Genomic DNA, 72,089 nt, shown 5'->3' with positions numbered 1-72,089 from the left:
AACTGTGGCACAAAAAACTTCATATGCCCATGCAGGTTAGTGTATGTGAGCAAGACAGAACAAAAGAGCAAAACCAGAGTTAATGAGCACAAGAGCAGTATCCGTACCAAAAACCTGAAGTCTGTAGTAGCTTGTCACTTTTTGAAGAACGGTCACAATGTCAGCTAATTGAAATTTTTGGTCCAAGAAATCATTGAAAAGAAGGAAGGCAAGGACAAGGACAACAACAACATCCTGCTCCAAAGGAAAAACTTTTGGAACAAGCGCCTGGACGCTTTGAAACCCAATGGGCTCAATGACAGGATGGAATTTTCATGATATCTAGAATGTTGTTTGCAGTTCACATTGATAGACCTCTACACACATTAGTTCTTTTTGTTTACATTTTATGTTTGTTTTTTCACATCGCATTGTGTTTTATTTTCTTGCTTGAAGCTTTACATTGTTCATGATCTTGAGAATCTTGGAAAAGTCTTTAGATGGAATACTTGGATTTATAATCTTGACGCATCAGAACCACTGACACACGTGTGACATATTGTTGATGTACCATAATGTTATCTGTTGTTTATTAGGATTAAATTTTTGTCCTCTGTTAATGTCGGCTTTACGGTCCTTCTGACATATCACAAAAAAAGTGACTATTCACATGTATGCCACTTTTAAATTAGCACAGGGCATTAATATCCTGCCACATTAACGTTGTCTAAGATGGCCCCCGCATTGAGCGGTGTAAGTCCAGTATCAATATGGCTGCGGATTTGAGCGCAGAAGTCCTTCTTCGCTGCCGTGGGTCTAATTAACTTATGGGAGGCCGACCTGGTTGAGTGGGCACTGCCGGATTGTCAGAAGCGCAGTTACTACTGAAGTATACTAGTAAGTTGAGAAACCAGGAGGAGGTTTGCAAGGTTTACGTTACACTTTGAGAGGCACCCAGCTAACAGCATTGTACGTTTATATTTATGATGAAAAGTCAGAACGCATGACCACCACAACGTAGAAACCGCTTCATGACCACATGTTTTACTTTGAAAGGCACCCAGCTCACAGCATTGTATGCTCATATTATTGATGAAAAGTTGGAATGCATTCCTCCCAGAGGATCCACGCCTGACCCTACTCCACAGTACTGACGATATAGGAGGGAACATCTACAAGAGACACCTTCTTTTCCTAGGGCTCACACTAGCTAAGCGCAACATAGCCCAGCTCTGGAAGTCTTCGTCATCCCCCTGGGGTGACGGCCTGGAAATCCGCATTAGACAAATGCATGTCTGCCGAGGTGGCGGTGTTTCAGGCCAGGGGTTGCCCTCGGAAGCATGGGAAAATTTGGGCAGCATGGGCCACGTATCTGGGTATTGATCTTGCTATTTTTCCCACGTCCAAGAATCAACATCTCATAGACAGACTCACCATCACATGACTCTCCACTCCTACTTGTGGATTAGTCGGCGCGGAGATGTGATCATATGTATTTATGCCTGTTTAGTCTTTCAAGCGGGTTGGGCGGTGCGGGGATGGGGGGAGGTGGGTGGACGGGGCTGTTAGGTTGGGTGTTTTATAGTTTCTCGAAGGATATCCAGGGCAGCAACCAGTATACTTATGTTCATTGCTATGTATAAATATGGCTTGTCGGGAACTCAACCCTTTGGATTGAAAAATTCAATAACATTTGTTGTAAAAAAAAAAAAAGTTGGAATGCATGACTGCCACAATGTATAAGCCGCTTCATGACCGCATGTTTTACATTGCATTTTGAGAGGTACTCACGATATAGCGTTGGACGCTAATTATAACGAGCACGGTCGGGCAAGAATGAGAATTTCAATACGGTCATACTTTCACGACGTACGAATCGTTTCTTGGCTGTATGTAATTTGGCTTATAATGCCTGTTAATTCATGACCACTAGTTCACCCATTGTTGTTTTGATCAGCATGTAACAGGACGTACTTTTGACGGTTTGTCACAATTCACGTGGTTAAGACTAGCATTTTATTGATAATAACTGTCATTCTCACGGTATGAACAGTGAGTTTTCATTTAGGCATCACAACTATTCATTATTTCGTGTAAAAGCATGTCATCACAGCACAACGATTAGTACTGAGGATCAACTGGCAAGTCTATGGCATGAACTATGTATTTAAGTTTTCTATACGCACCATAATTATATATAATTTTCAGTCACAGTATATTATCACTATATATCGAACGAACAGTCCCTACACCTGGTGGTGGTGGGTGATTATTGAGTTTTGATGGGATGGTTTTCTCATGTTTCGTTGTACATACATTTTCGTAGAACTGAGATCCCCTGACGAAGGGCTCTTTGCCCAAAATGCATCGGGATGGAGGAGGGATTGTTACCAACAGTTTGGTCAGATATACACATCACTGTTGAAGTAATGTGATCTTGAGGAATTTGAGCAGATAATGGCAGATAACAAATAAATATCGCCTAACAACATGAAAGACTCATTGTCTGAATTTATGTTAAGAATTTCATTATTGAACAACCCAAGGATGACGGGGCAAGGCAAGTGCTAGAGGGGATGGACCCTAACAGGGAGGCTACATTTTGATTCTATAACACACTATTTGATCAGAGAGTGAGACCCTTTTTAGCATGCTACAAACTGAATATGGAAGCAACACGTGGAGAATTTTGTGCATGCTCTTTCACCCATTTATTTCATTATGGCTATTGCCACACCTGATAACTTGCTGTATTTTCACAGAAGAGATAGTTTTCCGTTCCGCTGAACTTCATGGTACCAGGACACTTGAGACGTGCACGCATGAGGCGGAGGAAACTACATGTCTCATGATCCTCGCATGTACGTTACACCTAGTGACGACGTCACTACTGGTGTTCCCGTCTTTAGTGGATAGAGACGGCATCCCGCTGCCTCTCGCCAGGACCCTGGTAAATTGAAGCCTGGACCGCTGTTCGGGTAAATTGCTCACAATATTTTGATGAATGCTTTCTATTCTTGGAGACTTTCAGGGTTCCACGAAGTCGGGCACACAGCAAAATAGATTTTAGAGTCATGGAGTTTGCCGGAATAATTGAGCACAACTCTCTTTTGGCCATTTTTACGAGACACCATAGGGTCTTCCCGTGACCTTTAGACTATGGATGCATGGCTAATTTTAATTTCTTAACCTGTGGCTGGGTACAATTGACTGGTCCATGGGTGCAACGCTATGGTCTAGAGACGAGACAGTCGTATTCAATGTTTTAGCCTTGAGTACAGTCAGCATTCACATGAGCGATCCAGCGTAGGGCTTAACATCCAGGGCAATGGTACACGATGTTATGAAGGTGTCCAGGTTATTACTCTGACTGTTGTCAATGAGCTAACAACATAGGGTGACACACTGAATTGTGATACACAGGATGTTTTATTTAAATCATATTGCCACTGCCATGTCTCTTTGAATTTTCTCCTTCAGCCGGGCACTAGTAGGGTACTCTGTGGCTGAAAAGAGGTAATCAAATGCATTTGACCAGGTAACCTTAATTTATTTCGGACACCTGAGATTATTGTTGGTTGGGTATCTTTCTCCTTCTTTTTCTTCGTAGTTTTAAGATTATTTGTGCACATGAAAGCCAGAAGAATTCTGGTTATGTTTTGTTTTTTATTTTTTTTACAGATGAGACTACGTATTCTGCAAATTCTGTAGATACAGCTACCAATATTTGGGAGCCAGTATAAACCTCTCTTTCCTGCATATTATCTTTATGTTTTATATGCAGAGTGACTAGGCGTATTGCTGGTCCTGATGAATGCCCTTGAACCCCGTTGGGGCAGAAACATGTTGTCCCAAAAGAGGGGTATATTTGTTGTTAACCCCTAGTCCTTTTAGCTTTTAATCCTGCCCTAGGACACCGCACAGTAAAGTTATTTGGTAGCTATCACACAGTTACTTTTTCATTTTTGCACTCTGCCCTCACTCACCGTGTTTCTTGGTCCCCTCTAAATACAAAACACTTCAGCTCCTCTTCCATTCATTTTGGAGCGTTAAAGCCCAAACTGGGGACCTTGCGGCCCCAGTTTGAGGAGGGAACCCTATGATGAAGCATGTCACCTTTGGGTCCCCACCCCCTATTTTCCATAACACTCATAATCTTTTTCTTGACATTAGTTAATGCAATTTTGTCTGTTGTAGTTTTTATTGAGACCGTGCCTAGTGTGAGTAATTATTTATACAAGGAGTGGTACGCTCTTTTGTGCTTCTTATTGAGGGGTTTTCTCCTTTATGATCTTTAGTGTGGATAAAAAAATATATATATTTTGATAGGCATACACTTTTTAGAAAAAAAACAGACAGATATGTGTACACATTGGTGACAGAGTAACACAAACCCACAAACATTTGTAAAATAGCCTTTGTTATGTCCAGATGATAAATCATTGATGAAGGAAATGGGATACCTAATGGGGCTTTTGCAGATGGAATGTTATATCACATATATGTTGGAGTATCCCATCTGGATAACTCACAATCTGCCACAACTCATGGCTCATTAGGGAAATGTGGAAATACATCAAGGTCTAATCTGTTGCATATTGTGCTTTGCAGTTTTATTTTTGAAGTAAACATTATGTATTAAATATTTATTGTGATGTTGTACCAATTTTGGCCTAAAGTGAAAGCCAGCATATTTTTTAAAAACATTCCACAATGGTAAAACAAACTGGAAATAACTTGAGATATTTTCGAGTCAGATTTACAAATGTTTTTTCTCTGTACTAAAGTGGATTAGAAATGTATCAAGCCCTTCGTATGTACTTATGCTGTAGAAGTTATTTTTCAACCCCCTTAAAAAGTAATGTCTTTATGTCTTCTACAGCATAGACGTGTACATAGTGTGTGATATATTGGTAAGCAACTTCACTACTGAATCCATATAATATTTTGAGCATTTGAAATATACCAAGGTTACCTGAAATAAGTGTTACCATTGTGAAATGCCCAAACAAAGGAAATAGGCTTTCAGTTTATACAAATATTGGTACAACATTGCAGTATTTGTTGACAGACATTAATTCATAGTTAAATATGTATGTATGTATATATTTGAGCTCTTTTCTGCCTTGTAAACACACTGTACAAGGGTATTTTTGCTTTGTATCATTTTTTGAAGACATAAGTTCACTATTCTAAACAGCACATCAGAAACATTCAGAGATGGTAAACAGTTTCTGAAGAGAATTGACAATGGTGAAGCGAAAAGATCATAAACGATATAAGAGCAATAATGGTAAATTACAAAACTGGGACCAAACATTTTCTGAAGAAGTTCCCTACATACTTGAGATATGATAAAAATGAAGCAGAGTTTGAAAGCCTTGAAGTAGGTAAAATGTGAAAAATTGGAAAAGTTTTAGAGAAATAACTTCATGATCACTTTTATTTCCACAGATACAATTAAACTAACGTACAAGTCTTTACAGCATCTTCAGAAGCAGGTAAAGGGGACATTGGCCACGTAGGCAGGGAAGTAAGTGGCCACTGTGGGTCGGGTGCTGAGACCACAGAAACCGAGGGACCCAGTGGCACAGAGGGTGAGTGGGCTCCAACGGAGGCCACCATCTCATCAACATCATCTTCGGAGACTTCCACAAGTGAGCAGTCCCTAGTGGTGGCATACCCTACAGGAACTGTACCAGCTGCATCCTTGTTCACCACCCAGAGAAGCATCTCCACCCTACCTCTGGCTTTTTCCCAGTTGGCCGAACCTGACCCCCTAAAAGGACTCGGTTCTTCTTCACCACAGCCACCTCGCCCTATCCCCATTTGCCCCGGGCTGTGCTGAGTGAGAAGGCTATTGGCCTCTTACGCAGCATCTTTGTAGGCCAGACTGCACTCCTGAATGCCATCCAGGGCCTTAGTTGCCAAATGCAACAAACTGTAGCATACCCAGAAGGCATTCATAGTTCTATATCTTAAAAAACAAATCTTGCCTGCGGGGATCCTTTACAGGACTAACCTCCTCACTGACCGCAGACTTCAAACCAGCCCAGCAGTATGCCCCAGCTCAGGTCCCTTCCTCATCCCACCTCTATCCCAAACACACTCACTTCTTTACAGGCACCCACTCGTACACACAGAAACAGCACACACATAAACATAAACACGCCAAGAAACACAAGCAAACACCCAGACAGCATACAGACACTTTTGACACTAGACCCACACCCACCACAACCACCAGCACAACCACAGGCACCACACCCACAAACACCACGACAACCACCAGCACACACACAAGCACCACATCCATAGGCACCAGAGCACACGCACAAGCGCCACAACCACACCAGCAACCACCAGCACATGCACAAGCACCATAGCACCACGACACCTACAAGCACCACCACACCCACAAGATCCACAACCACACCAACCACCTCAACAGCTCACTCATCTAAACACAACCCTACACGGTCAACAACACCAATGAAACACATTCACCTGAATACAAAATACCTGAGAAACCACACACAACAAGTCACCAGAACCACATAAAACTGAAAAACATACACCCACACGCACCACGACCACACCAACCACCTCAACAGCACAGTCATCCAAACCAACACCCTCACACAAAAGCACACCTACATGCAAAACATCCATCAAACACTAATGCACACACTCACCAACACCATAAACACACACCCAAACGTACACTAACCAGTGAGAAGTGTGGCTCACTGGTTAGAGGAGGCAGACCTGGAAGCAGAGGTCGGCCCGGGACCAGGGTTCAATTCCCGGCTCGGCGGGGTCTTGAGTCCTAAAATGTCCATGGACTTGACAATTCTCGCTCCGGTGCCTACTCGATTCACGGGTTCACACTCTGCGACTCTGGGCAATAGCTTGCTTAATCTCCACAATGGCCCCTCGCGGCGGGATGCCTGGCTTTCACCTTGCGGATACCCTGCCGGGGTTATCTCACAGGGGAATACCAGGACGGGTTCCCTAAGCAAGCGCTTAGAAACCGCTTGGTGATTTGCGCTATATAAATTCCTGTACATTTACATTTACATTCACATGCAACTGCAAAAACAACGGAAACACGCACATCACCCACTGCAGCCCCCTCTACCTTCCAAACCCAATCCTCCCCCACCCATCCTGCCTTTTCTCTTTGTTCAGTTTTTTAACAGGTCCGTCCTTGACCCCATCTAAACCCAAAGCCACTCCTCCAAAACCCAAACCCGCTTCTCCAACCGCTCCCAAAACAACCTCTCCCAAGAAAAATCATTAAGGTGCCCGCTCTGTGCTCACTAGATGCCCCTTACTGAGGATGTTCCCCATGGCAGTTTCATAGGAGGCACGTTTGCAGGAACAGCACACAAGTGCAGCTATGGACATATGCTTGTTGTTCTATTTATTATTTTTTTCTAATAAATGTAATTTATGAGAGCATTATCTCATTTTGTACTAAAACAACTATTTTCATTCCACCAAGTTTGTCCTGACGTTATTTTTCATTTGCAATTATTTGATTCCTATGAATGTTACAGATTAAAATGTGAAGTACATATGTTTAATTACCATTAGGACAGAAAATACAACTACTTTGTAAAGTCCATACACTAGTTTAAATAGTATGTGATGGACATTTAAATTTTGTTGCAAGCATTCATCATTATAATGGACACTTACACCAACACACATATGTTTCAATTCATTTTGTTTATGTGTTAATTCAGGTGTGTGTATTTGAACTTGTTAGGTGATAGTAATGAACATATATGTATTACACCTTAAAATATAATGTGAGCATTGAAATATAAAATACAGGAAATGCACTAGAGAAGGGGACATGTTAAATTATTAAATATATTAAATGATTTAAGTTTAGAACTGACAATGATTTAACATTTTGTTCAAAATAAACATTACACCTTGTCTAATGCAACTTCTACATTTTGTTACAGTTCACTTGTCCTAATAATGTGGAATGCATATGTTTTTAATTTGAAAAAGAAAATTAATTATCACAAACCTATAGGTTTCCTTTTTAATTGTTGTCCATTTTTGTGCATTTTCAAGAACGCAGCTGGCACCAAAGATGATAATACATTCAAATTTTACGAGTGTGTTTCAGTAAATTTCTTAAACAACAACATTACACACATATGCATTACACATTGATATGTTATTGCTTGTACGAAAGATTTAAAAACGAACGAGTCATGAGCAAATGTTACCTTTTGACTTGTTTTTTTACAAGTTAAAAGTAGCAGCTTACCTTCAATTCCTGCCTCAACGGAGTTGATTTGATTCATGGTCAAGTGTCAGCAGCAGCGGCAGGACTTGTACAGTCGGGCCCATGATGGTACAGGAAGTGTGAAACAGAGAGAAGGTAAGTTTCTGTCTTTTATCCGTTCCAATCCGCCAACACAAGTGTAGAGTTTTTCCTACCACAGTTGTGTTGACAGGAATGCACATCATGATTGGCCCTGCGGACAAACTGGCTATACTCCCTGACAGCTGCTTTTGCCTATGGTGCTGTCGATGTAGGTAGAAACGTTTGACAGAGACGGTGGCATTCCAAAGGTCCTTCGTCCATGGACCCGCCACTATCTAAATACAGCAAGCGGACCGCCTAGTTGGTGGTAGAAAATCCGACGGTAAATCGACGGTGAGGCCAGATCCACCAAGATCTAAATCAGGCCCTTAGTATCTGAAATGGAGGTCCAAATTCCTCCAGTGGGGCAAACCTGAATTACAGGAGAAGTGGTGGAAGGAGAGAGTGTATTTAATGGGTACTGTAGTGAGGTTTCAATTGTACCTCAATTGAAAAGGGAAAGTTATGTTTAATGGAAGATGAACAAATCTCTCTACATCTATGGAGAAGAGAACGTGGTTATGAGAGGCTTGCAGAGTCAGAATGTGGACAGACTTGGGAAGGTCAACACTCTTCCAAGATAGTGGCATCTCTACAATTTTCTGCTCAACATGGTCGCCACTTGGGTCTGACTGTTTCAAAGCAGACTGTAGTCTCTTTGTGCTCCTCTCTTGAGCCCCCAACCGTCAGGTTGTTTAATTCACTTCCGAAGAATAAGAACTTGAAACTCAAATGTACTTCTTGCAGTAACAGGACCTTCAGTGCTACTAATTATTAGACCAGTGGCCAGTGGCTGTTGCAGTAATACACATATCATCCCATATGGGTCTGTTAACATCTAGATATAATTATTGGTAGTAACTTGAGACTGATCTTTCTGAATACCATCATGGCGAAAAGCATTTTCTTTTCATTCATCATCGAAGGACAGCCTAAGATTAATTTTTGTTTATTTAATTTCCGGTCTACTCCAAAGAAGTCTCCATTCATTTTTAAGAAGCTAGATCATTCAAAAGAGTCAAGAGGCCTTTTTGGTGCTGAGACTGAGATATGCTTTGAACGAGTGACTGATTGAAGTACTAAGGCGTAATACATTAGTACCTCTAGGCACACTCCACGTCACCTCTTACAGCCAGAATTGTAATAGTGAAGCAAACTCCAAATGTGACATAATTCTTCAGAGGCGCAGATGTGGAGTCAAAAATCTATAAATGACAACAGGAATCATAGGTTCTTGAAGATCATGTTTATTTCTTACGACATCACCAACAGACAGCCCTAACAGACAAACTTTTTGTGAGTACCATAAATAGTCTAAGGATAGAACCAGGGCCCAAGGGAGGAAGGGAGATATCAAAAAGAGACAACATTGAGGGAAGATTAATTAAGGAACAACAAATGTGATTTCTGAAACAACAAAACATTATTGGGGTTTATTACGATGTCTCCGACTGACACCGTCTCGGACTCGGGACTGACCGACCTCAGGTCAGCGGTTCTGACCGCCTGATTACGATGCAACCGAACACTGGTCGCATACTCACTTTTCTCTATGGGGGCTTGTGTTGTGGCCATAATACAAACTCCTATATAGAAATGGGGGGTCCGTGTAAAACCCTGCATCATGTGGTGCCTGCCACACAGTGCAGGGATTTACAGGGGGGTACTCTAGGTACCCCCTCGGCCACCAATCGTAGGCCGCTGAGGCAGGTCCCCCCGTGTCGAAAAGGCCGGCACGGAAAGGTTGTGGGAAACTGACATCATAATACCGATGGCAGAAACACCGTCCATAAGGGATTATGTGCAGTTCCGGCAGGCTGGAAGACTCAGAGAGCTGGTCGGAACCGCGTCGGAATGAGCGACCGTTTTACGTTCCGACCGCCGACCTCGTAATTGGGCAGTCGGACCACAAATCGGCTGTGTTAGTCGGATAGCCTCTGACAGCGGTCAGAAAGCTTCCGACTAGTGGTCGGAGGCTTTACGACTGACATCGTAAACAGTCCCCAAGTCTCAAGATTACAACTCAACTTTTCTTTTAGGGAAGAAGTACCTCATTATGTAATCTGTGTGCCAAAATGTTTTTTGCGTCCTCCTCACATCTGAAAGTGGTCCTTAAACCATCAGAACACAGGTTCTGCCTTGAAAAGGAATTGTTTGTGACTATACTGCTGGCAGATATATATTAAGGCACAGAGCTATACTTGCCAATTTATTTATTTATTTATTTATTTATTTACTGGCATTTTTAGAGCGCAACCAAATACCCGTGGGCGTCTCGGCGCTAGACTGCAGTAATGTCTATCCTAAGAAGTAGGTACGGTGGGCTGAGGATGTGAATTACTGGTCAAACAACCAGGTTTTTAGTTGTTTCCTGAACTGTAGGAGTGATGAGCTGGCTTTGACGTAGTAAGGTAGGGAATTCCAGATCTTAGAAGCTGCAGCAGGAAAGCGACGGTCGCCCCAAGTAGCTGTTCTGCTGCGTGGAGTGATTAGTTGATTGAGTGTGGAGGAGCGGAGTGTTCTGACTGGATTGTAGGGTTTTAGTTGATCTTTAAGGAAGCGAGGCCCCTGGTCCTGCATTACCTTATACACTATACACATGGCTTTAAACTTTATCCTGTTTTGGATAGACAGCCAGTGATAGGTTCTCAGAGTATCTGAGATGGGGGTGAATTTGGGTTTTTTGGATAACAGGCGTGCAGCCGCGTTTTGTACAATCTGTAATTTTTTGGTGACTCTTTTTTGTGCATTTAAAAGGAGGCCGTTGCAATAGTCAAGGGAGGTAAGTACCAGTGATGTGACCAGGGTCTTGGCGGCCGTGTCAGGTAGAAAAGGCAAGATTTTTCTTATCATCCTGAGTTTATAATGTGCCGTGGAGGCTACCTTGTTGGCATGGGCCATAAAGTTGAGTTGGTCATCAAACAAGACTCCCAGATTTCTGATCTTGGAGGCGGGACAAGGTGGAGTGCCAAAAGTTGATGGCCACCAAGCTGTGGGCCAAGATGGTAAGAGCTTGCCAAAGATGACCACCTCCGTTTTGTCGGAGTTTAGCTTTAGGCAGTTACCTGCCATCCATTCACCTATCGCCGTCATACCAGCTTGGAACCGTTCGGCCACCTCCTGACCATCACCCTTGATGGCCAGAACCAGCTGCGTGTCGTCGGCGTATGAGGTTAGGCTCATCCCATGTGCTTTGATGACACTAGCAAGGTCCGACACGTAGATATTAAAAAGTGTCGGACTTAGGGATGAGCCTTGAGGAACCCCACACGGCAACGACTGACTGGCAGATTGGAATGGGCCGAGAGTGACCGCCTGGGTTCTATTAGCCAGGAAGGAAGTCAGTAGATCTTTCGCGGTGGACTGGATGCCCATTCTTTCGACACGGTTGACCAAGATCTTGTGGTCAACCGTGTCGAATGCTGCAGAAAGATCCAGGAGCACCAGCAAGGCTGTCCCTCCCTGGTCCCGGATGGTTCTAATATCATCTGCTGCCTTAATGAGAGCGGTTTCCGTCCCATGGTATTTGCGGAACCCAAACTGGGTGTCATCAAGCAGGTTATTTCTCTCTATGTGGTCCGATAGCTGTTGGTTCATAGCTTTCTCCGTGATTTTGGCTAAAAAAGGGAGACTGGCTATAGGCCGATAATTTTTCAGCTCTTGTTTGTCCAGATTAACCTTTTTTAGTAGAGGCTTAATTAATGTGTTTTTCAGGGCAACCGGGTAGAACCCGGAGCTCAGTATTGAGTTGCAGACATGAGTGATGACAGGAATAATGGTGTCTGCAACCAAGGTTAACACAGAGGTGGGGCAAGGGTCCAAGGCTGATCCTGATTTAACTGAGTTCAGTATGATCCTAGTTTGGTCGGTGGTTAGGGGAGTAAAGCTCGTCAGAGGATTGCTCAGAGTGATCAAAGGAGGGGGGGTACTAGTGGTGCTTGATTCTGAAGTGAAAGTTTGGTAGATGTTATTTACCTTCTCAAAGAAAAACTCAGATAGAGCATCGCATAGTGATTGCGAGGGTGGTGGTGTTAGGTCTGGTGTGTTACCTGATAATGTTTTAGCTATATTGTATAGCTGTTTACTGGAGTTTTTGGCTAGTTCTATATGTTTAGAGAAAAAGAGCTTTTTTGCTGCTGTTATCATGGATTTATAGGTGGCTAGGGCCTGTTTGTATACATCCTTACTTTCGCTATCATAATCTCGTCGCCAGTGTCTTTCCTTGTTCCTTGTTAGTTGTTTTTGTGTTTTTAAATCTTTAGTGTACCATTGGGCAGTTGGAGTATTCCTATTTTTAGAATGGGATTTAGTTGGTACTAATTCTGAGGTGGCAACCCTCAGCCATTCATGGAATTGATGTGTGGCAACACTGGGATCGTTGGATAGATCTGGTTTAAGTTTAGTTAGTAGTATGTTTAAGTTATCGTAATTTAAATCCTTCCAAGCTTTGAAAGGACCAGGCTTGAGGTGAGGGGTCTTTTTGCTCAGCGAGTCTTTGATGGTCATGCTAAAGAATATGGCCGCGTGGTCTGTCCATGCCATTGGGAGAATGTCGGTCACATGTAGATTTTCGATATTAGTGAAGATGCCATCTAACGTGTGTCCTGCTTGATGGGTCGGGGCGTTGACCAATTGCCTAAGACCTATTAATTCTAGGTCTGACGTGAGGGAGATAGTATCATTGTCATAGTGTTTCTCGAGATAGAAATTAAAATCGCCCATAACCGTGGTGGACTCATCTGTGGCTATAGATTCAGTTATCGTCCCCAGGTTGGTCAGGAACGCAGCTCTGGACCCCGGAGGACGGTATAAGAGTATTCCCTTGAAACTGAAGGACGGAGAGAATTTTATTATAAAATGTAGGGCTTCACATGACAAGGCCAGGATGGGGGAGGTACGAATTTCAAAATGATCTTTGATTATGATGGCCAGACCTCCACCTCTGTTTTTCACCCTGTCCTGCCTATGGACAGTGTAACCAGGTGGAACTGCCATAGCCAGGTCTGGGGCCGATGCTTCGTCAGTCCATGTTTCGGTTACGTACAATGCATCGAGATTGTTATCGGTGATAAGGTCGGCGATCTCTTGGCAATGTTTAGGCAAGGATCGCGCATTGATAAGGGCCATGGTAATATGGTTTTCCTTAATGCTCTTAGTGGCAGGAGTAGTGATGGTACTATTAATAAAGTGAATAAGGGTATTGCAGTGAGGACAAGTAAGGTTAATACCTGTGGGCGTGAGTGCCGGGTCAATGATGATGCAGCAGGAGGCGGGCGAGGGGCGAAGTTGCAGCAAGGTGCTCCGCTGATAAGGTAAGGGATGAGCAGGGGTTATGGCCCTGGGCCCGGTCCCGGCGCGGACGGGCGCAGACGGGCTTGCCTCCGGCGCGCCTCCGGCGCGCCGTCGGCGCGCCCGCTGCGCTCGTCCGCTGCGCGGACGGGAAGCCTTCATTTTATATCCGACATGAGGAGGGTGGGAAGCGTCCTGCATCTCGAGCGCCACCCCTCCCTCACCCAAGATGGCCGAACCCTTCTCTCCAGGCGCCCCGGATACCAATGCGCTCTGGGAGTCGGTTCGAGTGGCCAGGGATCCGAGAAGTTTTTAAATCAACTACAAATATAAATCCCTATATTACTGGAGGTATTAGAGCATGTGCAGCAAGTTTTAAAATCAACTTTAAACACAGTAAAATACAATCGTGAAAAGTGCAGAGTGCAGAGTTAAAATATTAGCACAGCGCCCCCGGCTTCCGCCTCAGGGGAAAGACATCGGTAGAGTCAGCGAGGCAGCGCTGCTCACCAGTTTAAGTAGTAGGGAGGGCGGGAAGCGTCCTGCATCTCGAGCGCCACCCCTCCCTCACCCAAGATGGCCGAACCCTTCTCTCCAGGCGCCCCGGATACCAATGCGCTCTGGGAGTCGGTTCGAGTGGCCAGGGATCCGAGAAGTTTTTAAATCAACTACAAATATAAATCCCTATATTACTGGAGGTATTAGAGCATGTGCAGCAAGTTTTAAAATCAACTTTAAACACAGTAAAATACAATCGTGAAAAGTGCAGAGTGCAGAGTTAAAATATTAGCACAGCGCCCCCGGCTTCCGCCTCAGGGGAAAGACATCGGTAGAGTCAGCGAGGCAGCGCTGCTCACCAGTTTAAGTAGTAGGGAGGGCGGGAAGCGTCCTGCATCTCGAGCGCCACCCCTCCCTCACCCAAGATGGCCGAACCCTTCTCTCCAGGCGCCCCGGATACCAATGCGCTCTGGGAGTCGGTTCGAGTGGCCAGGGATCCGAGAAGTTTTTAAATCAACTACAAATATAAATCCCTATATTACTGGAGGTATTAGAGCATGTGCAGCAAGTTTTAAAATCAACTTTAAACACAGTAAAATACAATCGTGAAAAGTGCAGAGTGCAGAGTTAAAATATTAGCACAGCGCCCCCGGCTTCCGCCTCAGGGGAAAGACATCGGTAGAGTCTATCTATCTATGCTCCATGTTTGTCCATTTTGCAGTTCTGCCACACTTTTCATAACCTTGAATATTGCAATGGTGCAAAATATGAGCTGTTTGTCCTACTTTATTTACCAGGTTCCTTGACCTGAACCCAATCTTCTACATGCTGCTTTTGAAATTAATTTCCATGTAAATGGTCATATCTCAATATGTATTCCTGTTGGTATGATTTGACCCTGCCCATGACTTTCTTTCTGTCAACTTCAGAAAACCCTACACTGTTTAACCATCGTGGTGATAACTTGTCTCTGGGAAGGCTACTCTTAAGAGAAATAAATGTATTCCTGTGACACTGTCAGGAGTCATGTAGTATGACCGCAACATATCTTGTAGGGCCTTTTTATGTTATGCTATGTTAGGAAGCATTTATAGAGCGCATCTGTCACTCCGAGAAGCATCATGGCTTTATAGTCGATTGAGTTTCGGGCATAATGTAACAGCAATTGAGAAACAGGATTAAAAGAGTTAGATCAGAGCTCTGCATAGTGCATCTGAGGCAATGAAGATCCAGGTTTTTAAGGGCTTCCTAAAGAGGGTTTCTGATTGAATGAAACTGAGGTTAGTGGGGGTTGGTTGTAATACTGCAATAGATTTACCTCCTTTGGAGATACATCTGAACGCTTCAATACATTTGAGTTGGAAGATCTAAGCGTACGGCAAGGTACATTATGGGTAAACCTAGATCGAAGATACTGGGGGCTTGAGGAATGAAAACCTCTGAAAATAATTATTAAAAGTTTGAACAGTATTCGTTTGTGGACAGGTAGCCAGTGCAGTGCTTTAAGGGCAGCTGATGCAGAGGATTTCCTGGGCCATTTAAGTACTAGTCTTGATGCAGCATGTTGAATCATCTGAAGTTTATGAAGTGCTGATTTATTAGTGCCTGCATGAAAGCTGTTGCAATAGTCGATTCTAGAAGTAATCGGAGCTATTGCAACCGTCTGCCTTGTCATAGTGGGAAGTAGGTCAAAAACCTTTTTTAGTGATTTGATTAAGTGAAAACAGGTGCCTGCTACAGATAGAGCTTGCTGATGAAATACAGAGCAGACTCAAATCTGACTTCCAGGTTTCTGGCAGCAGTTAAGATGTTAGGAAGGGTATCAGCCGGCCACCAATTAGCTGGGGCAAAAATTATTACCCTTCCCTAAAGGCATGATTTCAGTTTTTTCAGAGTTGCATCTTACGTGGTTGGTCTTCGTCCAGTGAAAGACAGCTGTGAGGCATTGGCAGAGGTTTTCCTCAGCCAGTGTAATATTTTTGTCTAGGACTAATATAAACTGTGTGTCGTCGGCATATGAGATGTCTCAATGTTGAAGGACGAAATTAACCTGATTAGTGGGGCCATATTTGCATTAAAAAGTAATGGGCTGAGGATGGAACCTTGTGGGACCCAGAGGAGCAGATGGTTTTTTAGTGGGAACATGATTAACAAAGGCCAATTTGATACATTCTTTAATCATGCAATTGGTTCTTTCAACTAGTCCATTGGCTCTGGGACAGTATAACACTATTCTGTATTAACGTACTGACATTTCCTGTAAAAACTCCTTCATGGGTTCTCAAGTCAGTTACACACCATTATCGGTGACAATGCTGTCAGAAATGCCTTCACTGAGGAATACATTTCTATGAAACTTTATAACGACATATGTGGTAATGACAACCCTTGTGAATGTCCAGTGGATGTGATAATCCACCATTACAAGAATACATTTTCCTCAACACCCCAATTGTCTTATAGGGCTTATAATGTCTAGAGTCAACTTGGCCCATGGTTTTTCAGGGACTTCAACCAGAGATAGCGGAACCTTCCTTACCACCCTGGCGTTATCACTATTGCCACAAAAGAAGCATGTTTTAACTTTGGATTTCACCATAAAGTCCAACCCTGTCTACATGTAATGTAATTTGACTAAATAAAGAGAATAAATAAATTCAGTTCTAAAAACAATATTGCAATAATCACGCTAAATAAATTCCATAGATGTGCCATGAACACATTTTTTTATAACTAATTAAAAATGAATGGCCTGGTAATACTTACACATTCCACTTCACAGCAAAATCATGTAGTGTGAGGAAAGTCAAGTCTCTTAAGGGACAATCTGTTGGGGCCACAGTTTTCCCCTGTCTCAGGGCACAAGGGTTGGTCTGCTTTAGTCAGAAAGTACTTACTAAATATTGTGGCGCAGCGCTATGTCAGCGCTGAAGCCTTTCTGGTGATCTGCGCGAGACTACTCTAGAGCACAGCTGAGGCTCGCGCTGGCTCCGAGTGCCACGCACTTCATCAAAACCATTGGCAGAATCGATTGATTCCTGTCTGCGTTCGAGTAGTTGGTGAGAGTAGCAAGGCGATATTTTTGTATTTCTTACCGTCGGTAGGCTAGTTATCTACGCGTCGGTTCTCAGCAGTGATAAACTCCGGTCAAAGGTCACTTTTGGTGGTTCCTCTGCTCTCCACAGAACTCCTCGCTTCAGTGCTTCCTGCAGTATCCAGTCACGCAAGTACCTAGAGGGCAAATATGAGAAAGAGATAGTGTTTCTGTTAGATGTATATTTTAGTTCAAGTAAAAGGAAATGTTTAGATAAACGTTTAGTTTTAGGCTTGCATTTTGTGGCTAATACCAAAAATGTAAATATAAATTAAACTTACATTCTAGTAAGGCCATTGTCTGCTCTATCCTCTTAAAAGAAGAAAGACAAGTTTAGTTTTAATCCGATTCTTGAAAAAAATATTGATTGGTGAATAGATTAGAATTCAAGACTTATACTTACCTTTCTGTATTTGTCTGCGCAAATTTGTTCCAGCTGAAAGAAAGAAAGTTAAAGTTTAATATCTGACTATTTGATTTACAATAGGAAAAGAGGTAAACTTTAGAAAGAGATTAGCAGTTAATAATCTCAGCATTTGTTATGTAAATTGGAGGATACATTGCCACATCACTACTCCACAAGCAACAAACCCCCAAAGGCAATCATATCCAAATAGAGGAGGGGCTAACGCCTGGTCTCACAAGGGTAGGTAGTAGTTCCCCTAGAGATGACAGAGTGATAATAGAAGAATTGGTCATTAGGATTGTGGTTGTAATTCTGTTTGTGTATTACAGTGTGAACAGCGCCCAAGAAGTATATTGAAGGTTGCTGTAGAAGACACCACTGAAGACCAGCAGTCTCTTCTCTGTCCGATCCCCTTTCCCCCATCGGGATTTCTTTCACGCTACTAGAGTTTTCATTTGGTGCGTGGAGGGAGACTCGAGGAGGTATTGGGAATAGTTCATCATTCTGTTCCTGTGGGGTTCCTCTGGATACTTCAAGTAAGACTCTTCTGACATGTAGTTATGAAGGAACAAGTCAAATGCAATAGGATTTAAATATGTTGAACCCAAGTGGGTTTGCCCATACTAACTTATACACTTGTCATCCAATCAACACTCTCAACTGAAACAGCGCTTTCTCATTTGTGTAGTGCGCATTTGCATTTAACAATCTATTCAATGCCATAGCCCATCCCAGATTACTGACACAGCATCTTATATGCATCAACTCCATAAAATAGAAACAAAATGATCTGCATGCGAGCAACAACAACGCAATGACATCCAAGTTGGCAACAATGTCAAAATATTTAGTTTTTGTTATCTCCTTTGCGGACACAACCCCCATATTTCCTCAAGTCCACAGACCTGTGTGAAAAGAAAAAGAAAAGGGAAAACAAATAACTGTGAAAAACAAGTTAAAAACAAGGGAATGTGAGAAAGACTAAAGGGATGTATACCTGTGCACACCCTAATCAGTTCTAAGTAAACTTAGTTTAATAATGTTCAACAAAGCGTGCGTGCTGTTTGGTGGAATGGCAGCCAGCCAAATTCAATGAGCAACGGCTAGTGGGAAAACCACTAGTATACCAAACGCACTGCGAAAATCATTTCAAAGTATAACAATGAGACCACTTGTAACTGTGCAGGTTAATCATAAATTAGCCAATAAAGGATTCAAAATTGAGTCATGAATAAATCAGCTTTTGTATTCATTTATGAATTACACAGAAAAGAATATTATGAACTGCAGAAATTTTTCTTGTACCACAGGGCAAATTATTTACACTGTTACTATTAACAAGACAATGTGAGTATTGCTGTCAATGTTGCAAAAACTGATAAATATACATTCATTGGTTAAATACACAACCAAAAACTGAATTTGTTGAGGCCCAATGCATTTCGGGTAGATCCCTTCCTCAGGGGCACTGTAAGAAATGACAAACGAGAACAAAGAAAAACAACTATAAACAAATAGTCAGAAATTCGTAAATGCATACTAATGCATTAAATTTAGAAGGTGCATATTGCTACAACATCCAAGAACATATCCACCATGTTCAGCAGAAAAAACCTTATGTGTCAACTCGAGGTCAAGACAGAAAGAAACAGCAAGAAAAGCACAAACCAAGGACATCTGCATGTATAGACGTGCTCGGAACTTATGCGCCCGTGTTCAATAAAATTCAAGCAAGTGACATGATGACGTCACCACAACCGTCAAATCTTGATCTTTTAAGACTCACTGCGTGTTATCAGTTGTGTGAAACTCGTCTGTACTGGCAGCCTTAAGAAGTATGTGAAGCCACCTCGCGCTGAATGAACATAAAAAGTGAGAAATATAAATAGCGTTGAGGTAACTGAGCGAGTGTCAACTAGTGTCTACCCGTGTGAAACTTTCACATCAACTCTTACTGTAATGTATGATGCGAAAGAAGTCTTCTCTCTTGAGTGGTCACTGGAATAACTTTCCCACAGTACTGCGTTAAGCCAAAATCTGCAACAGGTCAAGAAAACACTACTCTCCTCAGTATCTTAACTTCCTATTCGTGCCCGAACCTATAATGAGATGGATTGATACACTAAGAAAACTGCACAGTAAAAAAACTCACCAAATGTAGCTGTACTCAACGGTGGAAAACCCAGAGACAATGGACATTGTTGTTCGCAGTAATAGTCTTAAGGACTGGTGTCTTTCAAGGCGCTGCACTGGGTATAAATCTGCAACAAGGCAAGAAACCCAATCTCGTCTTAATCACATGACTCACCAATATCACTCTCATCTAAAAAGAGCCTAGTGAAAACTGTGACATTATTTTACGAAAAAAACTTACAGTGAGCGGTTGCACTCAATTGGTTTAGGGCTCCGTAATAGTTCAAAAAAAGTGTGTCCGAATCATCAGGACTCGATCTGGAATATAATACAAAAAAACCTTAGATATATGTCCCTCGCCAACAAGAGTACCATCTAGGTTTGCTATGGCACACAAAGGATGTTGACAAGCTTACCGCTCGAAGGAAACTATCACATGCATCCGTTACATCGCTACTCCAAGGCATGAAACAGATATGAATGAAAACCCGCTGGTTTATGGAAAAACGACGCGACGCAGCTGTCATTAACATGAAAATAGGACTACCTGAATCCGCCATGTTTGAGTGGTACAGAAACAACTGCTATGCTAGTGGAATACTAGCGTCTCCAATCTGCAATCTGGTTAAACATTATCTCTAGCTAAAGAGAATGTGGAGGTAATGTACAGTCTCACAATTATGCATCATAGGCCCGTTTACAAATAAACCTCTTCAGTTAATTCAATGGAGTGTAAGAAATGACCAATATATGAATCTAAAGAATAGTAATATCACCAGCATGCTGAGACAATGTGGTTCTTAAATTGATGCAAGAATAGAAACAGACAACTTCTTATGGAGTATAAAACTCGCTCTCTACTGATGCCTGTGTAGCTAGTGCAATAATGAATGAAACTCATGCATAAGAATATGCGACAATGCTCGCTGTCTACTGATGCTGTGTGGGTAGTACTATGGTGAGTGTAACTCATGCATAAGAATGTGCAACGTTAGATATAACTCCGCAAGAGGAAGTGCCAGTCATTTAGCTCAAAAGAGTAATACCACTAGACTAGAATGATAATCATGAACGAAATAACGAGCGAAAAGTATAGCATAGAACCCAAGAAAGTTGAACCAATTAGTTTTATGAAAACGAGCTCGTGTAGGAAAAGTGGATGACTGTTACATCTATAAGTGCTATGAGAATGTGCTTTTTTTTAAAAAAAGAGCAGTTGGTGGATGGTTGTATTGACCGAGAGATCGACACATTAACAAAGATACTAAGTCAAAAGTAAAATATCACAGAAAACATTGAAGTTCAATTCTATCATTGAGCCCTCCCGGGACCAGCGTTTGCAAATACTTTATCCACCATGCTTCTCTTTGTGCAAGTAATGTTGTGTTATTTTGATCAGGTCGAGGGGTTAATGCTTCTAGAATGGTGAATCTCATTTGTGCAATGGTATGTTGGTGGTCTAACCAATGGGAAGAAAAGTAAGATTTAGTTGATTTGGTCCGGAACGTGCTTTTGTGTTCTGTGATTCGTATTTTCAGTTTTCTGGAAGTTTTGCCAACATAGAGTAGTCCACAGGGACATTTTATCATGTAAATTACGTTCATTGAATTGCAATCCCCGTTGTACCTCAATGAGATCGCTTTGCCCGAATGTGGATGATGTAGGGTGTTTCCAGTTATCACATTATTGCAGTGCACGCAGTTAAAGCACTTGCGCATTCCCTGAAATTGTTGTTTAGTTTCCATTTTCGTTGTCAAAATTTCCCTGATATTTTGTGAGAAAGACCACATATCAAAAACTGTATAATTCCTCACTGTGCTAACCTCCTTCTAATGAATTGGAATTATTAAAGGAAAAAGATTTATGTATGTATATCTAGAAAAGCGGTCAGTCTGTGGATCTGACAGATCTCATGGTGAGATTTGATTGGCTGCCACCACTTCAACCAGGAAGTGGTTACAGCCATCTTAGAACTCAGAACTCGGCCAGAGTCCCAAAAAAACAAAAATAAATCATAAGGGTAGGAATACCCTGACCCCTTAGGCCTGTTGGTGGGTTCCCATAGGGAACTGAAAATGCAGAAACCAAATAAAATAAAGAGACAAGCAGGGTCTCCTGCACTTGTTATTTTTAGACCCTCCTGGTGGGCAGGTCCGGGGGGGGTGGGGAGGGATTGGTTTTATTATCATGGAGGAGGGGTGCCCAAGGTCCCCCTCCTCCAGCCAATTTCGGCCCCGTGGGAATGGGTCCCTCAGGTGACTATAACTCTCATCCTCATCATGCACTGCAAATAATCCCACATATTACATCACTCATGACAATGTCTATGACATTGATAACATAAGTGCTACATGTGCTGTAAAATTATTGATAGGAAAACTGTGCATGGCGGAGTCGCAAGTTATGGATACCTTAGGACACGGGGTACAATTAGTTGAGATAACTCTAACTATAACTGTTGAATTGCTGTGGTTTTGTGTGTGCAAAATCCGAACCAACGTATAACTTCCCTGTGACCTTTGGTTCTTTAGTGAATTTCTAAGGTTTTAAAAACAAAAAAATCATAACTATAACATCCCTGTAGCCTTTGTTTTTTTCAGTGAATGGATATATATCATACATACACAAATAAAGAAAACATAAAAAATATTATAAATTCAATAACAATATATATTTTAATAAATGTAACCAGTATATGAAATTTAAACATTTAAAACCTCTAAAATACACATTTACAAGACAAGTAATATAAAAGATGAAAAATTAACAAATATTAACCGATATTAGGAAGAGTATTTAACTCTGGGAATTGTTGAGTTGTGCCTTCATTAGAGAACAAGAGGCAAAGGCAATGACACCTTCTTTTCCATCAACCACTTGTCCCAGAGTTGCTTCTAGCCCTTCATTACTAGTGTCTTTGGTCAAAATGGTGCGTCTATTAGCATCAATATTGCCCGAGTACGCAGTATTGCAAACAGCTTCCTGCACACTTCTTACACATACTGGCATGGTTGATTTTTTTCAAAATGCACATCTTTTTAAAGTAATCCCTCAGAAGTTAAACCTTATCCTCAATTCTTTAAACAAATTTTAATACAACTCAGCAAGTCGTAAAGATTATTTCAACTCATCTTTCTTAGTAGGACAAACTGCTTTCTTCACAGCTTCCACAAGAAGATTGGGTTTCACACAATCACAGAGAGGTTGTATGAACCAGTTCACCCACTTACCTGACACGTATCTGACATTTCTTTTAGCGTCTCCCCTTCTTTTGTTAATCTTATTGAAATATTTCTCGGGGCTTCATCATGTTCCTGTTCAGAGGCACCATAAATAATATCATCCTCAAGACAAATCAAGTTGGGCAGGACTTCCAGAGCATGCTGCATCATGCACTGGAAAACAGCAGCAGCTGAGGCTAGTGCAAATAGCATGCGAACGAACTTAAATGCCCCTAAGGGTGTGACGAATGAAACATGTGGTCTAGATTCAGGATGTACCTTGATCTGGTGGTAAGCTGAAGATAAACCAGTCCCACTGGAGCATTTTGTATCACCTATCACACTAAAAACCTCATGGATTCTGGGAAGTAAATATTGATCAACACAGATATTAGAATTGAGATCTCTCTAATCCACACATACCCTGATGTCTTTGCCCTCATTTTTAGATGCTGTAACTATTGGTGACAGTCATTCTGAATTTTCAATGTGTTCAATTACCCTTGACTGATGAGTTTTTATAAATCCGCTTTTAGTGGTTATTTCATAATATGAGGTGTATAGAATTTACTTTATGTGTCACAGGTTTGGCATGTGTCTTCAGTTTGTTGCGGTGCTAATAATTCAATACTAGGACCAATTTGTCTGTGGAAACATCCAGTAATTCACTGCACAAATCTGGCGCAGATATTGATCTATCTATCAACAGTACAGTAATATCTTCATTAGGATCAAGTCTGATCCTAGCTCCTTCGGGTGTCTCCCCAACAATAGACTAGATCATTTTCTACTTATGCAAACCTAACCCAATGTTGATCTTCCTTTGAAGGTTATTCACATTTTTACCATCCCCTAGTACATTGTCTTCATTTCCAAATATGTATTTGACAATTTCACTATCAATGAGAATAAACAGTACAGGAATCAGCAAACACCATAACAATCTTGATTATCTAGTCAGAATTTGAAAGCACATTGTAATGATTAGACAAGCTTGGCACAATTCTTCAGAGATGCAGAAGTGGAGGTAGGTATCCAGGAATGGTGACAGGAATCACAGGTAAATGAAGATCATGTTTATTCCTTACTACATCACCAAGAGTCAGCTCTAAACTGACAAACGTCTTGTGAGAACCATGAACATTCTAAGGATAGAACAAGAGCATAGGGGAGGAAGGGAGATACCATAAAGGGACCTTAAGGAAGAGAAAGGAATTAAGGCAATATAAATAAAAATTTTGAAACAACAAAACATACTTCTCAAAATTACAACTCACATCTCAACAATAACATAGAGATCAGCATTTGCCATTTGTGATAGAAGCCACATTTCTGCACTTCAATTGAACACAATACTGGTTTGACTACCCTTTGCCTCCCCGTTCCGTCCACATCCCCTCCTGGGCACACTCTTGATCAGCAGTTCTAGGATTAGTGATTAGACATTGTTGATTCTGTGATACGTGCTATTTTATAGCGTATTCATCTATCCTGCGAAGGAGTCTTGTCTTGTGATATCACCAGAGCCTCACAGCAATGACACTGGAAAGAACCTAAATTCTCACTGTCTTCATTAAATGTTGCACTGCTTGTTGAAAGCAGTGTGTCTGCCGATTCCTCCTCTTGCCTATCTTGGCCAGGGAGAAAACTATAATCTTGCCCACTAGTTCAAAAAAACAGTAGAAGCTTGTATATTTGCTGAAGGATATTTTGAATCATTATTTCAACCCCACGATACTTGGTTGATATTTCATAGTGTCAATTACAATTTTCCCCACTTTTTCTGCTGCTGCATATTTGCAAATTAGCACCATCCCTGCCTACTGGCATTTAACACTACATTGCAAGATGCTGCAGCGTCCACTAAAGAAAAACAAGCATTGGCTTAGCCTATAAGTTTGCCAATGCCTTTTGTTTATGATGTACGGTATCGGCATTGCTGATGCTGTACAATATGAACAAAAAAAGGTACAAAAAAGGGTGAGATGAGATGATATGGCGGCCTGTGTCATTTAGTGTGCACACGCATGCGTCTGACATATGAGCATGTATGGATCATGACGCATGCGTGTGACATCAGTCGCAACCTTTTTTTAAACTTATTTGTAAGTTTAAAAATAGGTGAATGAAAAAGGGCAGAAATGCTTTTATTTCTAAATTTAAATGGTTGACAGTGTTGTAGCTCCATCCCTAATTAATTAAGGATGGTTGACGGGGAGTAAAGGTAGGATCCTGAACTATAATGCTCAACCAGGACTATTTAGTATAAATAAATAAATAAAGATATTTCTCCTCGTCATACCTCACTGGGGAATACGTACATTTTGGTGCATTCCCAGGTATACTAGTGTTAGTGAATCTGGGAATGCACCAAAATCTATGGGAAGATGCATTTGAAAGCCCATGCTGCACCAATTGAATGCCTCTCAGCTTGAAATGTAACGTAGCGCAGCGCAGGCCACTGTGTTGCATTATATTTCTTTACAAAGCCACGCCAGGCGGTGATAATTGCCCCATACATGGCTTTGTAATTATTACTGATGCCTTCGTGCTATCCTTGCGCCATGTGTAAAACTCTGGCCGCAGTCTGTAAGCACTTTAAATTTGCCACTGAAGTGCTGGATGGATGCACTGAAGAGCAGGGCCTTATTAATTAATTGTGCACCGAGTGTCTGAGTGCCTCATGCTGACCTCTATTGATTACATGCAGCGCACAACGGTGCCAGGCACTGACCATGTACTAATGCCCTGAGCCTTTCACCTGGCATTGTGAATTCGATCTATTTTCTGCTGGATGTTGCACATCCTATGCCTCGTCCTGGTTTTGTTCATTATGCAATGCACTCTAACCTCCACTTAAGCTGGTTGATGCTATCTTGATGTCCGTCATACTCAAGTAGCTACACCCCTTATTTCAAATAAAATGGTAGCTGAATAATCCAAACTTCTAGTCCGTAACCAAATCAAGATCAAAGGCAGTTAATGATATGGATGCAAAGTCACCTTCATTTTTTTTGAAGCCCTGGAAAGATATGCCGATTAAATGTGTCTATAAATGATGTTCGTAAAATAAACACGTGTATTACAATACACATTACTAAATAAATAAATTATTTCTATGGTTGGCTCTGTTATGGACCCGAGTTTGCCTAATCCTCGCATGCTGGAGGGCCGCCAGTCAGGAGCTCAGCAGCTCTGCTGCTTGAAAAGCTTTCAGAAAAATCTGCCAAAAACAGGCCTGCCATGTGACCACTGAGGAAAAGAGGCAAGTCACATCACCTGCTTGTATCCTGCTCCACGTTTACAAAACACGTGACAGCCAGACCTAAAACTGCACAGTGTGTGCGTGATTGTTTCCCTCTCGGCTGGGACACACTTAGGCTGGTCTGTGCAAACACATGTGAGGGCTGTCTGGACTGTTCTTGCTCACTCCTCAGGTTTAATTAGATTCTTTCATTGTAGAAGTTACAAAAAGACCCTGAAAACCTGAATTCTGTTTTCCTAACACTTTGTAAGTTTAGTGCAATATTAAAATGCATTGTATTACAGATTCATCGAGGGGTGCAAAGTCTGGAATTATGGATTTAACAAATTTACTCCTGAAAGGTACCCTGAGCGGTGCGGATACAAATCCTTTGTTTCTACTGCAGTTTGCATATTGTGGTGGATTTTGGAGGTCTGCGTTTTTGCGGTAGGTCAAGATATTCTTTCTTCTGAATACATGAAATCTGATTTCTACTGATGTTTCATGCTTGCCTATAAATTCACCACGACACTCCATGTTCACACATTCCTAAAAATTCACCACAAAACCTCTGTTTTGGGCAATGCGTTTTCAATGTCAGGAAAGTGGAAAGCTGACTCTTTTTTGTGATATTGTCCAGGCCTCAATGTTTGCCAGTTAAAGTGTTAACGAAAAAGTAAAGCTATGCACATTTTTTGGTAGAAGCCGGTACTAATCAATTATCCCAAGCAATGTGTATTTGTTTAACTTATTACTTTAATAAGTGGGCATATGTATGTTTATAGTCTTACTCAAACAAAAGAGAGATGGAGAAATGCAGGTCCTAGGTGAATGAGGAAGGTCCTGGGGCAGCTGTCCACTGTGTGTATCCCCTTCTTTATCAAAGCATGCAGGAGTTGGAGGCCCAAGGTAGTTGATAGCTGCCCTGGTGGAATGTTCTCAATTGTTAACATCACACTGGTTTTCCTCCTCTGGCATGCTTTTGTTTGAGAAGCAGGACTGAGTAAGCTGACAGCCCGCCTGATGTCCTGCCACAGGGGCAGCTGTCAGATGATCTGGTGTCATCTTTGCAATTGCAGGTGAGAGAAGGAGAACTTCTTCAATGAAAAGTGGTCTTCTCTCGTGTCTTGTCAGCAGGTGTCAGCTGCCACAGTGGTAGTTTTCCAAGCATATACCAATGAGGTTTTTCTCAGGATGAAAGAGAAGAAAACATGACTTTAATTTTAGCAGCGAAGCACTGAGTTTATTTACTCGATCGAAGGGGAAGAAAAGACACCTCTGCTCAGCTGTGACCTAAAACTTCCTGTGGTATATGAGCACGCAGTGAAATATATACGGTTTCATTGCAAAGGTGAATACGTCACATGCATATTTATTGATAGAAGCTTCCAGAAGAAGTCTTTGTTAATAAAAGGCAATACTGCCTTACAAAAATAACTAGTCATGTGATTATAAAAGTCTGCACCTGGGGGTCTAATACATTTTTACACTAGCTTGGTGTCCTTGGCTTGTCTGGTTCTGAATTGCGTCAATATTTATCAAGGACCCCCTGAGTGCATGGAAATAGAGTTCCTAGACCAGGGAAAAGCAAATAATTTGATATGTATCAATCTAGGCAACAGAGCGTAACGAGAGGTCGAAATGAACTGAGCTAAAACATTGTTTTTTTGTAAAAAAGGGGAGTTCAATTTTATTCACAAATTATTAAAACACATTGAAATAATAATACACATTTACAATTTACATTAAACATATGTAACTCAATGAATTGAGAATACACAACAACACTGTTAAAAAGAAGCAAATAATTCAACGAGATGGAAGTTACATAAAATGAACACAATTTATAAGAGAAAAATGTGGCTAAATTAATCTCTACGCGCGTTTCGGCGAACCAGCGCCTTCTTCTGGAGCAGCCACGATAGTATCTACAAAAAGGAAAATATCATATAAAGAAACATTATATACAATATTACTCTTGTTGTGTAACATAAAAACACTTCAGAACAATCCAATGTTATTGTAGTAGTCTCAGACTTTCCATTTTGTTTTGACCAAACGTTTTTATATTATAACATTACTATTAAGGATTTCATTTCCTTGCCTTGAAGGTAATCATACATGCGTAACTGTGGTAGATCATTGAACCCATAATCTTTTATCTGCACTAGTGGTCACAGAAAGAAGACAGTGTCTTATAATCATAGATTGACTATTCCCAATGTTGTAAGTTTAAAGGGTTTTTACATTGGATGGTTAATAAAGGGATTCTGATATTTGTATCTCTCTAGTTGAACCTCTAACTAGCGTGAACGATGAAGTAGAGAACACTAGAGATGGTCGCAGTTATCATGAAGTTATTCTAGCAGGACCTAAATAATAATATGCAATGCATCTATATCATAAATAAGGTCACTTACTTTAAAAACACGAAATATATTGCTGTAATTCGATGACGCAATCTGGTCTGTACGTCCAACGAGTACCCTTTCTTTTGTTTATGTTATGTAGATATTCTAAACCATAAAGAAACAGTAAATGAACATTTGAGCCCTTATTATTATAGCCTAGTCTTATGATTTCTTCATGGCCAATACTTAATAGACTAACAAGATTGGTGTATTACCTATTTTAATTGAGGTTTGCAGATGGATATTCCATAAACATTGATGTGATTCGTTGGTCTCGAATGTTGATTTAAATTTCTATATCTCCTAAAGAAATTATAGGATCTTTCAATATATTCGATCTTTCAACTTTTGATTTTTTAATTTTAACTAAACAATTAGTAAGGATATAGTTTTTTACTTTAGAAGATGAAGGTACCTTAATTAAGGAGTAGGGGTTCATTTAGACCCGCCGCCCGGAGTTAAAAAGTAGTGGCCGCAGTAATGCGTATTTATGTGAAACTGGAAAGGTATGATCCTCCTGATGTGGGGATAGTTAATTGTGATGATTGCCTACAGAATGGATAGAAAGAAAACTGGCATAAACATCTATACTATATAGTCACAGGGTAGCAATTTCTTAACTAAAACTCTTAAGGAGAGGAAGGACTGATGGTTACCTTTTTGGTTGTGCTCAGAGGCGGTTGATTCAGATGATTTTAAAATAACTCCCTGTCTGTAAAATAGAAACAAGCATTGGAAATGCAATAGGTCTCGCAGCATTAGAGTTAGTGCTTTTAGAATTGTTTATGGGTTTTTTTTGTAAATCTTTAGCATTTTTGTTTCCTGTAGCCAATGCTAAAGAATTACAAATAAAAAAAGCCATAAACAATTCTAAAAGCTCTAACTCAAATGCTCCGAGACCTATTGCACTGTGTGAGGGTGAGGGGTTGAGGGTGAGTGAGGGTGAGGGTGAGGGTGGGTGAGGGTGAGTGAGGGGTTGAGAGTGAGTGAGGGGTTGAGGGTGAGTGAGGGGTTGAGGGTGAGTGAGGGGTTGAGGGTGAGTGGGGTTGAGGGTGAGTGAGGGTGAGGGTGAGTGAGTGTGAGTTAGGGTGAGGGGTTGAGGGTGGGTGAGGGTGAGGGGTTGAGGGTGAGTGAGGATGAGTGAGGGTGAGTGAGGGGTTGAGGGTGAGTGAGGGTGAGTGAGGGTGAGTGAGGGTGAGTGAGGGTGAGTGAGGGTGGGTGAGGGTGGGTGAGTGAGGGGTTGAGGGTGAGGGGTTGAGGGTGAGTGAGGGTGAGGGGTTGAGGGTGAGTGAGGGTGAGGGGTTGAGGGTGAGTGAGTGAGGGTGAGGGGTTGAGGGTGAGTGAGGGGTTGAGGGTGAGGGGTTGAGGGTGAGGGGTTGAGGGTGAGGGGTTGAGGGTGAGGGCGAGTGAGGGTGAGGGGGTGAGGGGGTGAGGGGTTGAGGGTGAGTGAGTGAGGGTGAGTGAGGGTGAGTGAGGGTGAGGGTGGTGGCCCGATGGGAGAGAGCAGCCAGGATGGGAGAGAGTGTGAGAGAAATGGCAGGATGAGAGAGAGATGGCAGGATGGGAGAGAGAGATGTCAGGAAGGGAGAGAGATGTCAGGAAGGGAGAGAGATGGCAGGATGGGAGAGAGAGATGGCCGGATGGGAGAGAGTGTGAGAGAAATGTCAGGATGTGAGAGAGATGGCAGGATAGGAGGATAGGCGAGAGGGCGTCAGGCAGACAGAGAGAGAGAGTGGGAGGAGCAGTGACTCTGTTACAGACAGATCGAGGGAAGTAGGGAGAGAGGTGAGGGGAGGGAGAAACGGCGGCCGCGATTACTGACACTTCAGGAGAGAGGGCGCGTGAGGAGAGCTGAGAGTGACAATGTCAACAAAGGACGGGAGGGCATGAAGAAAGGAGACCCCCTTGCAGAGGTGACGGGCAGAGAAGAAGAGACAGCGACTGGTGAAGGGTCATAGACAGAGGGCAATGGGAGAGAAAGGCGACATTGGCAGGGAGAGAGAGCAGTGATGGAAACACAGTTCATTAGACAGGAAGCGTAAAGGGTGTGAGGCTGGAGGGGGTACCAGGTGCGGCCCCCGCTCGGGGAAACGAGGTGGAAACAGAGAGAAGCGCTCCACAGCCAGAGGCAAAAGACGGGGTCCGGGCACAGGCGAGGAACGAGGGCACATTGGGTACAGGCAGCATTCATAACAGGGCGCGCTGGTGAGCGCCAAGCCTTCCTGCCCCCCAGGCCTGGAGAACAGACAGCAAGGCCCAGCTGCAGCCGCCCTGGCCTCCCGCCAGCCCCAGGAGATCAGCCGCCTGCAGGAGGAGTGATTCACCGCGGCGGCACAACGGAGCCTGTGTGCAGCGGCAGCGGCGGGCCGAGGGCCTGCTTGTTTTGGAACAGACGTATTGCATTGAAAAAATAAAGTTTACGAGGGCTTGAACCGGAGCTCAGCGACCGCTGCTCTATTTTAAGAAGCGTCTCGCGCTGTCACATAGACGCAGGCAGCGCGAGGCGCGTCTTTGCTCGCTGAAATGGTTTGTGAGATGTTTGTCACGAGCAAATGTAGCGCCTTGAAATAATAACGGGACACTGCGCAGAAATATTGTGTAAATCCGTGTGCATAAAAAAGGTGGCGTTCTGAATTGAAAATGTACATACTGGCTGGTTTGTCACTCCTTGATTCTGGTGGTGAAAACCCTAACAAGACGAAGAGAGCGAGAGTGAGCTGGCCCTGGAAACGCCTCCCCTCCCTGCTGTTTGTTTCAACAGAAAGAGGAGAGGAAGCAGCGCTGCTTGCCAGCACAGCCGCCCATAGGCAACAAGACGGAGGGAAGAGAGGGGAGGGGGGAGGAGAAATGCGACACGGCGGGAAGGGGAGGGGGCGGAGCGGGTAAAATAAACAAGACGGAGGGAAGAGAGGGGAGGGGGGAGGAGAAATGCGAGGGGGCGGAGCGGGTAAAATAAACAAGACGGAGGGAAGAGAGGGGAGGGGGGAGGAGAAATGCGACACGGCGGGAAGGGGAGGGGGCGGAGCGGGTAAACAAAGACGGACGTGCACGCGCTTTTAAGCTCAATGCGCATGCGCATTGAGCTTAAAAGTCACAGGCACTGCAAGGAATCGCCACGATTCCTTGCAGTGTGGATAAAGAGTGGATAAGTCCCAATACTCTCGCCTTGCTCGATGCGCATGCGCATCGACAGGCGAGACCTAAAAATGGTAGGGAAGTTATGTTACTCGCTCATTATTTAAAACTTGCGAGTCAACTAAAGAGTGACTAGATTGAAGGTGCCGCATTAAGGATTTCTCCCAGGACTCACCCAATAGATATCAACAGGGCTCCAAAAATCCGGCGGCGGGACACGGGGGTTCTATGCTCCTTCCACGAACGATGGCAACTGAAAGCTCTATCAACTATTGATGAGCTTGAAGACAAAATCAAAAAAATGGGGAATATAGAGGATGCAATGAAAAAAATTGCTGAGTGCAATAAAGAATTAGAATCGTTTTCCAGCTATCTGGACAAAAGAAAAAACGACAAATTACTTAAAGACAAACGAAATGCCACAATTGAAAATACCTACCCTTATATAAAAATAGATTTTTATAAACAAAATCACTTCACTGTAGACAACAGTGAAGAACAGCAACGGGTAAACACCTTTTCCCAAAGTTCCGATTCAGAGAATGAGACTGAAGGGTATTACGAACCAGAACCTAATTACAACTACAATTCAGGTAGAGGGGCACGCAGACAGCCTTTTTTAGGGAACAGAGGGATGGGACGGGGACGCCCCAGAGTCCATTTTCAGGGGCAACCGAGAGGGAACTACAAACCCCAACACCATCAACAACAACAACAGGAGGAAGCCCAATTTGTACGAGAGACAAGAAACAGGCAATATTGGAAACAGGGGACATAATTCCAATCTTTAATCTTTCTAAAACTAATCTAGACTCTTCCAGTATTGCATTGTTATCTAAGGGTCTTTCCTTTGTGCCCCATTCAACCCCAAACCTCTTTGAACTATACTGTGACATAATTTCATTCTTCCGGAAAGTACGTTTAAAAAGATTTTTTGCAACTAATGAGGGTATTGATATAGAAACTACCAATATTAAATCTTTGAGTCTTCCATCGACCTTTAGTCCTTCTTTGGAACAACTAGGACCGGAAGTGGCCACTTTTGAGCTAGTCGTTTTAAAGAAACTGGACCAAGCTTTGCGATACATCCCAAAACCAATTTATAATATAAACAAAGAAGAACATCTAGCTCTATCGACTATTTCATCCAATAAAGATCTCACTATTAAGAGTTGTGACAAGGGTGGTGGGATTGTTCTCATCGACACGGCCCAATATGAACTCAACATGCTAAAAATGTTGGGTGACACGACTTTTTACATCCCGATTCAAGCATACTCCTCATTGAATCTATCTAAAAAAATAAGATCCTTAACTAAAACAGCTTTAGAAGATGGCCACATCAATCCCAAGGAATTTGAATTTTTAAATCATCACCAAGGAAAAACAGCCTGCATATATGGGCTTCCAAAGATCCATAAAAACCCATCTGATCCCCCTTATCGACCAATAGTCTCTACCATAGGTACAGCTACTGAGCCCCTTTCCAAATATATAGACAACTATCTACGTCCATTTGTATCTAAGATCAAGTCATATGTGCGTGACACAGGTGACATGATACAAAAAACAGAAGGCTTAACCTTTGCCCCTGGAAGAGACCTGTTAGTCACATTAGACGTTGAGTCTTTGTACAGCAATATTCCCCTCATTGGAGCAATGAAAGCTACATCTTGGTTCATTGATTCATATAACATCTCTTGCCCCAAATCATTTTTACTGGCATGTTTGGAAATTGTCCTAACCGACAACTTTTTTGAATTTGGATCGAATACTTACCGCCAGATCAAGGGGGTAAGTATGGGCGCATCAGTAGCGCCCTCGATTGTGAATATATATATGGCGGCTTTTGAAGCAAAAAATATATATAATGAATTAGCTCCCTTTTTCGAGTCCGTCTCCCATTGGTCCAGATACATAGATGATATCTTCTTTGTCTGGACCAATGGGAGGGAGACATTAGAGGAGTTTATCTCTTGGATAAACGAAGCAGATTCCAACCTGCACTTTACGTCTCATATCAGTGATGATAAGGTGGAATTCTTAGATATTGAAATTATGAATGATGCGGGCATCTTAAAAGTTGACCTGCATACGAAACCTACAGCCAGAAACACCCTACTGCATTACAGTAGTTTTCACCCTAGGTCACAAAAAGATTCAATCCCATTCTCCCAGTTTCTAAGGGTCAGGCGCAACTGCACAAGCCTTGCAGATTTCGACAGACAGGCAATGGTGATGAGAAGCAAATTCATCGAGAGAGGCTATCCTCACCGATTAGTGAGACACTCCTATAAGCGTGCCCGCTATTATGACCGTGATCACTTGCTCCAACCAAAACCTGCAAAAACTACTGACCAGGTGGTTTGTGTAACTAAACATTCTACCCTGGACACTAAAATTAAACAAGTCATAAATTCAAACTGGCACATCTTAAACAGCAACTGTACTCCAGAATTGAAATTAGCTAAGCCACTTTTTGCCCACAAGAGGAACAGAAATATTAAGGAACATATCGTTCGTTCACGCTTCCAACCTACATCTGACAGAAATCATTCAGTACAAAGGTCGATTGTATCAGGCAATCCAATAAAAGGAACCTTCCCTTGTTCCTCATGTTCCTCTTGTACCAACATCATAAGAGGCAAAGAATTCACACACAATGGCCATACAACAGTGGCGAAAGAAATGTGGAATTGCAGATCCTCAAATCTGATCTATTTCATACAGTGTCCGTGTCTCCTCGGGTATATAGGAGAAACATCCCGTGCTATACAAACACGGCTAAACGAACATCGTTCGGCGATAAGAACTCACAAACTTGCTGCCCCAATGGTGAAGCATTTCTTGGAGAAGGGACACCAAGCAGATGACTTCAAATGGAGAGTGCTGGAAAAAATTCATATCTCAGACTCCAATGGTGGATGTGCAATTAGAAAAAAGAGGGAGGTGTTCTGGATATTTGTCTTTAACACCTTTCGGGAAGGAATGAATAGTGAATTGCCATGGGAGCACGCTATTTGCTAGAATAACCGCAGATTTTTCCTACCTCAGGAATATTTGTTTTGGCTCTATCTGATGTAATGTTGAAGATCCATTCCGTTTATAAATTGACAGTTATGTATAGTGTGTCCTGAGTAAAATAATTATTAAGAAGCTCCAAAGTATTTCTCCTCATGTGATATCACGTATTATATCACATACACTGGGGTCCCCTTTCTTCCTCTTCTAGCTATTACTACCATAACCATTCTTTCTTTCTGTCAATTCATATTATTTATGTATAATCTTTTAAAATAGTAAATGATATAGATTTCCATCATGTTGACATCTATGGTTCTGTCAAATATACTATTTAGTTGCACTATTCTCTTTATGGTTTGATTTTGACATCCATAAAATAGAGCGCATACCGCTTTATAACGAGTCCAGATTTATTCCCGCATACACGTGCGGTGTGTCACTGATAATTCCCTGGTTTGATTTTTACAACAATAACAATTGAGTTCAGTGCCCACCTAAGATGCAACTTCCTCGTGTTATCTTCCATTATCCTGACTAGGTGGAATTTTCCTTGCGTTCCACACTGTCGTTTATGTTGATTTAAGCAACATTAGATCTGGGAAGCATTGATCTAATAATTACTAAAAGTATAGAAAATCTGGAGTTTCTTCAAGTTTACACGTATAGTGGTATCAAACAGAGTTCCAAGCCTTATGAGATTCCGCACGATTTGACCCTTTCTTTTGCAAATTATTAGGTAGATCGCTACTCAATACATAACGTGCCTATGGCTATATTTGGAATCATTCTTGTTGCGCTATGTACATAGAGTTTCCTAATTTGCATTTGGTCAATAGGTAAAATTGACCTTAGTGCCCCTTGATAATATGGCTCCCTTCTCCGTTTTTACTCTTCTGTTGAGTTAGGTGAGTCTAATCGCTCCACACCATCATCTATGTCTACTCAAGTGACAGTGTACTTGGAAGCCATCTTGGTTATCCCTTTAGAGAATCGAGTCCTCTTTCTACTTCCCTGCAATTGGTGGTCCTTTCTCCATTCCCACACACAGGTCAGGTGCACTTACTTATCCAATCAAGTAGGGTATATAAACAGCAGTTGATAGAGCTTTCAGTTGCCATCGTTCGTGGAAGGAGCATAGAACCCCCGTGTCCCGCCGCCGGATTTTTGGAGCCCTGTTGATATCTATTGGGTGAGTCCTGGGAGAAATCCTTAATGCGGCACCTTCAATCTAGTCACTCTTTAGTTGACTCGCAAGTTTTAAATAATGAGCGAGTAACATAACTTCCCTACCATTTTTTCTATTTTACAGACAGGGAGTTATTTTAAAATCATATGAATCAACCGCCTCTGAGCGCAACCAAAAAGGTAACCATCAGTCCTTCCTCTCCTTAAGAGTTTTAGTTAAGAAATTGCTACCCTGTGAATATATAGTATAGATGTTTATGCCAGTTTTCTTTCTATCCATTCTGTAGGCAATCATCACAATTAACTATCCCCACATCAGGAGGATCATACCTTTCCAGTTTCACATAAATACGCATTACTGCGGCCACTACTTTTTAACTCCGGGCGGCGGGTCTAAATGAACCCCTACTCCTTAATTAAGGTACCTTCATCTTCTAAAGTAAAAAACTATATCCTTACTAATTGTTTAGTTAAAATTAAAAAATCAAAAGTTGAAAGATCGAATATATTGAAAGATCCTATAATTTCTTTAGGAGATATAGAAATTTAAATCAACATTCGAGACCAACGAATCACATCAATGTTTATGGAATATCCATCTGCAAACCTCAATTAAAATAGGTAATACACCAATCTTGTTAGTCTATTAAGTATTGGCCATGAAGAAATCATAAGACTAGGCTATAATAATAAGGGCTCAAATGTTCATTTACTGTTTCTTTATGGTTTAGAATATCTACATAACATAAACAAAAGAAAGGGTACTCGTTGGACGTACAGACCAGATTGCGTCATCGAATTACAGCAATATATTTCGTGTTTTTAAAGTAAGTGACCTTATTTATGATATAGATGCATTGCATATTATTATTTAGGTCCTGCTAGAATAACTTCATGATAACTGCGACCATCTCTAGTGTTCTCTACTTCATCGTTCACGCTAGTTAGAGGTTCAACTAGAGAGATACAAATATCAGAATCCCTTTATTAACCATCCAATGTAAAAACCCTTTAAACTTACAACATTGGGAATAGTCAATCTATGATTATAAGACACTGTCTTCTTTCTGTGACCACTAGTGCAGATAAAAGATTATGGGTTCAATGATCTACCACAGTTACGCATGTATGATTACCTTCAAGGCAAGGAAATGAAATCCTTAATAGTAATGTTATAATATAAAAACGTTTGGTCAAAACAAAATGGAAAGTCTGAGACTACTACAATAACATTGGATTGTTCTGAAGTGTTTTTATGTTACACAACAAGAGTAATATTGTATATAATGTTTCTTTATATGATATTTTCCTTTTTGTAGATACTATCGTGGCTGCTCCAGAAGAAGGCGCTGGTTCGCCGAAACGCGCGTAGAGATTAATTTAGCCACATTTTTCTCTTATAAATTGTGTTCATTTTATGTAACTTCCATCTCGTTGAATTATTTGCTTCTTTTTAACAGTGTTGTTGTGTATTCTCAATTCATTGAGTTACATATGTTTAATGTAAATTGTAAATGTGTATTATTATTTCAATGTGTTTTAATAATTTGTGAATAAAATTGAACTCCCCTTTTTTACAAAAAACCAATGTTTTAACTCAGTTCATTTCGACCTCTCGTTACGCTCTGTTGCCTAGATTGATACATATCAAATTATTTGTCTGGTTCTGAAGCCAGAGGCACTATTCCTACATGTTTGGTGTTCTATGAATCCTAACATCCTGGCTTTCCTTGCACGTCTATTCCACTCTTATCAACATATTTTATTAAACACGTGTTCACTACGAAGCATGCCTGTGGCCTTCACGGCTACGGTAGCTGCCTAAATATATTTCTCTAGTCTACGAAAACATGCATTTACTTTTCTCCCTTCAAATCCCCTCCCTATTGGTGCTATTTTTCATTCTGCTATTGTAGCAAGGCAAGGCCTGTATTGGTCTTTCACTACATACATTTGTACACGTTTTCCAGCTGAGGTTTGCTTTGAAACATACACTTTCTCCATTATTTACATTTCGCCATTTAGTTAAATTTTCAACTACTTCCTCACCTTCCTTTGGCATTATTAAAGTGTATACATTTTCCTCAACATCCTGTATTTTATTTATTTATTTACCACTCTATTAGTGAACATCACTCCTATCTTCTGATTAACCCTCTTGCAACATCCTATCACTACCTGGAGGACACAGAAAATCAACGTAAAGATCACCACAATGGGCAAAAAGGCCTTAAATAGTCCTGCTTATCCAGGAAGGTGCCCAAGTAAACCACTCAGTGTACCATTCGCTGGGGGCACCCCCCTCATCCATCATCTTCTTTTGTAAGGTATGAAGAGGTATGAAGAGCTTGTATGGCCCCTGTCAGAGTTCCATTCTCCTCATCATAATTTATATATGTATAGCAGGCAGTATGGATTTTGGCACAGACTCCTCCTTCCAAGGTCGTCATTAAGTCGAGGACATAGCGGTGCTGGATAAGCATCACTCTCACAGCCCGCAACTCTTCCTTGATAGCGTTAAAGCCATTCTCCGTGGCGTTGATAGCCCACATTAGTTCAAAGTAGGTGACTTGTAACCAACGAGCAAATGCTTTAGCTTGTCTAAATGGGAGGATACTCCCAAACAGTATCTGTGCGTTGTTAAAAAGCCTGTATTCTTGTGGAACATCTTCCCAGGCTGTTGTGCCATAATACTCAGCATTTCTCTTCCTCCGATGAATGTGTAGCAAAGTCTTTGGATTGCCAATAGTATGTGCATGCATTTGCAAAATGGCTACCCCTGGAATCACCAAGAATGGTGTGTGCACAGTTGCCAGAGAACAAATACCTTGCCATCCTGAAGGGAGTCGTGTATACAGCCACTCACCACAGATCCAGGAGTAGTCCATTAGGCAGGAGGTGCCCCACTGTAAGTCTGAATTGAAGGTGGTGACATTGCAGTTGACATTCCAGCCCACCTGGACTGTTCCATTTTTTCTGAAACACAAAGAAAAAAGAATGGGTTTTCTACCTGCTTGAATGGTTGTGGGAGTTTCTACCCAAGTTAGCCTAGAGATATTCTCATCGCACACTCCCTGACACTTCTGACCTGTACTATTATCAATTTGATTTCCCTGCCCTACATTCACATATAGCACCGGGGTGCCATTATCCATGAAAATTTACTGATCCATTTACCCTGAAAAAAGGTCTTGACCATCATGGGGTTGGGTGTAGCGGAATAATTTTTGCTGAAAAGCGTAGGCCTAGATACACCTAAACAGCCCTGTCTAAATATCTTATCTCTCCAATTCTGATCCATGTAACTCATAATTCCTGTCTTCCTCATCTCACCTAGCTTCACTAATATATTTTTATGTTCTGTTATGACATCCATTACATCTGCTACCTCCTCTTCATAATGTGTAGTGTTTACTAAATATGCTGCCTGTCTAATCCACAGTGGTTGCATCTGTGCTCACATTCTATAAAGAAAAAGATGTAACAGATACATAGTAACATTTGGGGGTACCTCTCTAACTGAGTGTAAGCATGTGGATCAAAGAACAAACAAAAGAAGAAACATTTGACGTTTGCGTACCTATTTCTGTCATATGCCTGTAACATAAGTTATCTAACAAGCCTACATGAATACTATGGGACACATTGTTTTGCTCATGTATTTCTCGTTGCAAGCGTCTAATACTATTACACACCCCATGTGCGTGGTATAATACAATAGTAGTGCTGCTGCAAACAAAATAATGCATTAGAAGAAGAACAAAATAACAATACATGACTGGCCATGAGTAGTCGACAAAGTACTCCACTTGTGCTTTGAAAGGGTACTTGGTCATTCTTGCACTTCTTTCTATGCCTCTTGATCCCCTTGAGTTTGCGGGAGTGTCTGTGGTGACGCGGGGTTCAGGCGCACATGGCTTAGATTAATCCATGATTTCCAACCAGCTACTTTCAGGGCAGTGGGAGTACTCATCGTCACTGAGAAGGGTCCGTCGTAACGAGGATCCTATCATTTCCGGGTGAAGGGATTGGGCTAGTTTGCTGGGATGGGGCAGACTTCTCTGTTCACAATACCTGTTTAGAGAAGAACTTAGCAGACTTCAGTAACTCAGACAAATAACAGTTAATTTCTTCTCCTAAAACGTCAGCTGTTTTATGGGCATCTGTCTTTTGCCTTGTTATTGACATAGGGGTAGGCATTTGGTATTATGTCACTATTTGGTGTGGTGTTAGGTAATGATCACTTCCTGGCTGATTTCTAAAGGCATATAAAGCCAGTGGTACTCAATACAGCCATTTCTTGTTCAGAGTGGCACTGTTCTGTATTGTAATTGCACTTTAATGGGAATGTCCACTTGAAATACCATTGTCTAAGTGATGGTCTGTCATCAAGCACCTCTTCATCAGATATATCTCTTAACTTGACCCCTAGATCAGTAAACACCACTGATGCCCACATCACCTGTCTCCTGTCAAATGCTATTAATAAAGCATATTGCAGGAGGAGCCTAGCTCGCGAGCGTAATGGTCGCCTTTTAGCTCGGCTCCCGCAGCCCTCCGGCCTGATCGAATATCCTGTATTATATCCTGTCCGGAGACGACACATTATCGGAGAATTGGCGACGGAACACCTCACTTGTACTTACCGTTTGGCCCGGAGGTTTCGACGTGCAGCGGTTCCGAAGTTGTGCCCTCCGCAAGACCGGGGCCTCCGTGGAACCTAGACTGGGACCTAGCCGGTGGGATCCGACGACTGTCGGCCCCGGTCGAGAGAGTGAACCCATGATGAGAGCCGTTGTGCGAATATCCCGGCGATCCTGATCCGGGCCTGCCCTGGTGGCCGCGAGGCTGATGTGGGGGAGATGCACCGGTGACTGATTCTGTGAAGGGGTCCCCCCCGCCGCTGCTGTGTCCGGCGGCCCTGGACCTCTGCGCCCGGACTCTGCTTGTTTGGGGCGCCGGTGCTGGTGTAGGCGGAGACCCGCATTGGGCAGACATCCTTTCTGCACCAAGGCTGCCATTGCTGGGAGCCCCCCGGAGCTCTGTAAAGTCCTACATTTTTTAACTGTTTTTTGAGAGTCGCGGAGGGTGGCGACTGGGCTGCCTTCGCGAAATGGCGGCCGACCATCTGGAACCTGTATCGCCTCGTGGCGGCGGGCTTGGGTTGCCTGATTGCGCGGGGGTCTGGTCTGGTGAGCGGGAGCTTACACTCAGAGATATCCTGGAAGCTCTGCGATCCCTGCGCGCATTCCTGGCCCCCGATGTCCCCGGGAGCCCGCCACGATCTGCCGCCATTTTGAGCAGCCGTTTCTTCTTGCCTCCCTCTTGTTTCAGAGACTCCATTGCCTCGCCCCCCTCGACTGCTGCAAGTGTTGCCGCCGCTGATCGACGATCATTTTGTGTGCCGGTGACTTTGGAACTCCCTGCTTTTTCGAGGTTCTGACCCCGGGGACTTGGACATTGTGCCGCGGCCCTGTTCGGCTGGGATGCCCGGAAGTATTGGTGGACTGCCGCCTGCGCCTGCACCGATGGCTTCGCATTTGTCTATTACAGAGAACCCCTCGCTTTCCCAAACGGCGGAACTGATCTCCTGCTCTTCATCACCCGTGCTGCGATTGCTGATGTTTATAAACTCTCTACTTGGACTTTTGCTCACTTGCGTATTGATTGACCCCCCTTGTCTACCTGGCAGAAAATTCTTTTTTCGATTGTGTGCTGGTTTGGTATTGAGTAGCTCACTTTACATTGTCATGTGGTGGGTGGGATTTGTTGTTCGGAAGGGCTGGGGGTGATATGCGCGACTCCTGGGGATTATTGCGGTACGACTTCGTGGTGCGATTGTTTGTACTCATTGTGAGGTGTGAGGTCCTCTCCTCTGTAAGTTTTATGGCGCTTGAAATGGTGTCGTCCTGGTCTGTTTTTGCTGCGATTGTCTGGTTGGGCGGAGGGCTGCGGCCGACCGTATTGATTTCTGTTCTCATGCTCCTCCCTCCTGTTTTCTTTCTGTATGTTTCTGTTTCTTTTTGTCTCGTTCTTCTCTCTTTCTTTCTTGCTATATTTCGGGTTCTGGTTTAGGGCGACAGGCACGCTGTTTGAAGGGTAGGCCATAGCCTTCTACAGGGGTGCAGGGTGGGATGGGTGGGCTGGGTTCTATTTGTTGTTTGTTTTATGGTTCTATGGCCCTTTTGTATCTCTTCTCGTAATGCCGCGTCTGTCCTTGCATCCCGTGGTATGTTCGGTGTGGGGTATGTGGCTTTGTCGATCCTCCTCTTCTGGGTTGGTTACTTTTCATCTCGATTGCTGTACCCTCCTTGTTACGGATGCTCCTGTTTTCTCCTGTACTCTCGCCACGGGACGCCTGTTTCGGCGTGGTCTTCTTTCTTTCGTTTTTGTGTTTCATTTCCTTTTCTCATTGTTCCGCTTTGCCCTTTTCCCCTCCCCCTCTTTTCCCCCTCTCTCCCCTTTTCCTCGCCCCCCCCCTTTTTTTTTTTCCTAGGGGTCATTATGACGGGTTAGTTTTGATGTAATGTTTGTCCGATCCCTCTGTCCTGGCTTGACTGTGGTTTGGGTGGTGGCGTGTGAAGATGATAATGAACACGTGTAGATTATGTCTAAAATGTCCCTGTCTCCCGGTGTGTATCGTGTTGCCTCTCCTGTATTACTGCCCCATGCCCCCTTATTGTCGCCGAGGATGGTTTCGGGACTTCGGACACCTCTATATTGAAAGTGAGCCTATCGTACTCCTTATCCCCATATTATAAAATTAACCTTTTTTACTCCTGTTTCTTGGCCGTCTGGTTCCTAGGTGTTTTTTCCCCTTTATTATGATTGTTTTGCCTCTGCTTTTTGTTGATTGAATCTGTACTGTTTGCCTTGGAACCTTTGACCGCTTTGCACAGTGATGCTGGCCGATTTGTTGTAGGCCTAGACATCTATATCCTTTTGATGCTAATAAAGGTTTTAAAAATAAAAACAAAAAACAAATAAAGCATATTGCGGTTTTATTTCAGGGGGCATTATTTCAAACGGTGAACAGTCAAAATATCGACTGGACATAATATCGAGTTTTAAATATCGACTGGACAGAATATCGACTGGACAGAATATAGACATCAAAAATATCGTTTTTAAGGTAAGTAAAGTAATATCGACTGTTAAAAATATAGACAGTTAAAATATCAAAGTATATAATATAGGTTATTAAAATTATCTAATTTTTAATAATATTGAATTTTTTATAGTGTTGTTAATGTTATTATATGTGTGAAAAGTGTGTATTTATGTTATAAATAATAATAATTAATGAAATTTGTATTTTTTTAATTTTTGCGTTATTTAATTCTGTAGCGGGTTGTGGGTTTATAGGGGAATAGGGTGGGAAGTAATTTAATAATAATTAATTAAATATGTACATTTATTTATGGTTATTAATTTTTAATTATTTGTTAATTAATTTATATTTGGTAATTAATTACATTTTAATTGGCAATTAATTTAAATTAATTAATTAATTGTTTATTATGTTAATTTTTCTAATTTATTTTCTGTAGCGGGTTGTGGGTTTATAGGGGAATTGGGTGGGAAGTAATTTATTTATAATTAATTAAATATGCAAACATATTTATTGGTATTGTTGTAGAATTAATTGTTAATTAATTTTTTATGGGTAAATAATTAAATTAGAATTGCTAATTAATTTTATTTAATTGATTAATTGCTAAATATGTCAATTTAATAATTTATTTTCTGTAGTGGGTTGTGGGTTTATAGGGGAATAGGATGGGAAGTAATGTATTTATAATTAATTAAATAAATCAAATTCAATTTATTGAATTTAATTTGAATTTATTGTAAATTAATTTTTAAATGTTAAATTATTAATTGTTAAATTGTAATTAATTTGTATTAAGAGTTAAATAATTGTAATAATTTAATTTAATTTGTCATTTTAATTGATTAATTATTATATTATATTAAATTCATAATTACTTTTAATTAATTTTTGATACATATTAATTTATATTTATTGATATAATATATGAAGTATTTAATTTCGCTACTGTTGCACTCTCTGGAGTGGGAATAGTAATTTTTACCCCTACGCTATCCAACGCTTTCCCTACTGTTGCACTCTTTGGAGTGGGAATAGTAATTTTTACCCCATCGCTATCCAACGCTTTCCCTACTGTTGCACCCACTGGAGTGGGAATAGTAATTTTTAGCTGTACGCTATCCAATGCTTTCCCTACTGCTGCACTCTTTGGAGTGGGAATAGTAATGTAAACCCCTACGCTAATCAACGTTTTCCCTACTGTTGCACTCTTTGGAGTGGGAATAGTAATTTAAACCCCTACGCTATCCAACGATTTCCCTACTGTTGCACCCACTGGAGTGGGAATAGTAATTTAAACCCCTACGCTATCCAACGCTTTCCCTACTGTTGCACTCACTGGAGTGGGAATAGTAATTTTTACCCCTACGCTATCCAACACTTTCCCTACTGTTGCACTCACTGGAGTGGGAATAGTAATTTTAACCCCTACGCTATCCAACACTTTCCCTACTGTTGCACCCACTGGAGTGGGAATAGTAATTTAAACCCCTACGCTATCCAACGCTTTCCCTACTGTTGCACTCTTTGGAGTGGGAATAGTAATTTAAACCCCTACGCTATCCAACGCTTTCCCTACTGTTGCACCCACTGGAGTGGGAATAGTAATTTTTACCCCTACGCTATCCAACACTTTCCCTACTGTTGCACCCATTGGAGTGGGAATAGTAATTTTTACCTCTACGCTATCCAATGCTTTCCCTACTGCTGCACTCTTTGGAGTGGGAATAGTAATTTAAACCCCTACGCTAATCAACGTTTTCCCTACTGTTGCACTCTTTGGAGTGGGAATAGTAATTTAAACCCCTACGCTTTCCAACGCTTTCCCTACTGTTGCACCCACTGGAGTGGGAATAGTAATTTTAACCCCTACGCTATCCAACGCTTTCCCTACTGTTGCATCCACTGGAGTGGGAATAGTAATTTTTACCCCTACGCTATCCAACGCTTTCCCTACTGTTGCATCCACTGGAGTGGGAATAGTAATTTGTACCCCTACGCTATCCAACGCTTTCCCTACTGTTGCACCCATTGGAGTGGGAATAGTAATTTTTACCTCTACGCTATCCAATGCTTTCCCTACTGCTGCACTCTTTGGAGTGGGAATAGTAATTTAAACCCCTACGCTATCCAACGCTTTCCCTACTGTTGCACTCTTTGGAGTGGGAATAGTAATTTAAACCCCTACGCTATCCAACGATTTCCCTACTGTTGCACCCACTGGAGTGGGAATAGTAATTTAAACCCCTACGCTATCCAACGCTTTCCCTACTGTTGCACTCACTGGAGTGGGAATAGTAATTTTTACCCCTACGCTATCCAACACTTTCCCTACTGTTGCACTCACTGGAGTGGGAATAGTAATTTTAACCCCTACGCTATCCAACACTTTCCCTACTGTTGCACCCACTGGAGTGGGAATAGTAATTTAAACCCCTACGCTATCCAACGCTTTCCCTACTGTTGCACTCTTTGGAGTGGGAATAGTAATTTAAACCCCTACGCTATCCAACGCTTTCCCTACTGTTGCACCCACTGGAGTGGGAATAGTAATTTTTACCCCTACGCTATCCAACACTTTCCCTACTGTTGCACCCATTGGAGTGGGAATAGTAATTTTTACCTCTATGCTATCCAATGCTTTCCCTACTGCTGCACTCTCTGGAGTGGGAATAGTAATTTAAACCCCTACGCTTTCTAACGCTTTCCCTACTGTTGCACCCACTGGAGTGGGAATAGTAATTTTAACCCCTACGCTATCCAACGCTTTCCTTACTGTTGCATCCACTGGAGTGGGAATAGTAATTTTTACCCCTACGCTATCCAACGCTTTCCCTACTGTTGCATCCACTGGAGTGGGAATAGTAATTTGTACCCCTACGCTATCCAACGCTTTCCCTACTGTTGCACCCATTGGAGTGGGAATAGTAATTTTTACCTCTACGCTATCCAATGCTTTCCCTACTGCTGCACTCTTTGGAGTGGGAATAGTAATTTAAACCCCTACGCTATCCAACGCTTTCCCTACTGTTGCACTCTTTGGAGTGGGAATAGTAATTTAAACTCCTACGCTATCCAACGATTTCCCTACTGTTGCACCCACTGGAGTGGGAATAGTAATTTAAACCCCTACGCTATCTAACGCTTTCCCTACCGTTGCACTCTTTGGAGTGGGAATAGTAATTTAAACCCCTACGCTATCCAACGCTTTCCCTACTGTTGCACTATTTGGAGTTGGAATAGTAATTTTAACCCCTACGCTATCCAACGCTTTCCCTACTGTTGCACCCACTGGAGTGGGAATAGTAATTTTTACCCCTACGCTATCCAACGCTTTCCCTACTGTTGCACCCACTGGAGTGGGAATAGTATTTTTTACCCCTACGCTATCCAACGCTTTCCTCACTGTTGCACCCACTGGAGTGGGAATAGTATTTTTTACATTTTGCTATTGTACGTTAATAATATTGGATATTATTTAATTATATTATGTTAATATATATATATGTTGTAACAAATATGATTGTTAATTTTTTTTATAACTTTTATTAAATATTTAATTATTATAATTTAATTTAAGTATATTTTAGTAATTCATTTTACATTTTAATTTAATTTAACACTGTTTTTAATAAAGTCGATATTTTTTAAAACTATATTTTTGTAAACGATATTTTGTACTCGATATTTTTGTACTTACCTCTTTGTACATACACACTCGATATTTTGTCTGTAGATATTTTTTCCTCGATATTTTGGGTAGTCGATATTTTGTCAGTCGATATTATGTCAGTGATCCATTTCAAACACCATGTTAGGTTCTTCTATAGGATCTATAGGCCTCTCAGGTCTGAACAATAATTATTTAGGTATCTGCACTGTTTCTCCCAAAAGTGTTGGTGTAAGGGCTATCAAAGCATATATGGCATGCAAAAAAGCCTCTGTGCCTGCTGGAATAGCTCTGACTTGCTGTCCCAAATCCTCATGATCAAGGAGTGACTACATCCTACCTGGTGTGATACCTGGCGTGTAACATACCATTGACCCATCTTCCGAAAAAGAGATTGTCATATTGAACTTACGCATCGAGTCCCTTCCAAGAATATTAACTGGAGCCTCAGGGGAGAATAATAATGGTTCATTTAATTGTGTGTCTCTCACTGCCATGCTCACTGACTCAGTGAAAGGAACCCTCCTGCAGCCCCAGAAAAACCAAGTGTGTCCATTGCCTTGTTAGAAAGTAGTAGTGCTCCCTCCTTTATACAAGATTTTGTGGCCCCAGTGTTAATTAGAAAACTATATGGGCGACCTTCTATGGCTACCGTCACAGTGGGTTTCTCATCTATTCTGTGGGTCACCGATAGTATCGGACACACAATAGTTGTCTTTGGGCTCTCTCATTGTGTATAACTATAGGTTGGCATTATTCTGGACAGTTTGACAGTGAAGGGATTACCTTCTTGTACCGTCACTCCTTCTCCTCCTACCTGCTTCTGTGTAGACCCTCCTGCTGTATTCCTAATAACTTGAGGTGCATTCTGCAACGCCTGCCCTTGCTGTGCCATCCACTGAACCTGACGGGCTTGCTATTGGGGCCCCTGTCACACTTGCTGTTAGGGGAACCACTGCCCCTGCTGTGGCCCCATCAGCCTTTGTGGAATGACCCATCCTCGTGCTTGCTTATCCTTTTTTCATTTTCTACACTCTCTTGCAATGTAACCCATATTATAGCAATAATAACATTGTACTCCTGCTCTGGGTCCTCCTTGTTTACTCCCTCTTAATGACCTCTGACCTCCTGGTAAACTTCCTTGTTCCTTTCCTATATTGTTTACCGGTTGCCCTCCTGGTGCCTTTGCCTGCATCTGCATTGGCACAGTAACAGCTATCTGTGGTACTGCTAAGAGTGCCCCTTCTGTACTGGAGTTTTAAAGCTTTTGTTGCACAAGTTTAGCTGTAGCCCTTTCTGCTTGTTCAGTCCTTTCCTTATCCTTTTCTTTCTTTCGCTTGAAATAATGTATTATGTGAGCCTGTATTTCTGGCCATGGTTGAGCTTCTATTCCCACTACTCCATCTTGGCTTGCTTGTACCTCTGTGGGCAGGCCTCGCTTTAACACATTATAAAATAACATGACATTTCTTCCAGTATTTTCCCAATCGCAACCTACTTCTTGCACCCATTGTTCTTTCATTCTGGAAATGAATTCTGCAATGTCTTTAGTTGGTTTTATTACTTTCTACCATAAGAGCTCCAATATCTGGTCAATCTGGATATGTTTGCCTTAGACACTTCACATATATTGTCTGATATTGTTAAACGATGACCCATCATATTGTGTGCCTATCAAGGTTATTTGAGGAAATCCTACTCTAATACAAATGGTGTTTACCTCATCTCCCACCAAGGAACTTAACAAACTTTTAACATTGCCCATAAAAGCAAGGTTCGCTCCTTCGGTGTGTTTCTCAAAACATCCTATCCACTTTCCTGCTCCATCATCAGATAGTGGAGGCAACGCCCTCTTCAAATTTTCTATCCATTTGAGGCCATGGTACATATGTGGGCACTGGCCTACCCTAAAAAATGAGGGCCAACAGAGTTATTGGTCGGTGACCGGTTGGTCTAGGGCCTAATCTTGGATCTGGCCTATTGCTCCTGATCACTTCAATTTGTGGGTCTTTAACATACCTTTCCCACACTGCGAGGCACTTTTGCATATGGGGTAATCCCACTGTGGGTTGCCTTGTCACTGCCATATACAGTCTTCGGCAGTTGCTAAATCAACAGGGTCAAAAGACCCTTGTTGGTGCCATTGCTTCCTGCCATCTCTTTTAGTCCACACTGCTAATTCATCAGAGAAGGGCTGACAAGAATTACTACCCTCCTTGTATTCTATGACCTCTATAGGTGTTAGGTCTGACCTCCTCTTTTTCCCAATCGACTTCTTTGGTCCTTGTGAAGTGACTCTTACTGTCATAAGTGTCCCTTGCACAGTGCGTGGCCCTCTGTTAATGTCCTGTTGAGCTGTACCTCTGTTGGGTCTGTCATCCCTCTCTCTATCTTCCTCTGCCCCTCCTACATCTTGTAACTCATCTGGGGGTTCATAATACTGTGGTGTCTCTGTGTCCCTCTCCTATCCTTCGTCTTCCTCTCTTATCCATTCTTCAGCTGCCTCTCTCAAAGTTTCTGCAGATATGTCTCCCAGTCTGAGAATAACATGTCCTGTTGTCCACTGCCCTCTAAAGGGAGCAAGACTTTGAGAATTCTCTGCCTGTCTTAACAGTGTACTGTAATTCTTTTATAAATATGTCTCTTCTGTCTGGTTTTGGTTGGCCTGAAGAGTTGTAGGGGTGTGGTCAGGCTTTGTTTCACCTCCCTGTGAATTAGTTTGTATCTTCCACTCATGCTCAGCTCTAGCAAGGTCCTGGCACCCCGTGGCTGGCAAGACAGGGTAGAGGCCATAAGGTGGGGGCTGCTCGGGGGACTGTACCTTTCTGGTGCTGTTGGTTTTGCATCTGTTTTTACTTCATGAAACATCCTCTGTAATAACAGGGTGGCGTCCCTTTTCTGTCTTTTCTTCCTACTATATTTAGAGCGAATATAAGTCGGTGTATGTTCAATTATGTCTCCATCAAATGTCCCATCCTTTGGCCATTGTTTAGCCTGGTCCTTAGTACCTTTATGCCATTGTTTGCAATATTTTTGTATTTTCTTCTAATCTGAAGGAAAGGATTTTATCATGTGTTCCAGAGGGGTCTCCATGGTCCCCCTGTGGAGGTATGTCACTTTTAATTTCTTATCCAATGTCCCTTTTAACCTTGTCTTCTTCACTAATCTATTTGTGCCCTAAAACTATCACTAACGTATAATAGTGAAAAACACATGCTAATTTTATGGAGTGGCACCTGATCACACTTATATTACAGTGAGGCCAAAGTGATGAACATCAAGTGCGCTTATTGCTAACCTGTGTAACACTTCTTCCATAGTTATATCTGGAGCTGGGGCATTAATGGGGGGTCTAAGTGGATTTGTGCCTGAAGCAATGCATGTCACTACATTATCATGAATATATTAGCCGTACTGGAGAATGTGATGTCCCATTCATTTTCAAACTTCTGACTCATAAATATCAGTAAGAAATGCATCAATAAGGGCCTCTATTATGATGGGCTACTCTGGTAATATATGAATTTTAGGAGTACCACATTGACACATGGGTTGCCCATGGGCCCACTAAAAAGTTAAAATGAATTCAATCTCATCTGTTCCTGCTGTGGCACCGACTCCACGGGATCGGAACGATGCTCTAAAATGGTCCACCTCTCGACAGCTTCAAGTTTGTTTGCTGTTACAGCACAGATCAGTGAAGCGATCAAGCGAGGGAAGGAAAGGGTGGGGACAGCGGGGAAGGAGACCTGAAACAACAGGGAACAGAAAGAAAGAACCTGTGAGTAACAGAATGTATTCTTCCCAGATTACCTCTATCATGAGTAGGTTAACAATAACTACCTGCGAAGGAAAGAAAAGTTAACAGTTCAGATGAGCCCACTAAGAGTTTCTTGTCCCTCTGTAACCAGTACAGTAGCGTTACCAGGAACATTCTTGTAAGAGCTCACTATGATTACACCGTGTGTGAAAATTGCCTCATTCCACATGGTTGTAAGAGGCTGTAGAGAAACACTATTCCACAATCCCCTGTTGTCATGTGAGGCCTAAGCATAAAAAATAATTCTTTGTCAATTGAGTATGGGTACTAACGAAACTAACACAATCTATCATCTCTTTCTTCTTCAGTGAGGCCTTCATAAACAATAATACTCAAGTGTAAGCCACCAGCAGTACACTCACCGTGCCTGCGTGAGTTATTCCCTCATAGAAGCAGGTTTGTTTCTCTGTGCAGTATGCCACAGAATCTAAAAAGGGCAACACACAACACAAACAACCAAAGTGTTTAAAAATAGTTCCACACTACAAGTATCCGCACCTTGCGATACTTCAGTACTGTGTTAGTTCATGAATAAAAAGACTTTAGTTCACATGCAAATTAGTATAGCTCAATACTCCCCTTCGCATGAATCCACGCAACGTGAATTCGCCAACAAAGGGAATATGGTAATAGTGAGTTAATGAATGAATGCAGTTGCCCAATTTACATCTACTCCGAGCCCGAAGAACTCTGAAACACTGTGTATAGGCAGGAACTGCTCGATATACATATTACAGGGGATCCATACTACCTGCACAATACTACATTCTTGTGTCTCACCAACAAGGAGGAACACCACGCTAAGGCAATAAGCGCTGAAAGTCATATGACAATTTATGACAGATCCTAATCCGCCCACAGGATATCGGTGGCCATATCAAGGATACAATGTAGAAAAATAGAGGTGCCCATGTACCCTTACTGGACCCCCGTGAATGAATCACCAGCATCTCCAGCAACGACCGGCTTACTCACGGAATAATCGGCAGTGCTGCGGGGAAGCGGATGTACCTTTGACTGTTTCCTCCCATTGGCGCTGGCGGGTCCTTGCAAGGGCTCATGGGGATCGTAGTCAATTGTGTCGCGTTGAACGTGCCTTCCGATGAGCACGGAAGAGAGTCCGAGCTCATTATGCGGCACTGAAAAAAGGCAAGATAAGGTTCACCAAGGTATGGAACATGACAGTACATCCCTCCTAAAGAGAACCCTGTTGAGGATTACATCCTCCTTGGGTGGTTTCTGTGAAACACGGCTATTAACCTGGGAAAATGTATCTTTGTCACAGGTTCCTAGGAATGCTCTTCCGGCCCGTAACCTTTCCAGGCCACCAGATACCATCTTTGTCTTCCCCTCATCTTTGTATCAAGGATTCTGGATACCTCATATTCTTTCTCCGAGTTTACCCATATTGGACTAGGTCTTTTCTTAACAGGTGTAACCGAAGGCTTGAGCAGAGAGACATGAAACACAGGGTGAATCTTTAAATTAGCGGGCAAGGCAAGCTTCACTGCCACAGGATTAACAAGTCTCACAACCTTGTAGGGACCTATATATATTTGGGATTGAAAGAGTTTTTTTTTTTTTTAAATAGGATGTTTTTGGTTGATAACCCCCCCACATCTCCTTTTTTATATACTGGGCTTGGTCTACTATGCTTATCTGACTGCTTTTTGTATCGTGTTTTTGCTATTTGTAAATGTCTCTTTGTTTTTTTTAGGGTTTCTTGAATATGTGCTACTCTATTTTGTACTTCTGGTAGGGTGATTGTTGACCAGGATGGATGAAAGGGAGGAACCTCGGGTGGTAACTATACATATTGTAGTAAGGGGTAGTAAGTGTGGAACACTGTTTTGAACTGTTGTACGCTATTTCTGCTAACCACAAACCATCTACCCACCACGCTTTCCAAACACGGCCCCTGAATTGCGACTCCCGGTCGGATATGATTTTCTTCAGAAGACCGTGTAATCTGACACGTGAAGCAGCAGTAGTTTAGCTAACTGCCCTGCTGATGGTACATTTTTGCAAGCTATGAAGTGCCCCTTCTAAGTGAGATAATCCACTACCACCAAAACCGTAGTAAATCATTGGTCTTGCAGAAGACTTCACATGCTTTAATCCAGTTGGCAATGTCTCTTCTCATGGCAGGCCACCAGAACTGTCTGTAGATTCTTTCCAATGCTTTCTCCAGTCCAGTTTTGTCAGCGCTGTGTATCCCGTGACACCACTGGTAAACCTGTTTCTGTAAGCGTCGTGTGGGAACCAATATTTGATTCTCTTTGATAGGGATGCCTTGCTTCATTTTCCACTCTGTGTGGATCCTAAGCCATGTTCTCCACTTGAAGGTTTGAACACCTCATGCCACTTCCTGTAAGAAATCACTGGTTTGCACCGCACAAATCACCTTTTTTGGATGTATAATGGCGTGTTCTTGATGTTCTTCTTCTTCTTGGACGGACTCTTGCATTGTCAAAGCATCTGTCTTCCTGTTCTCTTTACCAGGTCTTAAAAGTAACAATAAAATCGTATTCCTCAAAGAATAGCATCCAATGTAGTTGTACAGGGGTGAGATGTCAAGCAGAGTGCATGAATTGGAGGTTTCGGTGGTCTGTGTAAACAGTCACTTTTTGTTTGGCTCCCAATAAGAAATGACGCCATGCGGTAAACGCCGTCTTTATTGTGAGAAGCTCCTTCTCTGCTATGGTGTAATTCCTCTCGGCCTCGTTGAGCCTTCGAGACATAAATACAATAGGATGCGTTTGCCCTGTGAAGTCATGGCGCTGAGATAATACTGCGTCAATGGCCATTTCAGAAGCATCCGCTTCAACGATGTAGGGTTTGTCTGGGTTGGGATGCACTTGTACAGGTGCAGACATGAAAGAGTGTTTTAATTCATTGAATGCTGCTTGGGCTTCTTCAGACAACAAAAACTGGATTTTCTTCCGAGGTAACTTAGAGATGGGTGTTGTCATCTTGGAGAATTGATTAATAAACCTCGATAAAAGTTAGTGAATCCCAAGAAACATTGCATGTATTTAACGTTCTGGCCATTCCTTGACCGCTAACACCTTTCTCTCTGCCATTTCTTGTCCTTTGGGCATAAGCATCACGCCCAGGAATTCAACTGTGTCGATGTGAAACTCCCACTTGCTTAATTTGCAGTATAGTTTTCTCGCTCAATGCTTGTAGCACAGCGCTGACGTGTTGTATGTGTTGGTCTTCGGTTGAGGAATAAATCAGTATATCGTCGATGTATACAACAACGTCACGTAGGACCTTGTGAGGAAATACTGAAACTCTGCTGGGGCATTGAACAACCCAAAGGGCATTACCAAATACTCGTACAGGCCATAACGAGTTTTAAAACGGTTTTCCACTCGTCTCCGGTTCTCATTCGCACCAAATGATATGCCCCTTTGAGGTCTAGTTTGGTAAACATTAGGGCCTTTTTGACCCGTTACGATAGTACAGGTATTAAGGGCAGAGGGTAGCGATGTTTCACCGTGATATCATTCAATGCCCTAAAGTCTATGAACGTGCGTAACTCCCCATTAGCCTTTGGAATGAAGGACAATGGCGAAGCTGCAGGTGATTTAGAGGGTCGTATAAAACCCAAATCCAAGTATTTATCCAGATACCGTCCCAGGTGCTCGTTTTACTTTTCCGTCAGCGCATAGACTCGCCTGCAAGGCACCACTGCCCCTGGTAGAAGGTTGATTTGACAATCGTATTATCGATGAGGGGATAACATCTCGGCTTGTATTTAATTGAAAACATCCACATACTCAAGATATAGATCAGGCAAAACAGTATCTTTTTCCGCGCGGTGGCGACCCACTGACAGGAAGATAAAGCTTAAGAAGGAGACACAGAAGGACATACACAATTCTGTAGACAATAGCTGGAATCCAAAGAGGGTGTTTTGTTAATCCAGTCTATGGTAGGATTGTGTTTTTGTAGCCAGGGTAGGCCCAGAATGATGCCATATTGGGGGGCTTTGATTAGCTGAAACATCATAGATTCCAAGTGATCTGGTTCATATAAATACGTGATCTGATACAAAGTCTATGGGTCCAGACTCCAGGATTCTCCCTTCAACTGCCATCACTATTTCCAGGTGTGATTTCTTCAACAACTTGATTCTCAATGTCTTGGCTACATCTTCATCCATGAAGATGTCTATGGCTCCTGAGTTGATCAGGGCCTGGCTTTCTTCCCATCTTTCCTGGATTTTTAGTTTGATGGAGATAAAAAAAGAACTGTTTCAAGGATGCTGTAGTGGTATTGTTCAGGGAGGGAATGATACAAAAGATCGAGGGTTCCCCTGGTCTGTTTCGAGAGCCTTCTAGTTTTCTGACGCCTTCTTTGAGGGTAGTATTTCACGTCTTCGAAATCCTCCTCTGCTGTTTTGGGGTTTCAAGAGACATTCCCGAACAAAATGACCCTTTTTACCGCAGTATAAGCAAAGGCCGTTCTTCCTGCGCATATCTCTTTCCTCTCAAGTCAGGGCGGCTCTTACGGTACCAATCTCCATAGGTTCCTGAGTGGGTCTTGAGCTTGGCTCCCCGGTTCGGGGACGATTATATTTGAGGTTCGTCCGTTCTTTTCTCTTCATGTCCCCTTTTCTATCACTCAACCTGTGTTCTAATCTCAACGTAAGCTTTACTAAGTTTGCACACAATATGGGTTGAGGATCTATCTGAGCAATGATGTCTTTAAGTTCATCTCATAATCCATGATAATAGATTGCGAGTTGTTTTTCTTCAGGCCAGTTTGTTTCTGCCAGCAATCTCCTAAAAGTGGTTAAATATACTGGTAATTCCTTGTTACCTTGCCGGAGTTCTAATAATTCTCTATCCGCCAACTGTGTGTGTGTTCTCCTATCCAATATGTTTTCGAACTCCGCCCTAAATGCGTTCCAATCGTATAGCAGTGGGTCATCATTCTGCACTAAGGGAACCGCCCATAAGGCAGCGTCACCTGCGAGATAAGACATTAGAAAGGCTACCCAGGCTTGGTTGGTAATAAACACCTTTGCCTTACAATTAAAGTGCAATAATATCTGGGTGAGAAAGGCATGTATCGTATTGGCCTCTCTGTGATATCTTTTCGGGTGTGCTAATGGTATAAGGGTTGGCATTTCGACTGTGATAGGATGTTGATAGAAAGGTGAAGTCCCTCCTACATCAAATGGGTTTCGTTGCATGTGATCCACCTTGGCCTGCAAGGCCGTGATTTCTACTCTAGAAGCTGCAAGTTCTTGTTGAACCACTTGCAACGTGGCGAACAAGTCTTCCAAAGTAGCCATGTTGGAGCAAGGAATCCGATCAAAAGAAGTTATATGCTTGGGCCGATTATTCTGTCGTGTCACCAATGCCTCGGGATCAGAACGATGCATAAAAATGGTCCACCTCTCGACAGCTTCAAGTCTGCTTGCTGTTATAGCACAGATCAGTGAAGCGGTCAAGCGAGTGAATGAAATGGTGGGGACAGCAGGAAGGAGACCTGAAACAACAGGGAACAGAAAGAAAGAACCTATGAGTAACAGAATGTATTCTTCTAGATTACCTCTATCATGAGTAGGTAAACAATTACGACCTGTAAAGGAAAGAAAGGTTAACAGTTCAGATGACCCCACAAAGAGTTTCTCGTCCCTGTGTAACCAATGCGGTAGTGTTACCTGGAACTTTCTTGTAAGAGCTCACTATGATTACACCGTGTGTGAAAACTGCCTCGCTCCACAGGGTTGTAAGAGGCTGCAGAGAAATACTCTTCCACAATCCCCAGTTATCATGTGAGGCCTAAGCATAGAAAATAATTATTTGTCAATTGCGTATGAGCACTAACGAAACTAACACGATTTATCTTCTCATTCATCTTCAATGAGGCCTTCATAACCAATAATACTCAAGGGTAAGCCACCGGCAGTACACTCACCATGCCTGGTTGAATTATTCCCTTATAGAAGCAGGTTTGTTTCTCTGTGCAATATGCCATATAATCTAACAAGGACAACACACAACACAAACAACCAAATAGTGTCTGAAAATAGTTCCACAGTACAGGTATCCACACCACAAGTATCCGCACCTTGTGATACCTTAGTACTGTGTTAGTTCATGAATAAAAAGTCTTTAGTTCACATGCGAATTAGTATAGCTCAATACTCCTCTTCGCATGAATCCACGCAACGTGAATACGCCAACGAAGGGAATATGGTAATAGTGAGTTAAATAATTAATGCAGTTGCAGTTACATCTCCTCCGAGCCCGGAGATCTCTGAAACACAGTGTATAGGTAGGAACTGCTTGATATACATATAACAGGGGAGCGCCGGTATACCTACTACCTGCACGAGACTACATGCGTGTGTCTCACCAACAGGGTGGAACACGCGCTAAGGCAATAAGCGCTGAAAGTCATATGACAGTTTATGACGGATCCTAATCCTCCCACAAGATATCAGTGGCCATATCAAGGATCCAATGTAGAAAAATAGTGGTGCCGATGCACCCTTATTGGACCCCAAGTATGAATCAACAGCGTCTCCAGCAGCGACCGGCTTACTCACAGAATAATCGGCAGTGCTGCGGGGAAGTGGATGTACCTTTGACTGTTTCCTCCCATTGACGCCGACTTGCCCTTGCAAGGGCTCATGGGAGTCGTAGTCCGTTGCGTCGCTTTGAACGTGCCTTCCAATGAGCACGGAAGAGAGTCCGAGCTCAGTACGCGGGACTGAAAAAAGGCAAGATAGGGATCACGAAGGTAGAGAACATGACAGTTACTTGCCATAGTAAATGATCAGCTTCACTCATAAGGAATTGTTTATTACTCTTTGTCTTGGGACATTTTTATTCTAACTCTCTGTGCTTTTATCTGAAATAATGTTCCCCCCACTTCCAGGATACTTTGGGGGTCTGTACTAAAATACCAAAAATATCACACAGGTCTTGCTGCCTTTCTTCCTTACTTACTTGCATGCAGCTGGTTCTGGTGGCCTATATACTGTGCATAGGTAATAGCCAAATGTCAAGCCCTGCAACTGGAGCCTGCTGTGCACAGCCTTTGACCATGAACAGTAGTTTCAAGAAGCAGAGGCGGTATTCACAAAAGCATTAATCCACAGCATACTAAGGGCCAGATGTACGACTCTTTTTTGCGGCTGCAAACGGGAGAACCTCCCGTTTGCAGCCGTAAAAAAGGGTAATAGCAATTAACAAATGCTATTTTGCAAGTCACTGACTCGCAAAATAGCATTTGCGACTCTCGCTATTAGGAAGGGACGTCCCTGACTAATAGCGAGTCAACATGCTATGTACAAGTGTTTTACAACCGCATTTACAGCCGCAAAATACTCGCAGTTTACCACCTACTTCAAGTAGGTGGTAAACGATTTGCCGAGGGGAAGGGGTCGCCAGAGGACCCCTTCCCCTTTGTGAGTATGTTGGAAAATATTTTTTAAGACCAGGCAGTGGTCCCAGAGCCCCCTTCTTGGCCTTAAAAAAATGAAACTGAAAAGTTTAATTTTTCTTTTTTAAATGCATACCGTTTAAAAATAAAATACTGCTTTATTTAAAAAACAATCCCAGACATGGTCTGCTGAGCCTAGCAGGCCACCATACCTGGGAGGGCCTGTCATTCCCAATGGGCTCGCAAATTGCGAGAGGCTCACTAATATTCATGAGCCTTGCAATTTTCGACCACATTGGGAATCGCAAACAGTGTTAAAAACACTGTTGTACATGCAAAATAGCACCTCGCAAATTGCGAGCCGCAAATGACTCACAATTTGCGATGAGCTATTTTGCAGGTTTTACATCTGGCCCTAAGTTCCTTTGACATGTATTGGCATAAGCTGAAGATGTTGAGCTGAGGGTCTAGGCATTGCAGGATTGGGCTTTGGGCTTAGTGTTGTATCCTAGCAACCTTGCTACTGTGTGTGTAGCCTAGTAATAGTTGCCAGACTTCTATTGCTCTGGAAGACTGGAGTTCACTTGGTGGGCAGTTGATACAGATGTAGACATGTCCAGGGGTTGCTCCCATGTTACTTATTAAACATATTTATAACTTAATCTGGACTTTGCACGTCTTAAAACTTATCATCCTTTCACACTCAGTCCCAGCCCTCACTGAGGCTAGTTTCTTATTATTATGGCTAGAGTGTAGGCCCAGTAGATTATTAGCTGTAGGGGCATTGAGAGGCTTCTGTGGTGTCCTTGATGATGTAGTGGTGATGTGATTTGTGAAGTCATCAGGCATGCCCTGTATCCAGTGTCTGTGCCCAGAGAAACCTATGTACATCTTTGACCAAGATCATTGGACAGTGAGCACATGGCATGGCTAATGTCTCCTTGACTGTAATAAGATAAATAATGATGAGTAGAAGACGAGGTGTAGCATAAGTAAGTTGCTTTATTCATTAGATGGTAGATATCAAGGGGGGACCCCACCAGGAGCAGCTCACTTGCTGCTCAGCCCGACTCTAACTGATCCTCACGCTCACACAAAATACACGGAGATCGTTTTCTTGATTGTCTGTCCGCTTTGACAGTTGAGCATTCCTTCTCCTCAAATACCTCTCATACCGATCTTGATCTGATGTGAGAGACGACCGATCACTCAGGAAATGGCAGGAGCAGGTCCATTATCTTTTTAGATCTAATAGCAGCCACCGGCAAACAGTAGAAGGCAAGCTCGAATAAAAAGCCTCGAGTCCTGACACAGCGGGCGACAGATGATGGTCACTGGTGGGGTCCCTGGTGTCAGGTTCTTAAATACGAAGGTTACAGTTTCAAGAAAGGTGCTTTACCTTATATCCTTTTCCATCAGATGGGCAGCACAGGCAGGTTCTTCTGTATCGTCGCCAAATGTAATAAGATGAATAATGATGAGTAGAAGACGAGGTGTAGCATAAGTAAGTTGCTGTATTCATTAGATGGTAGATATCAAGGGGGGACCCCACCAGGAGCAGCACACTTGCTGCTCAGCCCGACTCTAACTGATCCTCACGCTCACACACAAGCATTCCAACACTCCATTCTCACGGGCACCAACATTCCACTAACATTCTACTATTGGCTGAGCAGCAAGACCTCCAACTAGTCCACTACATTGACCTCACTGCTTATTCCTTTTTTACCTCAGAGCACATTGTAGCAGTGTGGGCTTATAAATTATTTTTTTAATTCATGGATCTAAAGAGGGCATCAGGTATCCAGGTTGCTAGCTACTATGATTTCTTGGATCCACTGGGTGGCCACGGCGCATTTGATACCTGGGTCCCAGTTTAGGACTGTGCGTTATACAATACAAAATTATTTTTTACAAAAACCTTTCAGAGGATCAGTCCTTCTGCTCCCCTAAACCCCTAGTGCCCTTACCCCCTAATTTCTCTGTGAGAGAGACAAGCTTGTTATCAGTCAGTGACCGTGGAGGAGAAACCAGCTACCTCGCTGCAGCTTGTACGCCTCTCTGTCTCAGAGAATGGACGACGGGCTATTTGCACTAATTTCCATAACAAGTTTGGAAGTGCACCTGTGATTTCTGATTTACTGTGCGAAGAACGCTTACAGGCTTTGAATATCTATACAGAAAAAACACCAGGCTTATCAAAACACCATACCAGGTAGGAATACACGAATAAAAGGCAGTAATGTGTAAAACATAAGCAGTACAGTGTCACATAGTTGCATAACGTAATAAAACCATCAATAGTGTTAATAAACAGTCAGGCGCCAGGCCACCAGTTGAATGTTGGGTAGGGTAATGATGGGTGCCAATGCAAAAACATGTGAAGTCTCGCTGACCTCTGTTGACCTGGGGTGGCTGCTGTATTTCCTGTATATCTCAGAGGACCGTCATGTAACCAAAATATGTTATGTTACATAAATAAGTGAAAAAGACCTGAGGGGGGCTTAGCATTGTGGATCTGACTGTACAATAATTAAGCTTACAAATCATGTTTTATTGAGAAAATGAAATCACTGGCAAGGAAAATTAAATGTGGTTAACAAAAAGAGTTGTTCCTCAGAAGAAATGAATTAAAAGGAAAAATAAAGAGACGAAAAAAATAAAGAGGTGGCAAGTCTGACTGAGAAGACCTCTGACTCTCAGGCATTAATGCCCTATTACTGAGATGATTCGCCTTAAAGAGAGCAGGCACTGCAGGGCAGTAGTGCTGGTTGTGAGCACTTCCCTTTAAATGAGGTCTGTCAGAAATCAAGAAGAAGGAAAGAATGTTCCAAACCGTAACCCGAGAAGTCCTGATTTAACGAGTAGATGTTAACTCTGCTGTGGATCACGAGGAGTCTTTCTGCCTTTTATAACAATGTGCAGTTCATTCTGTCCTGCAGGCCCTACAAACTCCAGCAACTCTCGCATAAATTCTGCTCTGCTCCAGAGAAAGACCCTTTTCGAAACTAAAGCTACACGGGATGGAGAAATGTAACCTTTAACGTCATTTATCAAGCCATAAACCAGGTTATTTATTACAAAAACAAACCTATACTTTTCATGTTCGAAACCGTAGAATGGGTACAAGACGCCAAGGTAAGTAAACAAAATGACCTTACATTTTGTAGTGGGGCAGATACAGGAACTCTCAGAGACATCAGCTGTAATCCATAAGGGTGTATTAGCTATAAAGCAAGACAGATATTCAAGCACTAAGGAGCCCACGGCAGGAGCAGCTGCACGAAACAGGAACAGACAGCAACTGCTAGAGCTGGGATCGAACATAGCATTTACACAATGAGAATTCCAGGGAAAACATTGATTATTAAAGGAACAGGATGCAATTTACCACATACCCCCCATCAAATACAAAAAACTAATATAAAACGTAATCTTGTAATTTGATAGGTAACCTACAAATTCTCAAGGAATGAGGTGAAACAGTATGAGAGGGTCTTGAAGAAGCATGTGTAGTTACCTCAGAACTATCAGGTACACTCGGGAAATGTATAATGTCAAAACCAGGACCAAAAGTGAAATCGGAAACATCTTCATCCAACCGGTTAGCGTAAACCTTGTTAAAAATCTCAACTTGAGTGTCAGTAAGTTCGACAATATTGTTTTTATTCCACCAACCTCTATTTTCTAATAGAACAGAAGGATTGGTGACTTTAACAACACGAACAGGTAGAGAAAAGTTAGATCGACCTTTCCAAACCTTATATGGTTTCTTAATGAGAACCCAATCATTGATTTTGAATACAGGACCTTGGGACCTAAACGGGCCGTCATAAGCTTTCTTCTGGAGTAACTGTTTGGCAGCAACATTGTCTTTGACTAACTGGGGGTCTACTGAGGTGTTTCTTCTTAGAGACAAAGCAGAACACACTGCTACATCAGTGAACCACTTGGGCATGAGTTTGGACCTAGCTTCTCTACCCTTGAGGGCTTTGAAAGGTTAGACTCCAGTGGCAGAATGTGGTATAGTAAGATAAGCCCAAACCTTTTTCTGCAAAAAAACACCCATATCAACATTGGCTGTAATAGCAGTTTGAACACCTTCTTCGAGGAAACGATTGGTTCTCTCTACAAGACCATTGGAGGATGGACTATATAGAGCTACTTGAAAATGTTTGACCTCAGAACTTTCCACAAAGTTAGTAACTTGATGAGAAAGAAATGGTTGACCATTATCAGTAGCAACACAGTTAGAGTATCTTAAATCCTAAAAAGACTTTGAAGAAAGGATACAACAATGGAGGAGTTAGCCGTTTGCACAAAAGAGTAATAGATCCATTTGGAATGATAATCAATGGCAACCACACAATATTTTTTGTCAGAGGCTAAAAAAGTGAAGAGCCCTGATAAAAACAAAGCAATCTTATCCCAGGGAGAATCAGGAAATGGAACTGGAAACAAACGTTTTTAGTTTGTTTTCCAGTGTTTGTCAGAGACAATACAACTTGAACAGCTGTCCTCAAAAAGAGATTCTTGTCTATCTAGACCTGGCCTCCAGTAAATGTCCTTTAATTTTCTGCAAGTAGCGGAAATCCCAAGGTGACCTTCGTGAGCAATATTGATGATTGTTTCTCTCGGGGAAATGGGAGGTACGAAAAGGCCATTCCTAACACAAACTCCGTTTTCAAAGGACAACTCCTCACTAATTTGTGCGAAACACCTTAAGTCACTAGTAAGGTTTTTGCTAGTAGGCCAGTTGCCTTTAATATACAACTCTACTTTCTTGAGAGTTTCATCCATTTCCATGGCAGATGACCATTCATCTTGTGAGAAGCTGCCACTGCACATGGTGATGGCATTTACAAGACCAAACACACAATCCTTATGAAAGTCATCTTCACCTTCGCTGCAATCAGGAAGAGGAATACGAGAAAGGCAATCTGCCCGTACATTCTTACCTCCCTGGATGTATTTGATAGTGAGATTGTATTCTTATAGCTTGGAAAGTAATCTTACTAGCCTAGCAGAAGATTTACCCAAAGCATTGCCAGACAATAAGAATACCAAACGCTTGTGGTCGGTGAACACTTCACAACTAGTACCCCAAATGTATGTTTTAAACTTTGAACTGCCCAAACAACAGCAAGGGCCTCACGTTCAATCGTGCTGTAGTTGCATTCAGTGAGTGTCAAGGTATGAGATGTAAAGGCGATAGTGTTTTCCTTACCATCCACCCACAGTCCAAAAACTGCACCAAGACCTTTCTGACTAGCATCTTCAATTAAGAAAGAACTGCCATTGGAAACAAATGGATGTAGTGCAGGTGCATTTACCACCAAAAGTTTGACCTTCTCAAAGATATCTTGGAGTGTATCAGTCCATACAAATGTTGTACCTTTCTTGAGAAGACACCTCAGGGGTTGGACTAGTTGTGCATAGTCAGGAACCAACCGGCCGTAGTATTCACAGAGTCCAAGAAAAGAACGTAAGGAATCTTTATCAAGTGGAGGAGGAGGATTACGTATCCCATCAGCAATGCCAATTTTGGGTTATATGCCTTCACTAGATATCATAAGTGCAAGGTACTCAACCTGACTAACAAGTAGTTTACATTTTGTAGCTTTCAAAATCATACCTTTATTTTGTAGGATGTTGAGTACTTTCTTAGGAATTTGCAAAAGTTCTTTCTTTGTTTCTGTGTGGATTAAAATGTCGTCTTGAAACGCTTGTACCAGTGGAAGACTACCAAAAAGTTTGTCTATAAGCTTTTGAAAATCGTTTGTGGCTGAAGCGAGACCAAAAGGTAGACTCAAATACTTAAAGGCACCAAAAGGAGTTACAAAGGCAGTTAGTGCTTGACAACTCGGGGAAAGCTGGATTTGATGGTATGTGGAGTGCAGATCGATTGTGGAGAAAAACTTGGATTTCCCAATGTTGGCCAGTATTTCGTGTATATGGGGTAAAGGGTGGCAATCAACAATAATATTCTGGTTAAGATATCTCAAGTCTACATACAGCCTGAGATCTCCAGTCCTCTTTCTCTTTAAAACCACTGGAGAAATCCACTCAGAGGCATCAATGAGAGAAATAATACCTTTGGATTGAAGATTGGACAGCAGTAATTTTAAATCATCTCTAACACTGAGAGGTACAGGTCTAACCTTGTGTACAATAGGAATGGCATCCTTTTTAAATAAGATAGAATGTTGATAACTTTTGACAGTACCCACGGAATTTTTGAGCACATCAGAAAACAATTGTATTAAATTATCAACAGTAGAGTCAAATTGATTAACAGATAGGATGTTGGTAGGAAGCTCACCCAAAATGATGGGAGGATCTTGTCCAGGATGTAATATAATACCTAGAAGGGCAAGGTCTTTCGATCCTATGATGTCTCTTCCTTTAACTGCAACATAAATCTTAGTTTTGGCAGATCTGCCTAGATACTCTACTTTGTCCCAAAAATAACCTAAAAGATCGATATCTTGTTCTCCAAAAGCTTTGGGACTGATATCAGGAGCAATGAGTGGTACATTATTAGGCCACAATTTGTAAAATGTGTGATCTACAGGAATCGTGTCTGGAGCACCTGAGTCAGCCATAGCTAAAATGGTCTTACCATCGATAGAAATGTCAACTAAAGGTCCTTTTATGGGTTTGACAGAATGTACATCAAGTTCAGGAACATCAATAGTAACTATAATATTTTGGAATTGGGAAACGCAATCTTGAACATCAGGAGTGTCTAATGAAATGTTTGAAACTTTAACTCTGTTAGAGTTACTATTTGATGCTGCATGTATGCGTCCCCTGCACACATCTTGAAAGTGACCAAATTGGCAGCATTTGAAACACACATCTCTTACCCATAGCTGGACAGCTGGGATTATTTCAGATGTGGCTCTTGGAACCACAATTGAAACAAATCAACTGACCTCTGGTAGGTTGATTCTTGGAAAATCTTTTCTCTGCAAATTGTTTAGAGTTGATGGCACAGATAGCATTTTCATCAGAAATCAAATTTAAAGGAGGATGCATGGTGAATTGTGTAGGAAGAACAGTGGGTTGGTTAGAATGAGTGGAAAAAACTTTAAATGTGACAATTGACCTCTCAATACTCTTGGCAATGTCAATTGTTTCAGCCAAAGTAGGATTTCAAGAAGTAAGGAGACATCCTTGAATCTTTTTGGAGTAGCAATAGAAAACAAATTGATCTCTAATATAAGTATCAACTTTAGGACCAAACTCACATATTTCAGCTAAAACTTTTAAGGTTGCCACATAGTCCTCCACAGATTTCTCAGAATATTGCTTACACATGGCAAAATTGATCCTCTCTAACAGGACACTTGAGGAATCAGAATATTGTTTACCCATACGCAATTTAGCCTCAATATAGACATTCCAAACAGTATCTTCTGAAGTAGGGGCAGGAACCCGTGGAAGGTTTTTTCTTTTTGTCCTCGTCTCACCAAATATGCGTCTGCAATTCTTAAAAAGCCGCCCTTCCAACCTTTACGCCCAGAGGTTACTCCATTTGCTTGGTCCAGTCCAGGCCTGCCCCATTGTTGGTAGCTTGGTGTAATCATAGGACCAGGAAGAGCTATACAAGTCTCAGACCTCTACCCCAAGATAGTAAGGCCTACCAAATGTTCACACAATTCTCATTTGCTCCTCCCTGGTCCAAACAGGCCATAGCAAACGCAGATTTAATCCAATCTTCGAGCTTTGGTGGCAACGGATCTTTCCAGTTCCTGCATATTTCCCTCCGTGCAATTAAAACAAGATATAACAATAGATCTCTATGTTAATGTCTCAGCTTCTTACTTAACGTGCCATCATCCCCCCAAAAAACCAGAGTCACATTAACCTTGATTTTTACTCCAAAGATACCACAAAGAACTTCCTCGACTTCCCTCCAGAAAGCACGGAGTTTGGGACACTCGTAGAAAATATGAACATCATTGGTTTAAAATGTCAGATCATAATCCCTTGCTGCTGCGCCTCCATTGGTCTCAGGACCGCCTGGTGATTCCAACTTGAAGGTTGCGCCCAGAAGCTCTAGAAGACCAGGTATTTCGTGCAGAAGCTGAAGCGGGAATCAGCCAGTATATCATTGAAAATGAGGGTAGGGCTTTGTCGACAGCAGTTGAATGGGATGCTGCAGGACATAGACTCAGCGGAACAGCGTTTGCGAGCGGCGGAAAGAACCCGTCCCAAGAGCCCTGAAGACCAGACGGAGGTATCTGACGCTAGAGAGACAGTAGCAGTGCGAGTCAAAAGATTGCATTGCTTTGACCACAAGAAATATCTGGCATGCGCATGCAGAACGTGACAAGGCGGGCACACTGCTGACCTCGCTAGCTAATCCGGCCTGTCGAGGTACGATTATACTGGAACTAGATGGCCCATCTGGTGACCCGGTTTACACCCAACAGGGGATTAATGACCAGTTTTGGGGGTATTATGCGGAATTATATAGGAGTAAGTTAAGCATAGATGGGGATGCCATAGGAGAATTCTTAACAGACACGGGGTTACCGCAACTCGACAAGACGCAGGCGGACCTGTTAGGTCAGGGAACGTTGGGGGAAATTCAAAGTGCAATCAAGAGTATGGCATATAATAAAACTCCGGGCACGGACGGACTTCCAATCGAATTTGAGTAAACTTACATTGATTTATTGCCCCTAAATTAATGTCTGTTTTTAATGAGGTTAAAAAAGCAGGAATATTGCGGTCCTCTACCCGCGAGGCCGTCCTTATTCCTTTATTGAAACCTGGAAAGCCTCCCAATGATAAAGCGGCATATCGTCCCCTGTCCATGCTCACAACAGACTATAAAATATTGAGAAACATACTTGCATCGCGTCTGCCTCCGCATATGGTGCACCTGGTTCATCGAGACCAGGCGGGCTTTATCCCAACCCTAAACACCGCCATTAATGTGCGACGCCTCCTCCATATCATGGTGGCGGAAACTTACTCCTCAGCCTCGGCTGCCATCCTATCTGTTGATATATAGAAGGCGTTTGATAGCTTGGAGTTGCCATACCTGTTCCAAGTTATGCGTAGGTTTGGACTTGGAGACGCCTTAGTTGCATGGACGGAAATATAGTATAAAACAGCTACAGCCCGGGTACGGACGGGGGCTCTAATCTCCTTTTCCTGGATAGTGGGTCATGGCACCCGACAGGGGTGTCCACTCTCCCCCCTGTTGTTCGCGTTGGTCATAGAGCTGATAGCAGCACAAGCTAGACTGGGATGGAGGTATGCTGGTCTTGAAGTGTATGGGGTTGAACAGTATATTTCGCTCTATGCGGATGACCTACTTATGTTCCTGGCTGACACGGGGGATGCACTTGAGGGGGCGAGGGACCTGCTTTGAGATTTTGAGAGGCTTTCGGGCCTTGGAGTAAATTGGGCAAAAACGTGTCTCTTCCCGGTGACTCCGGCGAGCGAGGGCCCGTCTCATGCTAATGGAAACAAATGGGAATATCGATGCTTGACCTATCTTGGTACTAACATTTACCATACGCCTGCTGATATGCTGGAGGGTAACGTGGGCAGGGCTATACAGAATCTCCGGGGCAATAGAAATTTTGGGGCACTCTCCCTCTCTCAGTAGCTGGGAGAGTGACGCTCTTGAGAATGGTGGCGCTCCCTCGGTTGCTCTATTATTTCAGAACACTCCCAATAGGGGTCCCAGGGTCGTTATTTAAACAAATTCAGTCCATGATCGTGGGTTTTATTGGGGCGACTGGCAGGAGACGGAGCGCACTTAAAACATTGATGCACCCGAATGTGCACGCAGGGTTAGCGGTCACTGATTTCGAAACATACTATTTGGCGGCCCAGCTGCAATGGCTCACCCAAGCAGTGGCGTTGGAATTTCGGGGCCCGGATGATCGGGATACTAATGGGATCCCAAGGCCGGTACTTTCTTCCATTATCCTTCAACAGCCGATGAGACTCGGGACACTCTCCTGAGAGGCCCGGATGTTGAGATTATGTTGGAATCGGAGCCAGCGCAGAGCCATGATTGACCGGCCCTACGCCCCAGAGATTCCACTGGCAATGTGCACGGTGCTCCCACATGGGGGGGATTGGTCTGCACTGACTGACTGGGAGACTATGAGACTACAGGTGCTAGTGGTTTTGTATGAGGATGGTGTTCTCCCCTTTCAGACCTTGCAAGATAGGTATGATCTCCCTCGCGGACATTTCTTGCTTCACTCTGCCCTCGTTTCGGCCATACAACGCCATTGGTGGGAAGGGCTATGGGAGCCACAGATGTCCATGGCATGTCAGTATGTAGTAATGGCGGCAGGAACCTTTAAGGCAGTTACGTGCCTATATAGGCGTATGACTGGGGAAGGGCTGCTACCATTGAGGGAACTGCAACGGAAGCGGGAATTGGACCTGGGCACGCAGAAACCGTGGGCCCAGATCATTAAGAGGGCGTGAAAAAGCACAAGGAACGTCCATTTCCAACTGGTCCACTTCTTTATACTACATAGAGGATATCTTACTCCTGCCAAGATTAATAAATATTTTAATACTGATACTGCGAGGTACTCACGCTGTAATTTAGAAGGGGCAGAGTTTAATCATATGATGTGGGACTGTCCGCACTTAGGGACATACTGGGAGGATGTGGTAGCACTGTTATGTCTAGTCACAGAAAGGCAGATAACACCTGACATGGGTACTTGTTTACTTCACTGGTACCCCCATACGCCCAAGACGAGAGTAACAAGCACATTTCTGGATTTGGGTTCGTTGCTGGCCAAGAGGGATATTACAGCACATTGGAAGGCTGTACGGGGCCACAGTGTTGGAAGATGGAAAATGGAATTGATTAAATGGACCATGAGTGAAAGCACACTCAAATTCCAGCTAGCTAGGCGAGCACAGGGAGATAAAGCCATTGAGACCGCTAGGGCCTGGGAAGCACTAGTAGTTTCATTGCAAGCACCGGAGATGGGTTCGGGTGATAACTCGACAGCGGGCACACCAATGGTTTCACCCTAAAGTTCTGTGAATATTGCTTGTTTTATTGGGAGTATTGTGATATTCATAGTGTCCTTGACTGGGGGAATGCTGATCTTCACAGGTTTTAATATGCTACTGTTCTACAATGCTGATCCATGTGTTGCACAGAAATGATTTTTTCTCTCTTTGTTTTTTGCAGTCCTGTAGTACGAGACACACTGGGTAAATGGGTGTGTTGGGAGAGTGGGTGGGAGGAGGGGTTTGCATTTTTCTTTGTTGGATGCTTAAGTGTTGCAGAGGCGCTTTCTGGACATAAATCTGCGCTGAAACACCCTTCATTTGCATATCCCATGAATTGAACATGTATGTTGATGTATCATATAGGGGATTTGTATTCATGCTCCTTTTAGTTAAAGGGACGAAAGTCGACGGAGCACCGCTGCTTGGCCACTAATGTTTAAGAGGCTACTGTAACTCATTGATATCGGTCTTAAATTATGTTTTGTTGAAAAATTTAATAAAAATATTGAACAAAAAAAATCATTGGCTTTAAAAAGGTCACATATTGGACGTTTGGGGGAGGAGAGTGGGGCAAACTTAGCAATCTTTGCAGGTGTGTAATATAGTCTATTAATAACAAAAAAGTGATTTTTTTTAAGGTTAGCCAGCTTAACGTATTTGTAAAGAAGCTTCAACAAGTATTTACAATGCAATTGTCTCGTCTTTGTTAAAGTTAGAGCTATTGGCATTGCTCATGACATTATTTTTGTTTTTAAAACATATAAATAAATGGCTTGTCATTTACAATGCCAATAGCTTAATCTCTCGCAAATGCTAGACCTATTGCATTTGCACACACACACACACACACACACACACACACACACACACACACAGCCACACACAGAGCCACACGCACCCACACACACACACACACACAGAGCCACACAGAGCCACACACAGAGCCACACACATAGAGCCACAGCACACACATAGTCACACACACACACACAGAGCCGAGCCACACACACAGAGCCCAACACACACAGAGCCCAACACACACACACAGAGCCACACACACACACAGCCACACACACACAGAGCCACACACACACACACACACACAGAGCCACACACACATACAGAGCCACACACACACAGAGCCACACACACACACACACAGAGCCACACACACACAGAGAGCCACACACACACACACAGAGAGCCACACACACACAGAGCCACACACATACAGAGAGAGCCACACACACACACAGAGCCACACACACACACACACACAGAGAGCCACACACACACACACACACACAGAGAGCCACACACACAGAGAGCCACACACACACACACACAGAGAGCCACACACACACAGAGAGCCACACACACACACACAGAGCCACACACACACAGCCACACACACACTCACACACACACACACACACAGAGCCACACACACAGAGAGCCACACACACAGAGAGCCACACACACAGAGCCACACGCACACCCTCACCCCAGGGAGTCTCCTTATTTACAAATGGGTGATTCTAGGCCCCCACCAACTCCCAGAGCTCACCCGTTGCTTCCCTCAGTCTAGGTCAGCCACACGCCCATCTCTGCCCAGTAACACCCCAGGGAACAGAGGCAAGAAAAAACGATCACAAGCAGGAAACAGAAGCAAGAAAAAACGATCACAAGCAGGGAACAGAGGCAAGAAAAAACGATCACAAGCAGGGAACAGAGGCAAAACAAGTCATCTTTAATTGATTTGTGCCTCATATTTAAACTCGGTGGCAAGAATAGCCACTCGTGCTCTGTTGATAATATGGTTTGATTTCATGTAGTATGCCTAAATGTGCACTCTAAAATGAAGACTTCGTCTTCTTTAAATATATATTGTGAATTACCATAAATTATTCAGAGTATTCTATGGCCATAGACTCCTACTAACTTCCAAAGTTGTAGCATTAAGTTTCAATGAGGGAGCCCACAGTCTCCAGAGGGTAAATTAGTGGATTTTTTTCTACATATTTAGCAGAAATTTGTTTAAAGAGCAATAGGCCCCCATTGGGCACTTGTGAACTATCTCGCAAATGCTAGACCTATTGCATTTGCACCCACATACACACACACACAGCCACACACAGAGCCACACGCACCCACACAGAGCCACACACAGAGCCACACAGAGCCACACACAGAGCCACACACATAGAGCCACAGCCACACACATAGTCACACACACACAGAGCCAAACACACAGAGCTGAGCCACACACACAGAGCCCAACACACACACACACACACACACACAGACACACACACACACACACACACACACACACACAGAGCCACACACACACACAGAGCCACACACACACACACAGAGCCACACACACACACAGAGCCACACACACACAGAGAGCCACACACACACACACACACACACACAGAGCCACACACACAGAGAGAGCCACACACACACACACACAGAGGCACACACACAGAGCCACACACACAAACACAGAGCCACACACACACACACAGAGCCACACACACACACAGAGAGCCACACACACAGAGCCACACACACACCCTCACCCCGGGGAGTCTCCTTATTTACAAATGGGTTATTCCAGGCCCCCACCAACTCCCAGAGCTCACCCGTTGCTTCCCTCAGTCTAGGTCAGCCACACGCCCATCTCTGCCCAGTAACGCCCCAGGGAACAGAGGCAAGAAAAAACAATCACAAGCAGGGAACAGAAGCAAGAAAAAAACGATCACAAGCAGGTAACAGAGGCAAGAAAAAACGATCACAAGCAGGGAACAGAGGCAAGACAAGTCATCTTCAATTGATTTGTGCCTCATATTTAAACTCGGTGGCAAGAATAGCCACTCGTGCTCTGTTGATAATATGGTTTGATTTCATGTAGTATGCCTAAATGTCAACTCCAAAATGAAGACTTCGTCTTCTTTAAATATATATTGTGAATTACCATCAATTATTCAGAGTATTCTATGGCCATAGACTCCTACTAACTTCCAAAGTTGTAGCATT

The 72,089-nt window shown here is 42.6% G+C and overlaps 1 protein-coding gene across 1 annotated transcript; it reads right to left on the bottom strand.

Annotated features, from left to right (window-relative positions):
- Positions 1-17,254: 17,254 nt before the first annotated feature.
- Positions 17,255-51,950, bottom strand: LOC144762908 (uncharacterized). The gene is made up of 6 exons (XM_078648205.1): positions 51,834-51,950; positions 51,624-51,751; positions 38,878-38,987; positions 17,656-17,688; positions 17,534-17,564; positions 17,255-17,389 (listed from the first exon to the last, which is right to left on the bottom strand). Exons 1-6 carry the CDS (start codon positions 51,948-51,950, stop codon positions 17,272-17,274), a joined length of 537 nt encoding a protein of 178 aa, XP_078504331.1. The 3' UTR covers positions 17,255-17,271.
- Positions 51,951-72,089: the final 20,139 nt, after the last annotated feature.

Source organism: Lissotriton helveticus, chromosome 6 (genome assembly GCF_964261635.1).
Source record: "Lissotriton helveticus chromosome 6, aLisHel1.1, whole genome shotgun sequence".
NCBI classification, from domain to species: Eukaryota; Metazoa; Chordata; class Amphibia; order Caudata; family Salamandridae; genus Lissotriton; species Lissotriton helveticus.
The sequence above is the reverse complement of the archived record's forward strand: the minus strand, read 5'-3'. Positions and strand labels throughout refer to the sequence as shown.

Bases quoted from the DNA above. Each gene is read 5' to 3' on its own strand.
- LOC144762908 (XM_078648205.1), bottom strand. From the start codon at position 51,950: ATGGTATCTGGTGGCCTGGAAAGGTTACGGGCCGGAAGAGCATTCCTA. The intron at 51,752-51,833 runs GTAATCCTCAAC...GCCTTTTTTCAG, and splicing joins AGAAACCACCCAAGGAGGAT to TGCCGCATAATGAGCTCGGA. The intron at 17,390-17,533 runs GTAAGTTTAATT...TTTGCCCTCTAG, and splicing joins GACAATGGCCTTACTAGAAT to GTACTTGCGTGACTGGATAC.